Raw genomic sequence first — 72,089 nt, forward strand, 5'->3', positions numbered from 1 at the left:
TAATATGCTACGTTCATAGTTTGGGTCTAGTCCATCACATGATTCTCCTAATGATGTGATCCAGGTATCAAGTGACAACACTTGCACATAGTCAGAAAACCTTGACTATCCTTGATCAACTGGCTAGCCAACTAGAGGCTTGCTAGGGACATTGTTTTGTCTATGTATCCACACATGCATGTATCTATGTTTTCATTCAATACAATTATAGCATGGATAATAAACGATTATCTTGTAATAGGAAATATAATAATAAGGGATTATTCCATCTGTGCCCCAAATTCCCTAGTTGTGCTCAGTTTTCCCCACGCTTCAAACTTTTGCTCACTTTCCCCCTCTCCCTTAGCTGAAACTCTCACAAATGTTGATAACAGGCGTTTGCCGTCTTGGCGGTTAACTGACTTGTGGGACCATGTTGAACTCTGTTGACTGTGGTGTGGCTTCGCTGGTTGGGCCGTGTTTGTGTTCATAGGACGGGCCCATTAGTTTGTTGGTAATAAATTAAAAAAGCCTACTATCGATGGATGCAGCCTGCTATGCATGCCCGTCTTTGGCATCGATGTAGCCTGCTATGCATGCCCGTCTTTGGCATCGATGTAGCCTGCTATGCATGCAAACACTGCCACGCACGCATCTAGTGACCTAGACCTAAACGCATGCATGCACGCCGACACGCACGCATCGATCCGTGCCGCACGGTTGCCAGTGGATTCAGTCGCTCCGCAACGTCGTTTCACGCGTCACAGGCATACGTGCCGGTGGCAGAAGGGGCAGGCTGCACGCACGCTCGCACGCTCGCGTCCATATGTCGAGGCATCAGTTCACGCCGCACGGCTGCCGCTCGATTCAGTTGTGCTGGTGGCAGAAGGGGCATGCAGAAGGGGTAGCCGCCAACGCAGAGCACGTAGAAGGGGGAGGCAGGCAGCCGCCAACGCAGAGCACGCAGAGCCGCCAACGCAGAGCACGCTCGCTTTGATTCACGTTCACACATTGATGATCGCATCGGTTCACACAACAGCACTGAGTCACGATCTACGCCATTTGCGCGTGTACCCACTTTGTCTCCCCCGGCTATTTAAACTGCCCTTCATTGCCTCTTCTTCTACAGATCCATCTGCGCCTCCCACTTCTCTTCTTCCCCCAAAAGCCAGAGCGGTTCCACTCAGCGAAGCGTTCAAGATGCAGTTCTACGGACCAACGTTCCAAGGGCCTCCCACCGTGCCGGAACGGCGGTACCCCGCCAACGTCGTCGTCGAGGAATCGCTCCGCGTGTGGGCGTTCTCACGCTGGAGGGGTAGCATCGAGCTTGCACGAGGGTTCCTCCGTGCGGGCTTCCACCACCTCCCGGCGGGCTCGCCGCCCATGTTCAACCTCGTGGAGCAGCGTCCCCACGCCAACACTCCACCGGTAGGGCTCGTCGTCCACTTCACCAACAGGTTCGATGCCTACCACCTGCTCGGCAAGGTGTATTGGTGTGGGTGCGAGTTCATCGCATTCACCACCTATAACATCTTCACCGACTTCGAGAGCATCTTCCCCGCTTGCGACCGCATGCACAGCCTCCCGTACCACCTCGGCGACAACGGCCTTGAGGACGAGGAGTACTGAAGCCGGCGGCGAAGAAGACGGTGAAGCCGACGGTTAAGGTGAAGACGACGGTGAAGACATAGTGGTGTTGCCCTAGCTACCATATCTAGTAGTATGTAGTATTAGTTTGGTGTGTGTGTTGCCCGACCTAGCTACTAATTATTATTATCTATGTAAGAAATTGGTGTCTATGTCCCAAGAACTTATATATGTTGCCCTAGCAACCCTATCTAAGTTATATTAAGTTATGTGTGTTATATTAATGCTTTGTTATGTTTGTATTTTGTTTGTCCCAAGTTTAGACACGGCTAATTGGCGTGGGAAAAATTAACCAAACTAACTAAAAATGATGTGTTTATAGATGCCTTCTAAAAATAAGAACATATTGTACATTTGTACACGACTTTGGTTTGCTGAGCTCTGTATTTTTTAGGTATTCCAAGAACACTTTGGTTTTCAGAAATATTGACGTATCAAATACTTTGAGATGTTTGGCTTTAGTCAAAAGTGTAATTTTATATACTTTAATCCCTACTTTAATATGTAGAAAACTACACTATGTTTGAAGTATGGTTGGACCTCTTTTTCCAATCATGAAGTATAAATTACACTATGTAGAAAACTACACTTTGAGATGTTTGGCTTTAGTCAAAAGGATAAATGAAGGGACCCATAAAGGAAAGCCAAAAAAATTCCTCAATGAGATAGAAGAGATTGGGAAATCAAATTAATGAAAAAAGCAATCAAAAACAAAAAATAACAAAGCAATCATTCCTAAACAAAAAAAGAAACATCACTTGTTTCTGGGCCTCATTTATCCTTTGTGGGCCTATTGCAGCTTGATTCTCTTTGGGCCCGCAAACTAGGTTTTTTTTCTAGCAGAACTGACGAACTCGAGGACAAAAGTTTGGCAAGTGCGAGAGAGAAGAGATGAACTTGATGTATATCCCTCGTGCTGCTCAAATATTGCTTACTGTCATCTGACGATCTAGGGTATGACCCAACACTCGAGGTTATTAGCTAACAAAATAATCCTATCACTGAACTGGTAGTTGTCTTCTGTCGAAACTAAAAGTGTCGAAACTTAACAGTAAACTGCATACATTCAGAGATCGACATTTGCACTAAACAGAGTGGCAACAACAATAGACAAACATCTCTAAAGAGAGATGGCCATCAAGTAAAAAAATCCTAGAGCAAGTATTCCTAAAGCTATCAGATTGGATTGCTTCTTCAACTCAATCAGCTGCTTGAAGTTCTTGTTCATCTTCTTCAATTCCGTCTTCAGTTCGACATCTACCACCGTCGGGTATTCCAGACACGCTGCTGCTGCCGGAGCGGCACTGTCATGGGGCAGATTGAACTCACGGATTGCATCCCCCCTCGAATCCAGCAAGCTCAACCCTTGAAGCCTCTGGATGTAATCATCCATCCACTCGAAATGGTGGCATTTCTTCACGATCTGAAAACGAAATCATGTAACCTAAATCCAAATCTGACAGAGATAAAGGATGCGAGGAAAACTCAGATCCAACCTGCCCCTCCGGCTTGCTCTTGGATTTGACGAACTCGCACCCAAAGTTCCCATTCTTCTCCTCCTTCGAAGTCAACCGCTTCAGTGGCGCAATCCGTGGGCAGTCAGTGCATCGACTCATCGGCACTGGATCATACACCGGCCACGTGGAACGAGGGGCTGACGAGGAGGTCGACATATCACCCAAGAGGAAAAACCAGAGGAATTGGTCGAGAGGAAGAAGAACGAGAAGATGGGGAAAGAAACAGAGGAATTGCTCGATCTGCTCGATGCCTTTGTCTGTCACATGGAGAAGAGGAGAAGGGGAAGCTATATTGACGATTTGCCACATTGTATTTTGCAGTTTGAATATTTGAACCAACTCTTAACACTGACATGTGGTAGTCATGTGCGAAAAATACAATTTCATATGTAAAGTGGGGCAGATCGTAAAAAGCCGAGAAGGTCAGTGCAGTAGCCAATCAGGATGCATCACGCGGATCGCGCATGCCTGCCCACATCTGACCGGGTGGTGTTTGGCGCTAGGGTATGATCCGACGGCGGACGTTCGACGCTAGGGTTTGGAGCATTTCTGCGGGGTCATGAGCGAGTCAACGGGGTTATTAGGGTTTGACCAGATTTCAAATGGCCATAACTAAATTAGAAAAAATCGCAAAAATATAAAACAAACGTAGTTCGTCTGTTTATGAGACCTAGTTACCATAAAAAAATATAAACTCGGTATAGGGGCATTTTTTTGAAAAGTCATTTTTTGAAGTGACCTGTCGAAATCAAGTTCAAATGTTTTTAAAAAATTCAAAAAAAATCAAAATGTTGTAATTCTTGCGCACATAGCCGTCATATGTGACAAGGTTATGAGAAAAAAATATAAACTTGGTGTAGGTCATTTTCATGAAAAAAGCCTTGACAAAAATGAGCTATCACCTATGAACATTTTCAAAGTTTAGGGTTTAGGGAGAGAGGGTTTAGGCTATGAAAAAAAATTCAAAAAAAAATCAGAAAAATCTCCATAGCTTCATTTTGGAGTGAATAAGAAGGATCTGAACTTACTTTTTCATTTTCATATCTAAAACGTGTTATTTGACGGTTTTGAATTAAAAGCATATTTTTTCAAAAAAATGTAGTAATATGAATATTAATCAATAAATAGTGAGACTTCGTTTTTACCCTATATATATGGAACAAGTGTTAATAAAAATATATATGTCTCATTTAGGGAAGGTAAAAAAAACTTGATTTCAAATAGGGCTGTTTACCCTAGCTTTCGAGCTCGTTTCTAGCACATTTCTCATTCGGACTGTTCACCTAAGAATATTGGACTTGAAATGCTCGATCAAATACACCGCACAGAGCAATGAACCTCCAATGTTCAACTTCAACTTTGGCTCGAATCCAAATTTTGGCCGAAATTCAAATTTTGATGGAAATTTGAATTTTGACTCAAATAAGGAACCAAAGTAGAAGCAACATTATTACAACTAATGCCAACATTATTACAACTGATGCCAACATTATTACAGTAGCTCAAAGCTACCAAGTTTTAAGATGCCAACATCTTAATACAAATCTACCAAGTTTTAAGCGATCGACTCGCCCTCAAATTGACAACACAAACATTTTCCAACAACTTAATTCAAATTTTTGACTTGCTCCTTGTGTTGCAGCTGGCTTCACAGTCTTGCTCCTGGTTTCCCTAGTTGAGATGCTCTTTTCTTTCAGACTCTTGTTCCTTTTGATCTTGGGCTTTACTTGGTGTTTTCCCCGTGGAGGTGCTGATGGAGTAGTTGCACTCGCCGAGCACTTGACGACCATTTGACGGTCATCTATGGGTTCAGTAATCTTTAAAGGCACAATTGGAACAATTACCCCCTCCTCTTCCTCTCTTATAGCTTCAAAACCATCAAAGGCCATGGTTTCAAAATCTTCTGCTTCATTTGCTGCTGCATTCTCCACTGCATCTTCAATCTCCATTGCTGCTGCATTCTCCACTTCATCTTCAATCTCCATTGCTGTTGCATTCTCCTCAGCATTGGCTGATGTCCATCTTTCCTCCTCTCCAAATGATGCATCCACTGCATTGGTACAAAGCCTAGCAATATGCCCCAGAACTCCACACTTTTTGCAAGCACGTTTCTTTGGTAGATGACCCTCCTCACCTGCTCTAATCATCTGGTTCCTTGGTCTTCCTGGTGGTCTAGTAATGACAGGAGCGTGGAGTTTGAACCCTGGATCTACTATGTTCCATTGATCTTTCCCCAATAGTGCAGGCAGATTGTCAGCATAAGCAGCCATAAATTTGGCAACAGAGAAATACTCAGAGCAATATTGATCAACTTGACCATCTGCACCCCCGATAACGGTCATCAGATGTAGGGCATGTATGCATGGCTTCCCATGGATCTGCCATTGCCTACAAGTACATTCTCTAGTACTTAGGTTCACAGGATACCTCCATACCCTATTTTTAGTGTCAGTATAGGTAACCTCTGCCTCATATGTACCAGATCGAATACCTTTCATCTGAGCAGGCCTCTTGCCTTCAAGTGCAATGCCTTAATCAGTGATGGGAGCATTTGATGACCAACGTATTGTGTTTCTGCAATTCTTTTGCGAAGAGCCATCTTTATCATGATCATTTGCCTCATCTTGTCAAATGCTTGGCACAACAAGAGCCCTTTCACTGACTTGAACTTTGAATTGAAGCACTCTGCAAGGTTACTGGTCACATAATCTACTTTGCAGATTTTGTTGAATTTGCTTCTTGACCACACCTTACCATGATGTGCATCCATGTACTCCTTCACAAGAGGATTTTGAGCATACAACACTCTCAAATGGTGTTCATGCTTCCTTTTGCTGCATGTGTATGATGCTGGCCATAAGTTCTCATCATAAACTTTACCTTTGAACTTATTTTTGAAATTATGCGCTACGTGTCGCATACATTCCCTATGCTCCACTCCAGGGAATACAATTTCCACTGCACTCTCTAAACCCTTGCAAGCATCTGTGTGTATAGCCAAACCTGGGGGTGTGCCTATAATGTTGCGCAACTGCTACAGAAACCAGACCCAACTTTCCTCAGACTCTGCCTCCACCACACCAAATGCAACTGGGAATAGCCAGTTGTGTCCATCAACTGCAGAAACTGCTACTAGCTGTCATCTCCATCTTCCAGTCAAATGTGTAGCATCTACAGCCAAATAGGGCCTGCAACCATCTAGAAACCCCTGCCAGCAGGCCTTGAAACAAACAAAAGCCCTTTTGAAGCACTCCTTCTGAAATGACTTCCCTTTTATTTTGAATTGAACTGTATGCTTGTCAATCTCTACAACACTCCCTGGACTTTCCATCTCCACTTCAGCTTTGAAAGTGTAAAGCAGCTGAAAACTGTCATTCCATTGACCATTAATTCTGTCAGGAGCCTTTTCCCTAGCATTGAAAATTCTCATGTAAGGAATTTCTATCTTGTACTTCTCAAAAAGCTTCCCATGGAGTGCTGTTGGACCAAGTCCAGGTTCTTCTCTCAGCCAATCCAATATAGCATCTGCCACCCACCTAGTTTTTGCTAGCTTGGTTTTGGCCTTCCCCCCTCCCCCTCCAGGTGGACAGGTGTGCTTGTGTGGATTTTTCTTTATCTGAAACAAAATAAAAGGGTAAAAAATAGTTAAGAAACCTTACTCAACAATCTGAAACTAAATTACTAACTGAACTTGGATTACCTGAATATATTTGCTCTTTCTCATACGAGATGCATGCAACTTCCACCTACACCTAGGATATGGACAAAAAACTGTGAACCTTGCTGGCTCACTCCTTTTAATCTTATAGGTGTTTTCAGATATAATGCACCATGTTGTCACTACATTCCGACAGTCCACCATTGATTGGAAAATGGTACCTACACTAAGCTCAGGTTTTTCCATGTTCCACTCAATTGTTGGCATGTTATCACCATCGTATTCATCCTCGATTAAGCTGTCCATGTTCCCCACCTTCTCTTCATCGTCAGTGTCATCAAACCTAGCTTGGCTGATGGGCTCCTCCATATATTCTTCATCCACTGCTTGCTGACTGGCTACATCGACCAGTTCAGGAAACATCATCTCGTCTTCATCATCATTTGTAGGCACTGCCTCGTCAGGTTCTGCATCCTCTTCTACACCAACTCTAGAAGGTACACGAGAAGCAGCAGCTGAATCGGAACCACAATTGGCAGCAGGCATGTTGTGGCTCCATGAACCACTTGCTTTACTTGGTGTCGACCTACAAGGAGTGCCGGGGTGCTGGCTATTAGCACAGGCAGATGATATCTGAACTCCCTTCCCCTTCACCCGTTCTGCGCGTGGCTGAAGCACATCGATTTGGAGTTTACCGAATCGGCAGCCAGCAATCCCAGCAAAAAGCAACGCATATGATCGTCGAAAGTTAGTGGGAGAAATCTTTGCTCGTCACTACTGAAGTAATTCAGTTCAACACCATCGGCATCACTCCAGGGATATGTGTTTCTGAGCTCAGCTTGCAAATCTTTGAAAGATATTGTCGTGGGTATAAGCCTGACAGTAGATGTGCAGGGTATGAAAGGGATGGGCAGAGCCTTAGCTACGGCGAGGTTGTATGAGTTCAGGCCCCTCTACGGTGGAGGTAATAGCCCTACGTCTCAATGCTCAGGGAGCTTGTTGTCGAGTGGTAATATGGAATACAATGAGTTGCTAACCCCTCTACCAGCGGGGGAGGGTGGCTTATATAGAGTGCGCTGCCCTCCACAACGGTTCCGGTATAGGGGTGGAGTAGTGGCGATTGAATGTGTACGTTACAGGTAATGTACGCCCTAAATGCTAATAAATGCACCTGGAAACGTACGACCGTTTCCCTCCACGGGGGTTACCATGCACCGAGTGGTATCCAGTCGGTTAGCTTGATATGCTCCGAATGCTAGTCTCCGACTGGATGATCAAGGGTACGTTACCGACTGGATGACAGGGACTCCTTAATCCAGTCGGAGCTGACTATGGGCCTAGTCCTTTGCGAGGGGTAGTCCTAGGGTAGGACCTACAGGGCAGGCCTATGACCCTACCCTAGGACTATAACCCCATCATTAGTCCCCAAATGGATTGGGGTTGGAACGATGAAGCGACGTTTGAAGTTTGGGTCCGACTGGAACGGACTTGGCTTGGGCGTTGTTTGCCTCGGTCCATTTTGACTTTTCTGATCGATGATCCGAGTGGAAGTACTCGCGAAACAGACTATTCGAATGGATTTCACTCGACAGAGTCGCTACTTCTGCCACCTCTCCGGCGCGCCAGGAAGATGACCCCATGGACACGGGCAACGTCGTCTCGTCCCAGCCAGGTGCGTTGTAGTGACGCCGAGTGCTTTATACTATCGCGTCTCGAATTCTATCATAGGTCCTGCTTCTTTCTTTTTCTGAGACCTCGTGTCATTCGGCCTGTCAGGGGCGATTTGTGTGGACGAGGGCGACCAGGGGAGAGCCGAACCAGCTGCGGAGCCTGTTCTTGAGGCTGCTCCACCTACTGCTGCTCTCGCCGCCGATGTGCTGCCGACTGAGGCGCTGCCACAGACTGAACCGGTTCTGGTGGATGAGGAGCCGACTGGAGCGGACCTTGGGATGCCTCGGGAACCTCCGACGCTGCCAGGCTCGTCGAATGTCGAGTTCAACATCCAGCGTCTCCCAGAGGAGCAGGTGGGAGCGGCCAAGGGAGCCATGGTGCAGGCGGAGCTGATGGCTGGAGAAGCCAAGAGGGCCTACGACTCCGTCGCATCCTTGTACCAGCGGAGCTTGGAGCTGCGAGATGATATCCGAGTAAGTGGGCTAGTAAGTATTTACTTTTCTCTTGTAACCCACTGGGTGTTCTTGGATGGCATCTGTTGTTTGCAATGGGTTCACTCTGAGTGAACCCAGTGGGTGTAGTCCCCGAGACTTCTGTCGAGTGCTTGCACCAGCAGTTGTCTTTATGCATAGTGTCCTTGCTTTTGTCAGGTCTGTAAACAATATGACCGACTGCGAGCAGTTGTGGCACTCGGAGTGCACTTATTGTAAGAGTCCTCGAGAGTAACTTGTACTTAGGTCGGGTAGTATTGGCCTCGTAGGTGTAGGTGGTAACATGCATCTCAAAAGGGCAGGCCTGCTTGAGTTGCATGCCAGTGGGGTCACTCTTAGTGAACCCACTGGGTGTAGTCCCTGAGACCGCCGTCGACTTCTTGTGTCGGCAGGGGTCTGAAGAACTTAAACTGTCGTTGTTGAATTTGCTGATTGTCTCTTGGTGTTTGCTGGCAGAAAACTTATGAATGGGAACAGCCTATGAGACTCTCAGGGCGGAGAGAAATCAGTTCGCTGGTGAGCTGGAGGCGGCGCATCTTGCAATGGTTGGCATGAAGGATGCTATGGAGAGACGGGAGAAGCCGTTGGAGCAGGCTCGTGAAGCAAACAAGGTGCTGACTGAGGAAGTGGAGAAGATGGGAAAGCAGAGGACTGCTCTGATGGGGCAGATGGACGTGCTGAACAAACGATGCATAGCTCAGGAGAAATACGTCAGCGACTGGGCTCGGCAGATGATGACGCGTCTGGCTGGTAAGTCCTGTTTGTTGCCGAGTGCCTGTACTGTGTGCGTCACACTCGATGCTTATTGTTTGCTTGCCCTTCTGCTGCAGATTTTTGCATTGATGCTGAAGTTGAAGCAGCGGACGTGGAGCGGTCCATTCGCGATAACGTGCCACTCGGCGAGGACGCCAATTGGGATCTGCTCCGGGCGCACATCCGTGTGGGCAAAGTGGGTCCTTTCATCAGTCGACTGAGAGAAGTCGTCGGCCGAATTGACAAGGAGCTTTGGCCAGAAGATGAGTCGCGGCAGGAGATGGAGAACCTGATGGCGCGACTGGAGGAGATTCCGAACCGAGTGCAATCGTGGAAGAAATCTGCTGCTCGTTGTGGTGCAGATGTTGCTCTGTCTCTTGTCCGAGTCCATTTCAAGGAGGTGCGCAAGGAGAAGCTGAAGACATTGAAGGTCGCCAACACGAAGAAACTTCGATTCGAAGACTTCATGGAAACGTTCCTTGAGAGCGCTACCCGCATCGCCGACGGTATTGATATGGACACGTTCGTGGAGCCTTCCAGTCCTGGCGTTAATCCAGATGACGCGTAAAAACACTTTTATCCTCGGTATGCCGAGTGTTTATCTGTAAGCTACTTTGGCCATTGTTGTTGGCCGTCGCTTTCTTTGATCAGTGTGGGTAAGCTTGACCTGCACCGATTGAACTATCTTTGCGAGAACTTTTGAATCGGAATCAAAGCATTTGCTCTTGTGTTGCCATGTTGTTTCGAGTGCGACATTTAGTCTATACTCGGAAGAAGTTAATACTTAGGTGATTCTTGATCACAGCTAAGTCTCCAAGTGCGACGTTTAGTGCACACTCGGAGGAAGTTATTACTTAGGTGATTCTTGATCACAGCTAAGTCCCCGAGTGCGACGTTTAGTGCACACTCGGAGGAAGTTAGTACTTAGGTGATTCTTGATCACAGCTAAGTCCCCGAGTGCGATGTTTAGTGCACACTCGGAGGAAGTTATTACTTAGGTGATTCTTGATCACAGCTAAGTCCTCGAGTGGGACGTTTAGTGCACACTCGGAGGAAGTTAGTACTTAGGTGATTCTTGATCACAGCTAAGCCCCCGAGTGCGACGTTTAGTGCACACTCGGAGGAAGTTATTACTTAGGTGATTCTTGATCACAGCTAAGTCCTCGAGTGCGACGTTTAGTGCACACTCGGAGGAAGTTAGTACTTAGGTGATTCTTGATCACAGCTAAGCCCCCGAGTGCGATGTTTAGTGCACACTCGGAGGAAGTTATTACTTAGGTGATTCTTGATCACAGCTAAGTCCCCGAGTGCGACGTTTAGTGCACACTCGGAGGAAGTTATTACTTAGGTGATTCTTGATCACAGCTAAGTCCCCGAGTGCGACGTTTAGTGCACACTCGGAGGAAGTTATTACTTAGGTGATTCTTGATCACAGCTAATTCCCCGAGTGCGACGTTTAGTGCACACTCGGAGGAAGTTAGTACTTAGGTGATTCTTGATCACAGCTAAGTCCCCGAGTGCGACGTTAAGTGCACACTCGAAGGAAGTGATTACTTAGGTGATTCTTGATCACAGCTAAGTCCCCGAGTGCGACGTTTAGTGCACACTCGGATGAAGTTAGAACTTAGGCGATTCTGGATCGCAACTAAGTTTTTTTTGTGTGACCAGAGGCTGCGACCGTGGAAGAACTCTGAATCTGCAAAAACTGAATCTGCTTTATATTATTTCATCAATACTTGTTCTTTACACTGCTTGAGTTGAAACGCTTGACGATCACGTGTAGAAACGCTTCAGGAGGTCTCCGTTCCATGCGCGCGGCTCGTCTGTCTCCCTCTCGATGTTGCAGGGTCTGTATGCTCCGTTGTTCAGCACCTTGGAGATGATGAAGGGTCCTTCCCAGGCCGGAGCCAACTTGTAAGGTCTTTGCTGATCCACTCGGAGCACCAGGTCGCCTGCTTGGAACGTGCGACTCCTGACGTGGCATGCGTGAAAACGCCGCAGATCTTGTTGATAAATGGTTGAGCGAGTCAGCGCCATCTCGCGGTCCTCCTCCAGGAGGTCTACTCCATCTTGCCTTGCTTGTTCTGCTTCAGCTTCGGAGAAGAGTTCGACTCGTGGCGCATTATGAAGCAAGTCACTCGGAAGGACCGCTTCTGCTCCATAAACGAGGAAGAACGGTGATCGTCCTGTAGATCTGTTCGGGGTTGTGCGGAGACCCCAAAGTACTGAAGGTAACTCGGTGACCCATGCGCCAGCGGCGTGTCCCACTTCTCGCAGGAGTCGGGGCTTCAAACCTTGAAGAATAAGTCCATTCGCCCGCTCTGCTTGTCCATTGGATTGAGGATGTGCTACGGAAGCAAAATCCACTCGGATACCTTGGCTTGCACAAAAACCTTTGAATCTGTCCGAGTCAAAGTTTGTCCCGTTATCCGTGATTATACTGTGAGGTACACCGAATCTGGAGATGATGTCCCTGACAAACTTGACGGCTGTTGAGGCGTCGAGTTTCTTGATGGGCTTGGCTTCGATCCATTTCGTGGACTTGTCGACTGCCACCAACAGATGTGTGTATCCCCCCTGGCCTGTCTTGAATGGTCCGACTGTGCCTAATCCCAAAACCGCAAATGGCCACATGAGCGGGATTGTCTTCAACGCAGATGTCGGTTTGTGGGACTTGTTGGAGTAGAACTGACAGCCCTCACATCGGTCGACCATATACTTAGCCATCTCGTACGCCTGTAGCCAGAAAAAACCAGCCCTGAATGCCTTGGCGACGATTGCTCTCGAAGAGGCGTGATGACCCAGGTTCCCGAGTGAATATCTTCTAGGATCAGTTGTCCCTCCTCCGGAGAGATGCATCGTTGGAGAACGCCTGAAACGCTCTCCTTGTACAATTGACCATCAATGAGAGTGAATGACTTTGACCTGCGGACTATCTGCCTGGCCTGGACTTCGTCTTCTGGTAGTTCCTGTCTCAGGATATATGCAATGATCGGCACAGTCCAATCAGGGATAACAGCAAGAATCTCCATGACCAGATCAACCACAGCAGGCACATCGACTTCAGTCGGATCTATTAAACTCTTTGGTTGTACTGGTTCTTCTGTAAAAGGATCTTCTTTGACTGAAGGGAGGTGAAGGTGTTTGAGGCAGACATCACTCGAGACTGGTCTCCGAGTGGATCCGAGTTTCGCCAACTCATCAGCTGCTTGGTTCTTCAGTCTCGGAACATGATGAAGTTCTAGACCTTCGAACTTCTTCTCAAGCTTTCTCACTGCGTTGCAATATGTTGTCATGGTGGAGTTCCTGACATCCCACTCTTTCATCACTTGATTGACTACCAAATCTGAATCACCGTAGACCATCAGGCGACGGACGCCGAGTGAGATGGCCATGCGCAATCCGTAGAGAAGAGCTTCATACTCTGCCTCATTGTTGGAGGAATCGAACTGTATCTGCAGCACATACTTGAGTTTGTCGCCCTTTGGCGATATGATCACGACGCCGGCGCCGGAGCCGTTCAACATCTTGGACCCATCAAAGAACATTGTCCAATGGGCCGAGTAGATGTGGGTCGGTTGCTGTTGTTCTACCCATTCTGCTATGAAGTCAGCAAGAGCTTGAGACTTAATAGCTTTCTTGGCCTTGAACTTGATATCGCAGTACATCATCTCCATTGCCCACTTCGCCACTCGGCCTGACGCGTCTCGATTGTGGAGAATTTCCGACAACGGAGCATCAGAAACGACAGACACCGACTGGTCTTGGAAATAATGAGCCACCTTCTTCGCAGTCATGTAAATCCCGTAGATAAGTTTTTGATAATGGGGATACCTCTGCTTGGAAGGGGTCAGGACCTCGGAGACGTAGTACACTGGCCGCTGAACTTTGTATGCTTTACCTTCTTCTTCTCGTTCGACTGTAAGAACAGTACTGACGACTTGATTTGTGGCCGCGATATACAGAAGAAGGGGCTCTTTACTGAGCGGAGCAGTAAGAACCGGCTGGGTGGAAAGTAGGACTTTGAGGTCGTCGAATGCGACTTGGGCTTCATATATCCACTCGAAAGTATCTGATTTTTTCATGAGTTGGTACAGAGGAAGTGCTTTCTCACCGAGTCGACTGATGAACTTGCTCAAAGCCGCTAGGCAACCTGTGAGCCGTTGAACATCGTGTATTCTGACCGGCCTCTCCATTCGAACGATGGTCCCGATCTTTTCGGGGTTGACATCGATCCCTCGTTCCGAAACGAAGAAACCGAGTAACTTTCCGCTGGGAACGCCGAATTAACATTTGGCGGGGTTGAGCTTGATATCGTACCTATGAAGGTTGGCGAATGTTTCTGCCAAGTCAGTCAGCAGGTCGGAACCTTTGCGTGACTTGACTACGATATCATCCATATATGCCTCCACATTCCGACCAATCTGGTCAAGAAGGCATTTTTGGATCATGCGCATAAAGGTAGCCCCTGCATTCTTCAAACCAAATGGCATAGTGATGTAGCAGAAGCACCCGAATGGGGTGATAAAAGCTGTCTTTAATTCATCGGGACCATACAGACGGATCTGATGATAGCCCGAGTAGGCATCAAGAAATGACAAACGCTCGCACCCCGCAGTCGAATCGACAATTTGATCTATGCGGGGGAGCGGAAAATGGTCCTTCGGGCAGACCTTATTGAGGTGTTTGAAGTCGATGCACATTCGGAGCGACTTGTCCTTCTTGGGCACCAAGACAACATTGGCGAGCCACTCGGGGTGCCAGCAGCTTGGCCACCTCCTCCCCGATTGCTTTCCTCTTGTGCGCGGCGGACCGTGGAGGTATGTGGTCGGGCTGCCGTGGAAAAGTCGTCTCAAATCAGCCCTAAAACCTCCGTATATATAGGTGGGAGGGAGGGGACCTTGCCTTGGGGCTCAAGGAGCCCCAAGGGGGTCGCCCGAGCCAAGGGGGGAAGGCTCCCCCCCCAAACCAAGTTGGACTTGGTTTGGTGGGTGGGAGTCCTTCCTTCCCTTCCCACCTCCTCTTTTTTTTTCTTTTCTCTTTGATTTTCTTTCCTAGGCGCATAGGGCCCTTTTGGGCTGTCCCACCAGCCCACTAACGGCTGGTGTGCCACCCTCAAGGCGTATGGGCTTCCCCGGGGTGGGTTGCCCCCCCCCCCCCCCGGTGAACTCCCGGAACCCATTCGTCATTCCCGGTACATTCCCGGTAACTCCGAAAACCTTCCGGTAATCAAATGAGGTCATCCTATATATCAATCTTCGTTTCCGGACCATTCCGGAAACCCTCGTGACGTCCGTGATCTCATCCGGGACTCCGAAAAACATTCGGTAACCAACCATATAACTCAAATACGCATAAAACAACGTCGAACCTTAAGTGTGCAGACCCTGCGGGTTCGAGAACTATGTAGACATGACCCGAGAGACTCCTCGGTCAATATCCAATAGAGGGACCTGGATGCCCATATTGGATCCTACATATTCTACGAAGATCTTATCGTTTGAACCTCAGTGCCAAGGATTCATATAATCCCGTATGTCATTCCCTTTGTCCTTCGGTATGTTACTTGCCCGAGATTCGATCGTCAGTATCCGCATACCTATTTCAATCTCGTTTACCGGCAAGTCTCTTTACTCGTTCCGTAATACAAGATCCCGCAACTTACACTAAGTTACATTGCTTGCAAGGCTTGTGTGTGATGTTGTATTACCGAGTGGGCCCCGAGATACCTATCCGTCACACGGAGTGACAAATCCCAGTCTTGATCCATACTAACTCAACTAACACCTTCGGAGATACCTGTAGAGCATCTTTATAGTCACCCAGTTATGTTGCGACGTTTGATACACACAAAGCATTCCTCCGGTGTCAGTGAGTTATATGATCTCATGGTCATAGGAATAAATACTTGACACGCAGAAAACAGTAGCAACAAAATGACACGATCAACATGCTACGTCTATTAGTTTGGGTCTAGTCCATCACGTGATTCTCCTAATGATGTGATCCAGTTATCAAGCAACAACACTTTGTTCATAATCAGAAGACACTGACTATCTTCGATCAACTGGCTAGCCAACTAGAGGCTTGCTAGGGACGGTGTTTTGTCTATGTATCCACACATGTAAATGAGTCTTCATTCAATACAATTATAGCATGGATAATAAACGATTATCTTGATACAGGAATTATAATAATAACTATATTTATTATTGCCTCCAGGGCATAATTCCAACAGTCTCCCACTTGCACTAGAGTCAATAATCTAGCCCTCACATCATCATGTGAATTACATTGTAATAAATCTAACACCCATACAGTTCTGGTGTTGATCATGCTTTGGCCGTGGAAGAGGTTTAGTCAGCGGGTCTGCTACATTCAGATCCGTGTGCACTTTGCATATATTTACGTCCTCTCCCTCGACGTAGTCGCGGATGAGGTTGAAGCGTCGTTTGATGTGTCTGGTCTTCTTGTGAAACTATGGTTCCTTTGCTAAGGCAATGGCACTCGTGTTGTCACAGAACAAGGTTATTGGATTCAGTGCGCTTGGCACCACTCCAAGATCCGTCATGAACTGCTTCATCCAGACACCCTCCTTAGCCGCCTCCGAGGCAGCCATGTACTCCGCTTCACATGTAGAATCTGCTACGACGCTTTACTTGGAACTGCACCAGCTTACCGCACCCCCATTAAGAATAAATACGTATCCGGTTTGCGACTTAGAGTCGTCCGGATCTGTGTCAAAGCTTGCATCGACGTAACCTTTTACGGCGAGCTCTTCATCACCTCCATACACGAGAAACATCTCCTTAGTCCTTTTCAGGTACTTCAGGATATTCTTGACCGCTGTCCAGTGATCCACTCCTGGATTACTCTGGAACCTACCCGCCATACTTATGGCCAGGCTAACATCCGGTCTAGTGCACAACATTGCATACATGATAGAACCTATGGCTGAAGCATAGGGGACGGAGCGCATATGCTCTCTATCTTCATCAGTTGCTGGGCACTGAGTCTTACTCAATCTCGTACCTTGTAAAACTGGCAAGAACCCTTTCTTGGACTGTTCCATTTTGAACCTCTTCAAAACTTTATCAAGGTATGTGCTTTGTGAAAGTCCTATCAGGCGTTTTGATCTATCCCTATAGATCTTAATGCCTAGAATGTAAGCAGCTTCTCCTAGGTCCTTCATAGAGAAACTTTTATTCAAGTAATCCTTTATGCTATCCAAAAACTCTACGTTGTTTCCAATCAGCAATATGTCATCCACATATAATATTAGAAATGCCACAGAGCTCCCACTCACTTTCTTGTAAATACAAGATTCTCCAACCACTTGTACAAACCCAAATGCTTTGATCACCTCATCAAGGCGTTTGTTCCAACTCCGAGATGCTTGCACCAGTCCATAAATGGATCGCTGGAGCTTGCACACCTTGTTAGCATTCTTAGGATCGACAAAACCTTCGGGTTGCATCATATACAACTCTTCCTTAAGGAAACCGTTAAGGAACGCCGTTTTGACATCCATCTGCCAAATCTCATAATCGAAAAATGCAGCTATTGCTAACATGATTCTGACGGACTTAAGCATCGCTACGGGTGAGAATGTCTCATCGTAGTCAACTCCTTGAACTTGTGAAAAACCCTTTGCCACAAGTTGAGCTTTATAAACGGTCACATTGTCGTCAGCGTCCGTCTTCCTCTTAAAGATCCATTTGTTCTGAATAGCCTTGCGGCCCTCAGGTAGTACCTCCAAAGTCCACACTTTGTTCTCATACATGGATCCTATCTCGGACTTCATGGCTTCTAGCCATTTGTTGGAATCCGGGCCCACCATTGCTTCTTCATAATTTGCAGGCTCATTGTTGTCCAACAACATGATTGATAAGACGGGATTACCGTACCACTCTGGAGCAGCACGTGGTCTCGTCGACCTGCGTGGTTCGACAGAAACTTGAACTGGAGTTTCATGATCATCATCATTAACATCCTCCTCAACCGGCGTCGCAACGACAGAGGTTTCCCCTTGCCCTGCGCCACCATCCAGAGGGATGAGAGGTTCGACAACCTCGTCAAGTTCTATCTTCCTCCCACTCAAATCTCTCGAGAGAAACTCCTTCTCGAGAAAAGCTCCGTTTTTAGTAACAAACACTTTGCCCTCGGATTTGAGATAGAAGGTGTACCCAACTGTCTCTTTTGGGTAACCTATGAAGATGCACTTTTCCGCTTTGGGTTCCAGCTTTTCACGCTGAAGCTTTTTGACATAAGCATCACATCCCCAAACTTTAAGAAACGACAACTTTGGCCTTTTGCCATACCACAGTTCGTATGGTGTCGTCTCAACGGATTTTGATGGTGCCCTATTTAAAGTGAATGCAGCTGTTTCTAATGCATGACCCCAAAATGATAACGGCAAATCGGTAAGAGACATCATAGATCGCACCATCTCTAATAAAGTACGATTACAACGTTCGGACACACCATTACGCTGTGGTGTTCCAGGCGGTGTTAACTGTGAAACAATTCCACATTGTCTTAAGTGAGCACCAAACTCGAAACTCAGATATTCACCCCCACGATCAGACCGTAGGAATTTGATCTTCTTGTTACGATGATTTTCAACTTCACTCTGAAATTGCTTGAACTTTTCAAATGTTTCAGACTTGTGCTTCATCAAGTAGACATAACCATATCTACTCAAATCGTCAGTGAAGGTGAGAAAATAACGATATCCGTCGCGTGCCTCCACGCTCATCGGACCACACACATCGGTATGTATGATTTCCAACAAGTCACTTGCACGCTCCATTGTTCCGGAGAATGGAGTCTTAGTCATCTTGCCCATGAGGCATGGTTCGCACGTGTCAAGTGAATCAAAGTCAAGTGACTCCAAAAGTCCATCAGCATGGAGTTTCTTCATGCGCTTTACACCAATATGACCTAAGCGGCAGTGCCACAAAAATATGGTGCTATCATTGTTAACTCTAACTCTTTTGGTCTCAATGTTATGTATATGTGTATCGCTATCAAGATTCTATATGAACAATCCTCTCACATTAGGTGCATGACCATAAAAGATGTTACTCATAGAAATAGAACAACCATTATTCTCTGACTTAAAAGAGTAACCGTCTCTCAATAAACAAGATCCAGATATAATGTTCATGCTCAATGCAGGCACTAAATAACAATGATTTAAGTTCATCACTAATCTCGATGGTAACTGAAGTGAAACTGTGCCGACGGCGATTGCATCAACCTTGGAACCATTTCCTACGCGCATCGTCACTTCATCTTTCTCCAGCCTTCGTCTATTTCGCAGTTCCTGTTTCGAGTGCAAATATGAGCAACAGAACCAGTATCGAATACCTAGGCACTACTACGAGAGCCGGTTAAGTACACATCAATAACATGTATATCAAATATACCTGATTTTTCTTTGGCCGCCTTCTTATCTGCCAGATACTTGGGGCAATTGCGCTTCCAGTGACCCATACCCTTGCAATAGTAACACTCCGTTTCAGGCTTAGGTCCAGCTTTGGGTTTCTTTGTTGGATTGGCAACAGGCTTTCCGCTCTTATTTGAATTACCCTTCTTGCCTTTGCCGTTTCTCTTGAAACTAGTGGTCTTATTCACCATCAACACTTGATGTTCTTTACGGAGTTCAGACTCTGCGACTTTCAGCATCGCAAACAACTCGCCGGGTGACTTGTTCATCCCTTGCATGTTGTAGTTCAACACAAAGCCTTTATAGCTTGGTGGCAGTGATTGAAGGATTCTGTCAGTGATAGCCTCTTGCGGGAGTTCAATCCCCAGCTCAGCTAGACGGTTTGAGTACCCAGACATTTTGAGCACATGTTCGCTGACAGACGAGTTCTCCTCCATCTTGCAAGCATAGAATTTATCGGAGGTCTCATACCTCTCGATCCGGGAGTTCTTCTGAAAGATAAACTTCAACTCCTAGAACATCTCAAATGCTCCATGACGCTCAAAGCGACGTTGAAGTCCCGGTTCTAAGCCATACAAGACTGCACATTGAACTACTGAGTAGTCCTCCTTACGTGCTAACCAAGCGTTCTTAACATCCTGATCAGCCGTAGCGGGTGGTTCATCTCCTAGCGCAGCATTAAGGACATAATCCTTCTTCCCAGCTTGTAAGATTAGCTTAAGATTACGAGCCCAGTCTACAAAGTTGCTTCCATCATCTTTCAACTTAGCTTTCTCTAGGAACGTATTAAAATTTAGGGCGACTGTCGCGTGAGCCATGATCTACAACACAAATATATTCAAAGTGGACTTAGACTATGTTCAAGATAATTAGAGTTTAACTTAATCAAATTATTCGCTAAACTCCCACTCAAAAAGTACATCTCCCTAGTCATTTGAGTGGTTCATGATCCACTTACACTAGCTCAAGTCCGATCATCACGTGAGTTGAGTATAGTTTCAGTGGTAAGCATCCCTATGCTAATCATATGATCTATATGATTCATGATCGACCTTACGGTCTCATGTGTTCCTAGGCCATCTCTGCACATGCTAGGCTCGTCAAGCTTAACCCGAGTGTTCTGCGTGCGCAACTGTTTTGCACCCATTGTATGTGAACGTTGAGTCTATCACACCCGATCATCACGTGGTGTCTCGAAACGACGAACTGTAGCAACGGTGCACAGTCGGGGAGAACACAATTTCGTCTTGAAATTTTAGTGAGAGATAACCCCATAATTCTACCGTCGTTCTAAGCAAAATAAGGTGCATAAAAGGATTAACATCACATGCAATTCATAAGTGACATGATATGGTCATCATCACGTGCTTCTTGATCTCCATCACCAAAGCACCGGCACGACCTTCTTGTCACCGGCGCCACACCATGATCTCCATCAACGTGTTGCCATCGGGGTTGTCATGCTACTCATGCTATTACTACTAAAGCTACATCCTAGCAAAATAGTAAACGCATCTGCAAGCACAAACGTTAGTATAAAGACAACCCTATGGCTCCTGCCGGTTGCCGTACCATCGACGTGCAAGTCGATATTTTCTATTACGACATGATCATCTCATACATCCAATATATCACATCACATCGTTGGCCGTATCACATCACAAGCATACCCTGCAAAAACAAGTTAGACGTCCTCTAATTTTGTTGTTGCATGTTTTACGTGGTGACCAAGGGTATCTAGTAGGATCGCATCTTACTTACGCAAACACCACAACGGAGATATACGAGTTGCTATTTAACCTCATCCAAGGACCTCCTCGGTCAAATCCGATTCAACTAAAGTTGGAGAAACCGACACTTGCCAGTCATCTTTGAGCAACGGGGTTACTCGTAGCGATGAAACCAGTCTCTCGTAAGCGTACGAGTAATGTCGGTCCAAGCCGCTTCAATCCAACAATACCGCGGAATCAAGAAAAGACTAAGGAGGGCAGCAAAACGCACATCACCGCCCACAAAAACTTTTGTGTTCTACTCGAGAAGACATCTACGCATGAACCTAGCTCATGATGCCACTGTTGGGGAACGTCGCATGGGAAACAAAAATTTTCCTACGCGCACGAAGACCTATCATGGTGATGTCCATCTACGATAGGGGATGAGTGATCTACGTACCCTTGTAGATCGTACAGCAGAAGCGTTAGTGAACGCGGTTGATGTAGTGGAACGTCCTCACGTCCCTCAATCCGCCCCGCGAACAATCCCGCGATCAGTCCCACGATCTAGTACCGAACGGACGGCACCTCCGCGTTCAGCACACGTACAGCTCGACGATGATCTCGGCCTTCTTGATCCAGCAAGAGAGACGGAGAGGTAGAAGAGTTCTCCGGTAGCGTGATGGCGCTCCGGAGGTTGGTGATGACCTTGTCTCAGCAGGGCTCCGCCCGAGCTCCGTAGAAACGTGATCTAGAGGAAAAACCGTGGAGGTATGTGGTCGGGCTGCCGTGGAAAAGTCGTCTCAAATCAGCCCTAAAACCTCCGTATATATAGGTGGGAGGGAGGGGACCTTGCCTTGGGGCTCAAGGAGCCCCAAGGGGGTCGGCCAAGCCAAGGGGGGAAGGCTCCCCCCCCCCAAACCGAGTTGGACTTGGTTTGGTGGGTGGGAGTCCTTCGTTCCCTTCCCACCTCCTCTTTTTTTTTTCTCTTTGATTTTCTTTCCTAGGCGCATAGGGCCCTTTTGGGCTGTCCCACCAGACCACTAAGGGCTGGTGTGCCACCCTCAAGGCCTATGGGCTTCCCCGGGGTGGGTTGCCCCCCCGGTGAACTCCCGGAACCCATTCGTCATTCCCGGTACATTCCCGGTAACTCCGAAAACCTTCCGGTAATCAAATGAGGTCATCCTATATATCAATCTTCGTTTCCGGACCATTCCGGAAACCCTCGTGACGTCCGTGATCTCATCCGGGACTCCGAACAACATTCGTAACCAACCATATAACTCAAATACGCATAAAACAACGTCGAACCTTAAGTGTGCAGACCCTGCGGGTTCGAGAACTATGTAGACATGACCCGAGAGAATCCTCGGTCAATATCCAATAGCGGGACCTGGATGCCCATATTGGATCCTACATATTCTACGAAGATCTTATCGTTTGAACCTCAGTGCCAAGGATTCATATAATCCCGTATGTCATTCCCTTTGTCCTTCGGTATGTTACTTGCCCGAGATTCGATCGTCAGTATCCGCATACCTATTTCAATCTCGTTTACCGGCAAGTCTCTTTACTCGTTCCGTAGTACAAGATCCCGCAACTTACACTAAGTTACATTGCTTGCAAGGCTTGTGTGTGATGTTGTATTACCGAGTGGGCCCCGAGATACCTATCCGTCACACGGAGTGACAAATCCCAGTCTTGATCCATACTAACTCAACTTACACCTTCGGAGATACCTGTAGAGCATCTTTATAGTCACCCAGTTACGTTGCGATGTTTGATACACACAAAGCATTCCTCCGGTGTCAGTGAGTTATATGATCTCATGGTCATAGGAATAAATACTTGACACGCAGAAAACAGTAGCAACAAAATGACACGATCAACATGCTACGTCTATTAGTTTGGGTCTAGTCCATCACGTGATTCTCCTAATGACGTGATCCAGTTATCAAGCAACAACACTTTGTTCATAATCAGAAGACACTGACTATCTTTGATCAACTGGCTAGCCAACTAGAGGCTTGCTAGGGACGTTGTTTTGTCTATGTATCCACACATGTAAATGAGTCTTCATTCAATACAATTATAGCATGGATAATAAACGATTATCTTGATACAGGAATTATAATAATAACTATATTTATTATTGCCTCTAGGGCATAATTCCAACAGCGTATTCGCATGAACGGAACTATTATGGATCCTGTTGTGCGACTGGGAGACCGCCGAATTCTGCTGCTGCGCCGTGTGCAACAGGGCTCGGATCTGCTCGATCCCTCTTCCTGCCTCTGAATCAGTCGGCTGGAGGGAATCGGCTATCTTGGCAGCCGCAGCCAAGTTGAGGAGGGGTGTGCAGAACAACTCTACGTTGCTCCGCCGAGTGTGCCGACTGGCAGAACGGCGAGGTGGACGGCGCGCGCCGGACGTTTCGCCGACCTCGCGCTCGCTTCGGCCAGCTTGACGGGGATCTTCATGGGAGTTGGCCATGTGTACTTCTGCTGCGGGGCCGCGACCCGCATACTCGGAAGGGAACTCAGTCGGAACCGATTCCGAGTGCTGGGATAGCGGGGCAACCACAACGGACTCTAGAACCGCCACGTGTGAAGACGCGTTCTGGCGCGCCTGGGCGTGTTGCACCCAATGCTGGAGCCGCGGACGGCGAGACCGCTTGCTGCGGCGCGTGACGGCGGTGCAGGTCGACACCAGAGCCGACTGTTGGAGAAGAAGAATGCCGCGGGCGCCGGCACGCAAGTGCGTAGCCCCACGACGGGGAAGCGCCTCGACGTCGAGAGGAGCATCCCGATGCCACGCCGAATCGTCGATGATGAAGGAGAGAGCGCCGAAGAAGATCTGATGACCCATGCTCGAATCTCCACCGGACGACATGAAGAAAGGAAGCAGTCGCAAACTCGCCGGAAGTCGCTTAGACGCCTGCCCCACGGTGGGCGCCAACTGTCGTGGGTATAAGCGTGACAGTAGATGTGTAGGGTACGAAAGGGATGGGCAGAGCCTTAGCTACGGCGAGGTTGTATGAGTTCAGGCCCCTCTACGGTGGAGGTAATAGCCCTACGTCTCAATGCTCAGGGAGCTTGTTGTCGAGTGGTAATATGGAATACAATGAGTTGCTAACCCCTCTACCAGCGGGGGAGGGTGGCTAAAACGTACGCCCTAAATGCTAATAAATGCACCTGGAAACGTACGACCGTTTCCCTCCAGGGGGGTTACGATGCACCGAGTGGTATCCAGTCGGTTAGCTTGATATGCTCCGAATGCTAGTCTCCGACTGGATGATCGAGGGTACGTTACCGACTGTATGATAGGGACTCCTTAATCTAGTCGGAGCTGACTAAGGGCCTAGTCCTTTGCGAGGGGTAGTCCTTGGGTAGGACCTACAGGGCAGGCCTATGACCCTACCCTAGGACTATAACCCCATCAAATATGCTGGTTTCTACCACTTTGGGATAGAAAAATGATGAAATCAAATGCGCTTTAGTACCACGCAGCACACTAGTTTCCATTCTAATCGCCAGCCGGAAAGCCAGCGCGGGATCAATCCTATTTTGTTGAAGGAAATAAAGGCTTCAGTTAGCCGGGTAAAATCAAGCACAAATTCGAACGATTCAAGCAAACAGAAGTCAAATACGGCCTACAATACGACTTAGAACGTCAAGTCGAGAGGAAACAATGCTTACCCAGGTTTAATCCATGAATTATCTGCCACGGATTCGACCCAATCCTCTCCACGAGCGACTGCATTCCGGGCGTCCTCACTCAACATTGCCATGTAATCCTAGATGGAAAGGTGGGCTATATCTGGCGGAGACGCAACGTCGCCGACGAACGGAATAGGGGCATAGGGTGGAGGAAACAACTGCGATGGACGCGGCACGACGCCGGCAGAGGAGGCGGGGCGGCGCGGTGCAGTGCGGCCTATCTAGATATGTTTCAGATTCAGACAAGCTGCCCAATACGTGTCTCCTTGCGGTCCCACCTGTCAGCAAGCAAGAGTCAGCCGAAGACTCGGCCCCACTCGTCAGCAATTGACGGTCACGGTCAAGACAACAAACGGTCAATTGACGGTCAATGGACGGTCAAGACAACAAACGGCCGCTATGAGCATTTGTGAGAGTTTCACCTAAGGAAGAGGGGAAAAGTGAGCAAAAGTTTGGAGCATGGGGAAAAGTGAGCACAACTAAGGAACCAGGGGCACTAATTTAAATATCCCTAATAATAACTATTTTACCATTGCCTCTAGGGCATATTTCCAACAGTCTCCCACTTGCACTAGAGTCAATAATCTAGTCCTCACATCGCCATGCGATTTATATTGTAATAAATCTAACACCCATACAGTTCTGGTGTTGATCATGTTTTGCCCGTGGAAGAGGTTTAGTCAGCGGGTCTCCTACATTCATATCCGTGTGCATTTTGCAAATATTTACGTCCTCTCCTTCGACGTAGTCACGGATGAGGTTGAAGCGTCGTTTGATATGTCTGGTCTTCTTGTGAAACCTTGGTTCCTTTGCTAAGGCAATGCCACCAGTGTTGTCACAGAACATAGTTATTGGATTTAGTGTGCTCGGCACAACTCCAAGATCCGTCATGAACTACTTCAACCAGACACCCTCCTTAGCTGCCTCTGAGGCAGCCATGTACTCCACTTCACATGTAGAATCTGCTACGACGCTTTGCTTGGAACTGCAATAGCTTAACGCACCCCCATTAAGAATAAATACGTATCCGGTTTGAGACCTAGAGTCATCCGGATCAGTGTCAAAGCTTGCATCGACGTAACCCTTTACGACGAGCTCTTCGTCACCTCCATAAACGAGAAACGTTTCCTTAGTCCTTTTCAGGTACTTCAGAATATTCTTGACCGTCGTCAAGTGATCCACTCCTGGATTACTTTGAAACCTGCCTGCCATACTTATGGCTAAGCTGACGTCTGGTCTAGTGCACATCATTGCATACATGATAGAACCTATGGCTGAAGCATAGGGGACGGAACTCATTTGTTCTCTATCTTCCGCAGTTGCTGGGCACTGAGTCTTACTCAATTTTATACCTTGTAACATTGACAAGAACCCTTTCTTGGACTGCTCCATTTTGAACTTCTTCAAAACTTTATCAAGGTATGTGCTTTGTGAAAGTCCTATCAGGCATCTCGATCTATCCCTATAAATCTTAATGCCTAGAATGTAAGTAGCTTCTCCTAGGTCCTTCATAGAGAAACTTTCATTCAAGTAATCCTTTACGCTCTCCAAAAACTCCACGTTGTTTCCAATCAGCAATATGTCATCCACATATAATATTAGAAATGCCACAGAGCTCCCACTCATTTTCTTGTAAATACAAGATTCTCCAACCATTTGTATAAACCCAAATACTTTGATCACCTCATCAAAGCGCTTATTCCAACTCCGAGATGCTTGCACTAGTCCATAAATGGATCGCTGGAGCTTGCACACATTGTTAGCATTCTTTGGATTGAAAAAACCTTCGGGTTGCATCATATACAACTCTTCCTTAAGAAAACCATTAAGGAACGTCGTTTTGACATCCATCTACCAGATTTCATAATCGAAAAATGCAGCTATTGCTAAGATGATTCGGACGGACTTAAGCATCGCTACCGATGAGAACGTCCGATCGTAGTCAACTCCTTGAACTTGTGAAAACCCCTTTGCCACAAGTCGAGCTTTATAAACGGTCACATTACCGTCCGCGTCCGTCTTCTTCTTAAAGATCCATTTGTTCTGAATAGCCTTGCGGCCTTCAGGTAATACTTCCAAAGTCCACACTCTGTTTTCATACATAGATCCTATCTCGGACTTCATGGCCTCCAGCCATTTGTTGGAATTCGGTCCCACCATTGATTCTTAATAATTCCCATGTTCATTGTTCTCTAACAACATGATTGATAAGACATGATTACCGTACCACTCAGGAGTAATACGTGATCTTGTCGACCTGCGAGGTCCGATAGGAACTTGATACAAAGTTTCATGATCATCATCATTAACTTCCTCCTCAACCGGTGTCGCTTCGACAGGGGTTTCCACTTGCCCTACGCCACCATCCAAAGGGACTAGAGGTTCGAAAACCTCATCAAGTTCTATTTTCCTCCCACTCAATTCTTTCAAGAGAAACTCCTTCCCAAGAAAATCTCTGTTTTTAGCAACAAACACTTTGCCCTCGGATTTGAGATAGAAGGTGTACCCAACTGTCTCCTTTGGGTAACCTATGAAGACGCACTTTTCGGCTTTGGGTTCCAGCTTTTCAGGCTGAAGCTTTTTGACATAAGCATCACATCCCCGAACTTTAAGAAACGAGCACTTCGGTCTTTTGCCATACCACAGTTCGTATGGTGTCGTCTCAACGGATTTTGATGGTGCCCTATTTAAAGTGAATGCAGCTGTCTCTAATAAATAACCCCAAAACGATAACGGCAAATCAGTAAGAGACATCATAGATCGCACCATTTCTAACAAAGTACGATTACGACGTTCGGACACACCATTACGCTGTGGTGTTCCAGGCGGTGTCAACTGTGAAATAATTCCACATTGTCTTAAGTGAGCACCAAACTCGGAACTCGGATATTCACCCCACGATCAGAACGTAGGAACTTGATCTTCTTGTTACGATGATTTTCAACTTCACTCTGAAATTGCTTGAACTTCTCAAACTTCTCACACTTGTGCTTCATCAAGTAGATATATCCATACCTACTCAAATCTTCAGTGAAGGTGAGAAAATAACGATATCCGTCGCGCGCCTCCACACTCATCGGACCGCATACATCGGTATGTATGATTTCCAACAAGTCACTTGCACGCTCCATTGTTCCGGAGAACGGAGTCTTAGTCATCTTGCCCATGAGGCATGGTTCGCACGTGTCAAGTGATTCAAAATCAAGTGACTCCAAAAGCCGATCAGAATGGAGTTTCTTCATGCGCTTTACACCAATATGACCTAAGCGGCAGTGCCAAAAAAACATGGCGCTATCATTGTTAACTCTACATCTTTTGGTCTCAATGTTATGTATATGTGTATCATCGCTATCAAGATTCAATATGAACAATCCTCTCACATTGGGTGCATGACCATAAAAGATATTACTCATAGAAATATAACAACCATTATTATCTAACTTAAACGAGTAACCGTCTCGCAATAAACAAGATCCAGATATAATGTTCATGCTTAACGCAGGCACTAAATAAAAATTATTTAAGTTCATAACTAATCCTGATGGTAACTGAAGTGAAACTGTGCCGACGGCGATTGCATCAACCTTGGAACCATTTCCCACGCGCATCGTCACTTCATCCTTTCCCAGCCTTCGTTTATTCCGCAGTTCCTGCTTCGAGTTGCAAATATGAGCAACATAACCGGTATCAAATACCGAGGCACTACTACGAGAGTTGGTTAAGTACACATCAATAACATGTATATCAAATATACCTGATTTTTCCTTGGCCGCCTTCTTATCAGCCAAATACTTGGGGCAGTTAAGCTTCGAGTTACCTAGTCCCTTGCAGTAATAACACTCTGTTTCAGGCTTAGGTCCATCCTTGGGTTTCTTCGTCGGATTGGCAACAGGCTTGCCGCTCTTCTTGGAGTTACCCTTCTTGCCTTTGCAGTTTCTCTTGAAACTAGTGGTCTTATTGACCATCAACACTTGATGCTCTTTCCGGAGTTCTGACTCTGTTACTTTCAGCATCGCGAATAACTCGCCGGGTGACTTGTTCATCCCTTGCATGTTATAGTTCAACACAAACCTCTTATAGCTAGGTGGCAGTTATTGAAAAATTCTGTCAGTGATAGCTTCTTGCGGGAGTTCAATACCCAGCTCAGCTAGACGGTTTGAGTACCCCACACATTTTGAGCACATGTTCACTGACAGACGAATTCTCCTCCATCTTGCAAGCATAGAATTTATCGGAGGTCTCATACCTCTCGATCCGGGCGTTCATCTGAAAGATAAACTTCAACTCCTGGAACATCTCATATGCTCCATGACGCTCAAAGCGACGTTAAAGTCCCAGCTCTAAGCCATACAAGACTGCACATTGAACTACTGAGCAGTCCTCCTTACGTGTTAACCAGGCGTTCTTAACATCTTGGTCAGCCGTAGCGGGTGGTTCATCTCCTAGCGCAGCATTAAGGACATAATCCTTCTTCCCAGCTTGCAGGAGCAACTTAAGATTACGAGCCCAGTCTACAAAGTTGCTTCCATCATCTTTCAACTTAGCTTTCTCTAGGAACGTATTAAAATTCAGGGTGACTGTTGCGTGAGCCATTGATCTACAACACAAATATTGCAAAGTGGACTTACTATGTTTAAGATAATTAGTGTTTAACTAATCAAATTACTGATTAAACTCCCACTCAAAAAGTACATCTCTCTAGTCATTTGAGTGGTACATGATCCAAATTCACTAAGTCAAGTCCGATCATCACGTGAGTTGAGAATAGTTTCAGTGGTAAGCATCTCTATGCTAATCATATCAACTATACGATTCATGCTCGACCTTTCGGTCTCATGTGTTCCGAGGCCATGTCTGCACATGCTAGGCTCGTCAAGTTTAACCCGAGTGTTCCGCGTGTGCAGCTGTTTTGCACCCGTTGCATGTGAACGTTGAGTCTATCACACCCGATCATCATGTGGTGTCTCGAAACGACGAACTGTCGCAACGGTGCACAGTCGGGGAGAACACAATTTCATCTTGAAATTTTAGTGAGAGATCACCTTATAATGCCACCGTCGTTCTAAGCAAAATAAGGTGCATAAAAGGATTAACATCACATGCAATTCATAAGTGACATGATATGGTCGTTATCTTGTGCTTCTTGATCTCCATCACCTAAGCACCATGATGATCTTCTTGTCACCAGCGCCACACCATGATCTCCATCATCACGATCTCCATCATCATGATCTCCATCAACGTGTCAACATCGAGGTTGTCATGCTATCTATGCTATTACTACTAAAGCTACAACCTAGCAATATAGTAAACGCATCTACAAACACAAACAATAGTTTAAAGACAACCCTATGGCTCCTGCCGGTTGCCGTAGCATCGACGTGCAAGTCGATATTAACTATTACAACATGATCATCTCATACATCCAATATATCACATCATGTCATTGGCCATATCATATCACAAGCATACCCTGCAAAAACAAGTTAGACGTCCTCTAATTTGTTGTTGCATGTTTTACGTGGCTGCTATGGGTATATAGTATGATCGCATCTTACTTACGCAAAGACCACAACGGAGATGTGAAAATTGCTATTTAACCTCTCTCCAAGGACCGCCTCGGTCAAAACCAATTCAACTAAAGTTGAAGAAACCGACACCCGCCAGTCATCTTTATGCAACGAGGTTGCATGTCAGTCGATGAAACCAGTCTCTCGTAAGCGTACGAGTTATGTCGGTCCGGGCCGCTTCAATCCAACAATACCACCTAATCGAGAAAATATTAAGGAGGTCAGCAAATCGAACATCACCGTCCACAAAACCTTTTGTGTTCTACTCGAGATAGCATCTACGCATGAACCTAGCTCATGATGCCACTTTTGGGGAACGTTGCATTGGAAACAAAATTTTTCCTACGCAGACGAAGACCTATCATGGTGATGTCCATGTACGAGGGGAGAGTGGATCTACGTACCCCTGTAGATCGCTAAGCGGGAAGCGTTAAGAAACGCGGTTGATGTAGTGGTACAACTTCGTGATTCAAATCACCGTCGTCCCACGGTCCGTCCCACGATCCGTTCTGATCTAGCACCGAACGGACGGCACCTCCGCGTTCAGCACACGTACAGCTCGATGATGATCTCGGCCTTCTTGATCCAGCAAGCAAGACGGAGAAGTAGATGAGTTCTCCGTCAGCGTGACGGCGCTCTGGTGGTGGTGATGATCTACTCGTGCAGGGCTCCGCCCGAGCTCCGCAGAAATCCGATCTAGAGGAAAACTATGTGGAATAGGCTTGAGTTGCACGTGGCAAACTTGTGTCTCAAAAAGCCCTAAACCACCAATATATAGGAGGAGGGGAGGGGCTATCCTTGGGGCACAAGGGCCCCAAGGGTGAGCCGGCCGCAAGGGTGGAGGAGGACTCCTCCACCAATTCGGTTTCGGAAGGAGGAGTCCTCCTCTTCCTTCCCACCTCCCTCTTTCCTTTTTTTTCTTCTTTCCTTTGGTATTTTTGCTTGTGGCGCCATAGCCCTCTTGGGATGACTCCACCAGCCCACTAAGGACTTGGTGCGCCACCCTAAGGCCATGGGCTCACTCCCGGGTGGGTGAGCCCCTCCTGGTAATCACCCGGAACCCATTTGTCACTCCCGGTATATCGCCGGTAATGCTCGAAACTTTCGGGTGACCAAATGAAACCATACTATATATCAATCTTCGTTTCTGGACGTCCGTGATCTCATCCGGGACTCCAAACAACATTCAGTAACCACACATATAACTCAACTATACTAAAACATCATCGGACCTTAAGTGTGCAGACCCCGCGGGTTCGAGAACTATGCAGACATGACCCGAGACACCCCTCGGTCAATATCCAATAGCGGGACCTGGATGCTCATATTGGATCCTACATATTCTCCGAAGATCTTATCGGTTGAACCTCAGTGCCAAGGATTCATATAATCCCATATGTCATTCCCTTTGTCCTTCGGTATGTTACTTGCCAGAGATTCGATCGTCGGTATCCGCATACCTATTTCAATCTCTTTACCGGCAAGTCTCTTTACCCGTTCCGTAATACAAGATTCCGTGACTTACACTTAGTCACATTGCTTGCAAGGCTTGTGTGTAATGTTGTATTACCGAGTGGGCCCCGAGATACCTCTCCGTCACACGGAGTGACAAATCCCAGTCTTGATCCATACTAACTCAACGGACACCTTCGGAGATACGTGTAGAGCACCTTTATAGTCACCCAGTTACGTTGCGACGTTTGATACACACAAGGTATTCCTCCGGTGCCATTGAGTTATATGATCTCATGGTCATAGGAATAAATACTTAACATGCAGAAAACAATTGAAACAAAATGACACGATCAATATGCTACGTTCATAGTTTGAGTCTAGTCCATCACATGATTCTCCTAATGATGTGATCCAGTTATCAAGTGACAACACTTGCACATAGTCAAAAGCCTTGACTATCCTTGATCAACTGGCTAGCCAACTAGAGGCTTGCTAGAGACATTGTTTTGTCTATGTATCCACACATGTATCTATGTTTTCATTCAATACAATTATAGCATGGATAATATACGATTATATTGTAACAGGAAATATAATAATAACTATTTTATAATTGCCTCTAGAGCATATTTCCAACAGGTAGCACGCTGGCACTCCTCGCTTTCGAGACGTTGGAGCAGAAACGTGGCACCGACGCGGTCACGTACCATGGACAACCGTGTGGGCCGTAGACTCTTCTATACCTAATAATAAAGAGGATATCGCTTCTTACGGTACATCATGTAAATTGCGTCTAAATTAGACCACCTATACTACGCTCTGCGTGCTGGAAGAAGACACATCACCCCTGTTTGGGCCGGCCCATGTCCGGGTGGTCTAATTTTTAAATTTATTTTTTATGTTTTGTTTTTTTTAGTTTTTTTACTTTAAAGAAATTGGGACTTAAAACTTTTCATGACTTACAAAATAGTTTATACATTTATAAAATGCTCGCTGATTCAAAAATGATCATGGATTTCAGAAAATGTTCATTAGGTCTAAAAAGTTTGTGAATTTCAAAAATTGTTCCACCAATTTTCAGAACAATGTTCGTCCATTCTAGGAATGTTCTCCTATTCAAAAAAAATGATCACAATTTTAAAACAGTGTTTGCAAATAGTAGAAACTGTTCATGAATTCAAAAAATGTTCTTGGTTTTAGAAAATGTTCAAAAATTTATAAAGGTGTTTATCAATTTGAAAAATGTTCACTATTTTAAATATTTTCATGAGTTTAAATAATGTTTATGATTTCACGAAATTAAGAGTAATAGTGTATTGCGGTGATGCGGTAAAATGTGATCATGAGCATTGAAAAGTGTGATTTGTTTGCCCATTGCAACACACAGGCTCTTTTGCTAGTTAACGATAACACAAAGACCACCCGAGGCAAAATCTAAACACTTTTCAATCGATTAATACTATTTTCTCTGTCTAGTTCTCCCCAACTACAATTATTTAGGTATAAAGGAAGTATTACTTTTATTTTTTGTTTTAGGTATACTTCAAATAACTATAGTCTCAAAACAATCATCTTATTCATAGGAGCGTAAGTATACAGATATAAGTATGTACCTCGGCTGGATATGGTGTGCACCGCATGCTCATTATGTGACTTTCTAGTTACTATTGCATTATGTGTGACTTACTGTTATGTTTTTTGCTCTTTGGAAGAGGTTGACATACTATATGTATGCACAATATATTGTACATACATGTAAGAACAAAAACAAAGGGAATACTATTTACAGATGAAGTGCAACTTAAGTGTACTTGGTTTACACGAATATTATATAAAGTTGAGCTGCATAAAAGGTAAAGATGACATGAGAGGGAGCAGTTTTTGTTTCAGGAACAGCAGAAAATGTAACAGCAAGTTTTGTGCATCCATCAGCCATGCATCTCAGATCAACAACACCACGCACCCATGAAAATGTCAAAATCCGAATGAGCTAACAGAATAGTTACAAGAAAAGCATCGTCGGAGTTTGGAGCCATAAACTCAACCAGAACGGGCAATTTTGCATATTCTTATGCAGTGTAACGTTCTACCAAAAGAATTATGGCACCACATAGGAAAATGACACATCTAGGTGATATCTTCCTTTTGGTCCAATCAGCAGAACATAGTTCAAAACCAACACTAGGATTCTAGAAGAAATAATGTTTGCCTGCCTGCTATGACATTCCAATGGGTGATTCCATGTAATTTCAACTGTAGTGGGACCCGAAACAATCGGATGCCTCGCATCGACCTTAGTTCTGGTGATTGACACGCATCTGATCAGGCCTTATGCCGCATTCTTCTAGCAAAAACTGATTAACCCCAGGTAGCAGTGCATTTCCCTCCGAGCATATGATTTCAACAATCTCAAGCTGTTCGCACGTAAATGATCTATCCTCCAGCTCGCCGATGATTGCAGATACAACCCCGGTGTGATATCGTGGCTGGCAAATAAAAGAGAACAGTTTAATCCTTACTGTACATGCACCAACATTCATTGAAGGATAAATGCCATGGAGAAGACCATATACCTCGTTTAGTTTAAGAGTTAGCTTCTTCAGATTAGGTGAGTTCTGAAGGAAGACTATCAGCGCATATAAGTCCGCATGCACGCACCAACTATCAAGAGTCAGGTTTGTAAGATTGCTGAATGTTGGACACCATCCGTGATTATTTTCCATCTCCAACTGCAAATGATTCAAATGATTATTAAGAGACAACATAAAACCCATGCCATATTCTTCAATTTCTTTTTTCTGCTTCAACTAAACTTGGCAAAAATATAAGGAGGGAGTTAGCAAAATGTGATTACGTTTCTGATTAGTTGCCGTTGAAAATCTTAGAACTATAGCTTTGGAGGATATTAGATATGAAAAAAATCACAGCACAAACAGAGATCATGTTAACAAAAATAACCATATTAGACAATGATAGTAAATTTTGTTCCTCGATCGAGTCATGGAGCACATGTGATCAAAACACCATGGTTGTTTCACATGATAATCTGTTGGATTGGTCCAATCTGTTTGTAGGAGTAAGCAATAATGGTTTCAGCAATTGTTGAAGCCCTTTACATCAGTATGCTGAAGCTACATTATAACTCAGCTATTGTACTAAGAATGAACATGAACTGGTCGATTTTTATATTATGAAATCTAAGATACACAAGTCAACAATTTGATGAATCAACAAATGAGCATATGAAATGGAATGAGTGGAGACCAGACAGCATTGGTCATCCTACCAAGAGGTTTGATTTGCACTTATGCTATGTAATGAATCATCTGGTATAACTATGAAGGGCTAAGGCAGAAAAAAAAACATGCTTAGGTTGCAGATTTTGGTATGGATAAATATCTCAAGATCAATGTAATCTACGAAAAACCAAGAAGCATACCTGTGTATCCCCGTAATAGAAGTCCAAACTTCTAACACCAGAGAGGCCCCCGAGAAACTGCCTGATACCATCAGCATCACAATTTGTGTTTCCTTCTAAAAACAATACTGATGCAGTCTCTAGAGATGACATGTTCTTTAGTATAGGTAGGCTGGCCCCAAAAGGACACTCTTCGACAGACAGAGAAATGAGGCTTGGAGCAGAAATAGAAACAGGGTCATCGTGGGAGACCATAATATCAGCGAGGATCAAAACCTTCAGTGTGTTGGAGAAAATGTCAAGGTCCTTAATGCCGCAGTTCAATAGGAAGAGATATTCCAATGCTGGGCAGCCTTTTCCGAGGCGCTCAAAGAAACCTTGGATCAGTAGAGCATTGGTAATGTGCAGTCTTTTCAAGTAGGTTGAATTGAATACCGAGGGAAGAAGCTGCAGATATTCGCTGTAGTTACCTATCTTGACAGTCTGGGCCTTGTACTGTAAAGCATGGGCGATCCATAGGTTGGCATGATCAGAGTTAGCACTGATGTCCACGGTGTCGCCCACCGTTAAGCTGTACTCGAGCCGGAACTCCTTCAGGTCTACGGGTTTACGGAGAATCAGCAAATGGTTCACAAACATCTTGAACATCTCCTCACGCTCCAAGTCGTTTTCAGCAGCCCTGTCTTCAAATTCCACGAAAGACACGTCGATGCAGAACACCGACCGCCAGAGGTATCGCCAGCGCCGTGACAGCACGCATGTCTGCACAGCCTCGCGTGAGCACAGGTGGGATAGGACATGGACGAGGACCCCGTCCGGGAGGGCGCTGATCTTGTCTTCAATGCTCCCGTCGTCCGATGCCTCCGCCATGGGGTCAGAGGTCAGAGGCGTTTCGTCGAACAGGTGGTGCGCAGGAGGCTGCAGCAACGAAAATTGAACAACCACAAGCCATGAATCCTCAGCTCGGGACATGATTTGGGACAGCATGAAGAAGAAGAGGAACGCCGAAACAAATAGCAGGAAAGAATCAACGTGGGGAGGTGAAAGGAATCGAGATCATACCTCCGGTGGTGAGCGAGTGCGCTCAACTCTGTTCCCTCCAGCCGGGTGGAGGCAAATGCCACAGCCACAGCCACAGCCTTGATGAACAGTAAGCGTCTAGTCTTTATTTCCAAACAGAGTACTGTAGTAATTGCCGACTAAAGTGACCAGAATACGTAGACCATGTTTTACGCCGACGCAAATGGTCTGGCGCAATTCCCTGGCGCAGTATCATTCCCTGGTTGGTTCAGACTTTCAATGTTTTATGCTTTTAAAATTTCAGTGATATGCTAGAGAGACATTGAATGTTAAATGCTTGCAAATTTCAATGTTATGTTGTTCATTTTTTTTCCTTGTCTAATAGGAGTAGTTTTTTTTGCATTTTGCAACCGTTTCAGTTTATCTTTTCATATTAAGTTCAGCTATAAAATATTTTTTGTGTGAAAATATTTAGTTGGAGTGTCCAGTGCATCCTTGCAGGCTGAAAGCTATTAAATTTGGATGTTTTTGACTTGCATGAATCCTGAGCGTTAGATCTAGAATGAGTGGTGGATGTTGGGGGCTAAGACGCAACATAACTTCACTTCACAAAGTCATTGAAGCTGCGTCCGTTGTGTAGGACGGCGAGGAGGCGGAGGCGGAGGCGGCATACCGGGCCACATTCGGGAAGGCACTCGAGCGTGTCCTCGATAAGTCCCAACGTGAGGAGGACATACACTATCCAGGCATGACGAAGGCGCTACACCATCTAATGTCGAGAAGAAGTACGTGTGGACTGCCGTCCTGTGGGTGAGCACGTCGGTCGTCACACTGGGTGCGACCCCAAAGCAAGAGATGGTGTACCTCGAGCATGGGAGGCAGCGCCAGCTGGCGGAGGAGCGGGTCAATTGTGAGCACGAAAATGCAAGCCGAGCGAGAGGATGGGGAGTGTTGTGCCCGTTGTGCAGCCGAAAGAGGAGGCGGCGCATGCGATGTTGATATATGGGGTGAGCTTTAGTCCCATCTAACAATTTCAGAAAAATCTCTAAGGACTCATATGGGTGTCATCACAAGGCGATGATGAAAAGTTTACTATCACCTCGCTAGTGGAGAAGGAGTTGCACCTTCTTGCAAGGGATTCTCTTCCACATGCTATTGAAGCTTGAGAAGAGAAGTGTCCCTCGTTCATTCCTTCTCCACCGCCCGCCTGGCCACGCCACCTATATAAGCAAGATGCTCGTCTACATAGTGATCTTTGGAGGAACACATCTACTACAAATCAGCCGAATGATTTCTTAAAAAAAATCACCTGCATGTTCAATTGTCCGATCAGCATGCTGGGGTCTGAAAGGATCGATATGGTTGATTAGAGGAGGGGGGGGGGGGGGTAAATAGGCAACTACAAATTTTTAGCTTTTCTTAACAAATTAGGTTTGGCAACAAATAGGTTGTCTACATATGCAACATGGTGAACAACCTATATGATGCTAGCAACAACATTAATACAAACAAGCAAGAAGATCAAACAATTAATAATAACACAAAGTAAAGGTAAGAAGTAGCCACAAGTGGAACCGATGGAGACGATGATGTGTTACTAAAGTTCCTTTCCTTCGAGGGGAAGTACGTCTCCATTAGAGCGGTGTGAAGGCACAATGCTCCCCAAGATGTGACAAAGTCCACTGTATTCTCCTCGCGTCCTCACATAATGCGAGTTGTCGTGATTACACTAGTGGTGCCCTTGAAGACTGTGACTGTCATGGGTATAAGCCTGACAGTAGATGTGTAGGGTACGAATGAGATGGGCAGAGTCCTAGCTACGGCGAGGTTGTATGAGTTCAGGCCCCTCTACGGTGGAGGTAACAGCCCTACGTCTTAGTGCTCTCGGAGCTTGTTACCGAGTGTAATATGGAGTACAATGATTTGCTAACCCTTTTACCAGTGGGGGAGGGCGGCTTATATAGAGTGCGCGGTCCTCCACAACGGTTCTGATTCAAGGGTGGAGTAGTGGCGATTGAATGCGTACGTTACAGGTAACGTATGCTCTAAATGCTAATAAATGCACCCGGAAACGTACGGCAGTTTCCCTCCAGAGAGGTTACGACATACCGAGTGTATCCAGTCGGTTAGCTTGATGCCCTCCGAATGCTAGTCTCCGACTGGATGGTTCATGGCCTGTTGCCGACTGGATGATCGGGTGAAAAGGATCGAGATGGACCTAGAGGGGGGGGTGAATAGGTACAAATCCAAATTTTAACAATTACTTAGCAATTTTAGGCTAAAGTGCGGAATATAAGTGTAAGCCTAATAATTGCTATGACAAAGAGTAAGCTATGAGGGGTGAAGCAAGGCAAGCGATAAGCAATAAGCAAATACAAGTATGTAATAAGGATTAACACAAGTAGAGAGTTAGGGTTAGGAATAACCGAAACTCCGAGAGAGACAAGGATGTATCCCGATGTTCACTTCCTTGGAGGGAAGCTACGTCACCGTTAGAGGGGCGGATGTTACCATGAAGGCACACCTACGCCACGAAGGCTCACCCTATTCTCCCTTTGAGATAACTCCACGAAGGCGTTTCTCAACCACTAGTGGTAAGCTTTGAGGTGGCTTCCGAACCTTCACAAACTTTCCGGGGGATATCACAATGATTTGATTCCTCTCCGAAGACTCCTACCGCCTAGGAGTCTCCAACCTCCAAGAGTAACAAGATCACGGGGATTGCTCAAAACTTGCTCAAATCACAAATCACTTTGGTGGGAAGGAGGAGAGGGAGACGATCTTTCTTTTGATTGGAACAACACACTAAATGACTCACAAATGCTCTTGGGATCTAGGATTTGGTGTAGACAAGAGTGAGTGAGAGGAAAGGTGTTCTTGGATGCGTCTTAGCTGTGTTGAACACTCTATCTCGAGGTGGGAGAAGAGTATATATAGTGTGAGGTGAAATCCAGCCGTTGGTGGTGCAATAAGTCACACAGGGTCCGGACGTCCCGCACTTGTCGGAAGTCCGGGCGTCCGTGAGGGACCGGACGTCCGGAGGAAGTCGGACATCCGAGACCTGTAGGCCTGACTAGAGCCCAACTGAATTCATCAGTGTCCGGACGTCCGGCGGGGGTCGGACGTCCGAAGCCTGTAGGTGATCCTGAACTCATTCGAAATATATCAGCAGCCGGACGTCCGGAGGTGGCCCGGAAGTCCGTATTATACAACACAATTTCTTCTGGTGGTGGCTTCCGGATTTCCGACGGGGGTCGGACGTCCGGAGGTCGGATGTCCGGAGGAGGCCGGATGTCCGAGATATAGTGCACATAAACTACTGGTGTTGGCCTCCGAATTTCCGGAGCCTGGCCGGATGTCCGGCCCTCGGACGTCCGGAGGGAGCCGGATTTCCGAGTTATAGTGTGGACAAACTACTGGTGTTGGCCTCCGGATTTCCGGAGCCTGGCCGGATGTCCGGCCCTCGGACGTCCGGAGGGAGCCGAATTTCCGAGTTATAGTGTGGACAACCTACTGGTGTCTGGCTACGGATTTCCGGAGCTTGGCCGGATGTCCGACCCTCGGACGTCCGGAGGGAGCCGGATGTCCGAGGAGATTGGCCATATGTTGACTTGTAGAGAGTGGATACTGTGTGATGTTTGATATGATTGTAGAGATGTGGTATGAGCAAGTTTCTCACAAAGCCTGTGATCCCCTCTTAATAGTGCGGGATCCCTATACTCAATATCAGTAAACTTCAAAAGACTATTCTACAACATCTCTTCTTAATCCCGAGTCTTCTCGAAATATAACTCACCAATCCTTTCAGGTAGCCTTTGGCACAGAAATCTTAATCTACTAAAGTACTTGCCGTCCTGAGATACACTCAACAAATAGGATTAGTTTCCTATGTATGTGTTGTCATTAACACCAAAAGACAATTAGGGGCATAGCATGCACTTTCAATCTCTCCCTTTTTGGTAGTTGATGACAACATATACATAGGTCTCAAAAATATTAACCATACATTATAGTCTAGGAGATATTTTAGTACGAAGCTCCCCCTTAGGATATGCATGATAAGAAAATCGAAGCTCCAAATGGATCAACATGGAAGAATAATAGATCATCATAGAAATAAGAGAGCAAGACATAATAGTCTATAATGATATCATAGCAAATCACAACCATTCATAAGTAGCCATACATGAATTGTATCCATTACATTAAATCTCCAAAGACTAAACATGACGAGAATAAAAATTTAACTACGATACATTACTCCCCCTTTGTCACCAAGGACCAAAAAGGGAGCCAGCAATAACACCAACCAAGCTCAGAGCTCATCATCATCATCAGCATCATCAGCCAAACCACTGCCCCCAGCCTCGTCAAAGAACTCAGACCACTCAGGACCAGAAGGGAAGCCAAAATTAATGGAAGGAGCAGCAGGAGGGGCCTCATCATCACTCACAGTAAGATCGCCCGAGGCTCTCAGACGAGCCTTGAGTGCATTCTGAGAAGAAACTAAGCGGGAAACCACATCATGGGTTTGACCACACTGAAAGGAGGCAGCCTTCATCAAGGCAGAGTGAGCTTTGCCAAGGAATTTGGCAATGCGACCGAGAGACGCGGAGCTAGAGGAAGGGGTGGCGGCCCGTGCAGCAGTGCGGCGAGTGGTGGTAGAGGAAGAAGGGGCACCCCTGGGAGCAAAATCATTTGCCATGTGAGCGGGAATGGTCCACTTGCGGTAGATGTGAGTGGTAGCCACAGAGAACTCAGCAACGTGGTTAATAAGTGCCTGAATGAAAGGAGCATGAGGAAAGGCTCGCTTGTACTGAAAGCTAGCAAGTCGAATCTCATGCCATAGGAAATGAGGCACATTGATTTTGGTCTTGGGGTTCTCGAACAAGTGGTACATGATATCGATGCAATAGCCACTGCAAGAACCCTTATCACCCATCTTGGGATAGATGGTGCGGATGACACACTGAAAGATAATGAAAAAGGGTGAGCGCCAGATGGATACCTGGTTAAGGTCCTTCTGGTGCTCATCCTCATCAAGTTCACTTAGTGGTTTGAGAAGGTGTCCACACACTTCAATGTTTTTGGGTGCATGATTAGGATCATCTTTATGTATTTTATGACCGGAATGGGGAAAACCCAGAGCGGCAACAAAAGTATCATAAGTGGCTTTGAGGCGAACATCAGAGGTCATCCAGGTGACAGTGTTGTCGGTGCCAAAATGACACGTGGCATAGAACTGGTGAATAGCAGCAGCATTGTAATCGCAATGAAAAGCAAACGGGGCGGCAAGCCCCGAAGACTCAATAAGCTCATAGGCACCCGGATATTTCGCCGGATGCTTGCGAATATGCTCAATATCAATGTAAAGATGGTTGGATAAGACCTTAGGAACTATGACTGTGGAAAAGATGTCTGCCTGGACGTTTGTGCGAAAACGTGAATCCGTAGAATCACTGCCGACTCCGTATGGATTTACGTCGCGGCGGAAGGTAAAATAAGAAGCTACCCCAAGAGTGGTAAAGTTGGTAATAGAACGACCTAACGTGGCAGGGGGCTCTAAGGAGATGCGGCGAGCTTCACCTTCAGGCTCGGCAGGAGGCTGTTGTGGCATGTAGGATGCCCTGCGAGACCCGAGCTTGGACCTTCGAGCGACGGGTGGAGGAAGTCCCTCGCCGACAATCTCCTCCTGGAAATCGGGGTCAGCATCGTCAGACGGTGATGGAGACGGTGATTGTCGGGGCGGAGGACGCCGGGCAGCCCGTTTGTAGGGACGGAGTGGCTCATCCGATTCCGACCCCGTGTTCATAGGGGTGCGGGAGGATGAGGTGGCCACGGTCTTCCGAGCGGTGTGCTTGGTCTTTCCCATGGAGCCCTACGTGGATGATGAATCCCAAATGAGGAATGAACAAGGAAGAACAAGGGATAAACCAAATCCACGCGAGAAAGGACGGAGGAGCAACCTGAGAGGGATCCCGTGAAGGATACGGAAGGAGGAGAAGGGGATCCGCGAAGGATATCGGTCGATCTGGAGGAGGGTGGCGTTGGGGAGAAGCTCCTCGAGCTGCTCCCAGGGCTGGCGGCGGCGGCTAGGGGAAGTGGGGCGCTGGGGATTAGGGTAAAAAGACCCAGCCCCGCGCCCTGCTTTATATAGGATCCCCGAGGTGTCGGACGTCCGAGAGGCCTCGGACGTCCGGAGGTCGGTCGTCCGAGAGGCGTCGGACGTCCGGACGGTTTTCTGGCGCCGGACATCCGAGAGGCATCGGATGTCCGGAAGGATTTCTGACGCCGGACGTCCGGAGTGAGCCGGACGTCCGAGAGAGGCAGTTCTGGTAATTTTGTTGTGATGATGATGTCTTCCATGGTATATATATGTATAACAAACTATGAGCACTGGTATTCTAGAAGCATTACATGCATGAGATGATCTGTGCGTACGTTATAAGCCCTTTAAAAAAAAAGAATTACGACGCACTCCCCCTAAATATATGCGCACATCAAGACACAACCATAATGTGAGTGTATGTATGTGTGCAAGATTTTCAAGATATGTTGTCAAGCTCCAAGATACCAAGTTCACGCCTAAGTTGACAGAACCTAGCTACGCTAAGTGGCTTGGTGAAAATGTCGGCTAACTGCATGTTGGTACCCACATGGGTAATATCAATGTCACCCTTTTGCACATGGTCTCTCAAGAAATGATACCTAATATCAATATGTTTTGTGCGAGGGTGATCAATGGGGTTTACGAAGATCTTTATGGCACTTTCATTATCACAGAGAAGAGGAACGTGTCGATACATGATACCATAATCCTTCAGTGTTTGTCTCATCCATAGCAATTGTGTAGCACAACTTGCGGCTGCAATATATTTGGCCTCGGCCGTGGAGAGAGAAACACAGTTCTGCTTCTTCGAGGACCAACTTACCAGCGAGCGTCCAAGAAACTGACATGCACCGGAAGTGGATTTCCGTCCCACTTTATCACCGGCCCAATCCGCATCAGAATACCCAATAAGATCAAACTTTGCATCCTTAGGGTACCATAAGCCTAACTTTGGGGTGTGAACAAGATATCTAAGAATATGCTTAACCGCCGTGTGATGGATTTCCATAGGGGAAGCTTGAAATCTAGCACATATTCCTACACTTAACATGATGTCCGGTCTAGATGCGCAAAGGTAAAGCAGCGAACCAATCATGGAGCGATAAGTAGATGGGTCAAAAGGAATACCGTTTGAGTCTTCATTTAGAACTACATCGGTGGCCATGGGTGTCTTCATTGGTTTAGCATTTGTCATATCAAATTTCTCAAGAATTTCCTTGAGGTACTTAGTTTGAGACAAGAAAATCCCTTCTTGAAATTGTTGTATTTGAAAACCAAGAAAGAACTTCAAGTCCGTGTTGAGTGACATCTCAAAGGTCTTGGTCATGGTGGCCGCAAATTTCTTGCACAAATGGATGTTAGGAGAACCAAAAATGATGTCATCTACATAGATTTGGCATAAGATCAAATCACCATTTTCCCTCTTAGTAAAAAGAGTGGGATCGATCACCCCCACCACAAAACCATCATTGAGTAGGAACTTCTTAAGATGATCGTACCAAGCACGGGGTGCTTGTTTAAGACCATAAAGTGCCTTGTGAAGTTTATATACATGGTCTTTGTGATGAGGGTCAACAAACCCAGCTGGTTGTGATACATATACTTCTTCTTGTAGAGGGCCGTTAAGAAAAGAACTTTTCACATCCATTTGATGCAAGGTAAAACGATTGAAAGCAGCATAGGCCAATAAAATGCGAATGGACTCAAGACGAGCTACAGGGGAAAAAGTTTCACCAAAGTCCAAACCTTCAACTTGGGAGTACCCCTGTGCTACTAACCTTGCCTTGTTGCGTAGAACAGTCCCGTTCTCATCTTCCTTGTTCTTGAAGATCCATTTAGTTCCAATAACATTATGTTCTTCAGTTGGTCGTTCTACCAATGACCATACTTCATTGCGTGTGAAGCTGTTTAGCTCTTCTTGCATAGCAAGTAACCAGTCGTTGTCACATAGTGCATCCTGAACCCTGTGTGGCACGGTACTAGAGACAAACGAAAAATGAGCACAAAAGTTTGTTAATTGTTTACGAGTCACTCTACCTTCCAATACGCCTGTGAGGATTTGATCAATATCAACACGACCGGCCACACGTGGCATGATGGAGGTCAAGGTTTCACGAGGTTCAACTTCGTTTCCATCATCAATGTCCTCAACATATGGATCATTTATGTGCGGAGGAAGATACTCCTCTTCGCGTTGCACCTGTTGAGGTTCATCATCAAGCATACCCATACTTTGGTCTACCTCTTGAGGATCAACTTGTTCTTGAGTGTCATCTCCTACTTGATCCTCAACGACTGGCATGATGGGTGTGCTAGTATCTTGTGGAGGTATGGGTAGTGAACCGTCTTGAGGATGCGAGATGTTCTCATCATCTTCATCATCATCATGGGGTCTTTGTTCCATAGGCAAAAGTGCACCTACACCCATGTTTAAGATATCTTGTGGGGAGTCTTCTTCACCTGCATCATTTAGATCAACTTGCTCCCCATGGGAGCGGTTAAATTCATCAAACGTCACGTCACAGGTTTCTATAACACATCCAGTGGATTTGTTGTAGACTCTGTAGGCGTGAGAGTTTGATCCATAGCCAACAAAAATCCCCTCAGTTGTTTTGGATTGAAATTTTCCTAACCGTTCCCGTTTGTTGAGGATGAAGCATTTGCATCCAAACACACAAAAGTACTTAACATTTGGCTTGTTCCCAGTTAGGAGTTCATACGGAGTTTTCTCCAATATTGATCGGAGGAAGAGCCGGTTTGATGCATGACATGCTGTGTTGACGGCCTCAGCCCAAAAACTATGTGGTGACTTGTATTCATCTAACATGGACCTTGCCATTTCCACAAGTGTCCGGTTCTTCCTTTCTTCCACACCATTTTGTTGGGGAGTGTAGGGTGCGGAGTACTGATGTTCAATCCCCTCATCACTGAGAAATTCTTCTAGGGTGTAGTTCTTGAACTCAGAGCCATTATCACTTCTTACTGCCTTAATGTCCTTGTCAAACTTTCGCTGGGCTTGTTTGGCAAAATCAATGAAGGTGACCTTTGTCTCATCCTTGGACTTGAGAAAGAACACCCATGTATATCTTGAGTAATCATCAACAATGACTAGGCCATACTTTTTCCCTCCAAGACTTTCCCATGAAGGAGGCCCGAATAGATCCACATGAAGGAGCTCTAACGGCCTCGAAGTGGATACAACGTTCTTGGGTGGATGTCTTGATTGATGTTGCTTCCCAGCTATGCATGCACTACACACACGATCTTTCTTAAAAGATACATTTGTTAGTCCAAGGATGTGATTGCCGTTTAAGAGATTTTGAAGATTTTTCATGCCAACATGGGCGAGCCGGCGATGCCACAACCATCCCATGTCGGCCTTGGCCATTAGACAAGTTGTATGGAAAGTGCTCTCTTTCGAGAAATCAACCGTGTAAAGGTTGCCATCCAACTCTCCAACAAAAGCCACTTCAAGAGTGTCTCTCTTAAAGACTTTCACATCCGTTAGTCGAAATAGTGTGTCATAACCGACGGAAGCCAATTGGCGAACTGAAAGTAAATGATATTGAAGAGATTGAACAAGCATGACATTTGCAATAGACATGTCGTTAGTGATTGCCACCTTGCCCAATCCAATTACCTGCCCTTTCGACCCTCCACCAAATAATGCTCATGTATGATCGAATGGCTTGCATGAAGTCATAGAGCAAGTTACTATCTCCGGTCATATGATTGGTGCATCCACTGTCGATCACCCATTTTGCTCCACCGGAGAAAATAGCCTGTAAAGAATTAAGACTTGGTTTGAGGTACCCATTTTGTCATGGGGCCTTTCACATTAGTTACAAGAGTCTTAGGGACCCAAATAGCATAGAATAGAAATGCATTACGGGGACCAACGAATTTAGCATAGACCTCTCCTTCCTTTGATTTGCGTAGTACATAGGATGGCGGCATGAATTCGGTTGTCTTGTTGTGAGCAGATGGACCCCTAGTGGCCGATCCACTCACAACCTTACCTTTCTCCGTGTGTCCCTCTGGTACAAATATTTCCTTAAGAGGAGTGGTACACTTCAGAGGAGATGCACTTTTCTTGGCAGTACTTGGGTTGAACCCTAGCCCTTCCTCTTCGACACCTCCATTGTGTCGACTTAAGATCTCATTGAGAGTCTTTTGTCCTTGTGCACATGTCATGAGACCTCTGTCTAGCTGTGCCCTTAATGAACAGTTTTCCTCACGGATAGATGTCAGTTCACTACTAGGGTTAGTAGTGCAGGTATCAATATTGATAATAGGTGAGGAGTAGGCCTTAGCTAGGGTGTCAAGATAAGTGACCTTAAGTGCCTCAAAGCTCTTTGTAAGAACAGTGAGTTTCTCTTCTTTGTCTTTGAGAGACAAGGATAGATGCTCACAGTCCTTAGAAAGAGAAGCATGAGAGTTCACAAGTCGGCCTTTATCATTTAGTAATTCTCTGCACACATTTTCAGCCTTTTTCAAGGAGGCAAGATCATTAGCATGTTTATCAAGGTTTTCACCTACTTTTGAACATAATGCATCATTTTGTGCTTCCTCATAAAGGACTTTCCGCTCAAGGAGTTCATTTCTCTCCTTCTCCTCAGTGACGAGGGTTTCGAGTTCCTTGATGGTATTGGTGTGCTTACTCACCATTTCCATAAGTATGCGAAACATAGTGAGCTTCTTTCCTTTGAGAGAGCCCATAAATTTGTTCATTTTAGCAAACATGGGATGATCTAAATCGTTATCCTCATAATGATCTTCCGCATCAAGATACTCATCACAAGGGGTAGATGCTAGACTGAAGGAGTTTAGCCGTGGGGTTACCTTAACCTTATCATGGGAGCTTTGGTCTTCCCCATCTTCCATGGCAGTCTTTGCCATCAGACACTTGTGAGCGTTGCCCTTGTAGTCCTTCATATAGTTGTAGTGAACAACATCACCACTTTTGTTGACTAGCCTCAAAGTACTCTGTGTATCTTGAGCTTCTCCGGCAACTCCACCAACATCTTCTGGATCTGATTCTTCTTGAGCAACCATTGCTCTTCCATCTATCCTTTTGGACTTGGAGTTCATAGGGTTTGGTAACTTCTTCTTTACGAAGGTCTTTTGAAACCTTGGTTTGTCTTCTCTCTTCTCATAAGGGCAATCGTTGGAGAAGTGGTTGGTTTCCTCACAGTTATAGCATTTCCTTACCTTCTTCTTTGGAAATCTTCCGTTGAACTTCCCTGCACTGAACTTCTTCACAAAGAGGGCAATGTCTTCAAAAGATGGGCTTTCATCAGAGTCAACATCATCACCATCTTGACAGTCATCATCACCTTCTTCTTCTTCACTTTCTTCTTCGTCATACTCATGCTTGGCTTTCAAAGCATGGTTGATCTTTGATGTTGAGGTGCCATGCATGGCTAGGTGCTTTGTTGCATTTTCCTTTGACTCTTCAAATAGTTGGAAAGTGGATATGATGTCATCCGGAGTCATTTCTTTGAAGGCATGATGCTGTCTCATGTCCCATACCATTTGATGGTGATATGGAGCAAGAGCGTGAAGTAACTTGTCCACAAGAAATCTCTTGGTCAAATTGAAACCATCTTGCGTCTTGTCACAGTCACATGACTCAATGTCTGCGGCGAGAGTCATGAGCCGTTCTAGTAGTTGCTTGGGAGATTCACCCTTTTCCATACAGAAATTCTGTAATTGCCCCTTGGCAATTTCATATTGAGAAAGCCGAAGAGTGGAGGTACCGGTCTTGGTCCTTATGATGCTGTCCCACAATTCCTTGGCACTTGTGATGTGAATGTAAGGTCTTCGTTGCTTGTCATTCATCCCCTTTCTTATGCACATGATCGCAGTGTCATTGAGATGCTTGTCATAAGTTTCTCTGGGCGTGAGGCATCTTGGATCAACAGGATTGTACCCATGCTCGAGGATGTCCAGCATCTCATCATTGGCGTACCTAAGATGATCCTGCATACCAACTCTCCACAAAGCAAAATCGGAATTGTCATCAAGCAAGGGAGGTTTTCCTCCAGGATTGTACTTAGGTTTCTCAATTTGAGACTTAGCATAAAGCCATGGAACACTGGTTTGGTTCCTCTCCGGAGGAGGCTGGCCAAATGAAGTACCGTGCACGTGGGACCCTGAGGCCCTCGGGGACGTGGTTGTCCTGGTGGTTAGTGCAGCTAGTCTCATTTGAATTATGGACTCAAGAGAAGCATCATGCTCCTCTTTTTTGCTTGGCAAGGGCCCGTTCCAGGTCCTCGGAGGTGAAAGACTTGACTTCCGTGGAAGTCCCGTCCCTCTGCACTAGAGCTGCTGCAGCTGAATCTACGTCCATCTCGCTCTAGGGCGGTTAAGCCACACAAATAGAGCACGAGGCTCTGATACCAATTGAAAAGGATTGAGAGGGAGACCATAATATCAGCGAGGATCAAAACCTTCAGTGTGTTGGAGAAAATGTCAAGGTCCTTAATGCCGCAGTTCAATAGGAAGAGATATTCCAATGCTGGGCAGCCTTTTCCGAGGCGCTCAAAGAAACCTTGGATCAGTAGAGCATTGGTAATGTGCAGTCTTTTCAAGTAGGTTGAATTGAATACCGAGGGAAGAAGCTGCAGATATTCGCTGTAGTTACCTATCTTGACAGTCTGGGCCTTGTACTGTAAAGCATGGGCGATCCATAGGTTGGCATGATCAGAGTTAGCACTGATGTCCACGGTGTCGCCCACCGTTAAGCTGTACTCGAGCCGGAACTCCTTCAGGTCTACGGGTTTACGGAGAATCAGCAAATGGTTCACAAACATCTTGAACATCTCCTCACGCTCCAAGTCGTTTTCAGCAGCCCTGTCTTCAAATTCCACGAAAGACACGTCGATGCAGAACACCGACCGCCAGAGGTATCGCCAGCGCCGTGACAGCACGCATGTCTGCACAGCCTCGCGTGAGCACAGGTGGGATAGGACATGGACGAGGACCCCGTCCGGGAGGGCGCTGATCTTGTCTTCAATGCTCCCGTCGTCCGATGCCTCCGCCATGGGGTCAGAGGTCAGAGGCGTTTCGTCGAACAGGTGGTGCGTAGGAGGCTGCAGCAACGAAAATTGAGCAACCACAAGCCATGAATCCTCAGCTCGGGACATGATTTGGGACAGCATGAAGAAGAAGAGGAACGCCGAAACAAATAGCAGGAAAGAATCAACGTGGGGAGGTGAAAGGAATCGAGATCATACCTCCGGTGGTGAGCGAGTGCGCTCAACTCTGTTCCCTCCAGCCGGGTGGAGGCAAATGCCACAGCCACAGCCACAGACTCAGCCTTGATGAACAGTAAGCGTCTAGTCTTTATTTCCAAACAGAGTACTATAGTAATTGCCGACTAAAGTGACCAGAATACGTAGACCATGTTTTACGCCGACGCAAATGGTCTGGCGCAATTCCCTGGCGCAGTATCATTCCCTGGTTGGTTCAGACTTTCAATGTTTTATGCTTTTAAAATTTCAGTGATATGCTAGAGAGACATTGAATGTTAAATGCTTGCAAATTTCAATGTTATGTTGTTCATTTTTTTCCTTGTCTAATAGGAGTAGTTTTTTTTGCATTTTGCAACCGTTTCAGTTTATCTTTTCATATTAAGTTCAGCTATAAAATATTTTTTGTGTGAAAATATTTAGGTTGGAGTGTCCAGTGCATCCTTGCAGGCTGAAAGCTATTAAATTTGGATGTTTTTGACTTGCATGAATCCTGAGCGTTAGATCTAGAATGAGTGGTGGATGTTGGGGGTTAAGACGCAACATAACTTCACTTCACAAAGTCATTGAAGCTGCGTCCGTTGTGTAGGACGGCGAGGAGGCGGAGGCGGAGGCGGCATACCGGGCCACATTCGGGAAGGCACTCGAGCGTGTCCTCGATAAGTCCCAACGTGAGGAGGACATACACTATCCAGGCATGACGAAGGCACTACACCATCTAATGTCGAGAAGAAGTACGTGTGGACTACCGTCCTGTGGGTGAGCACGTCGGTCGTCACGCTGGGTGCGACCCCAAAGCAAGAGATGGTGTACCTCGAGCATGGGAGGCAGCGCCAGCTGGCGGAGGAGCGGGTCAATTGTGAGCACGAAAATGCAAGCCGAGCGAGAGGATGGGGAGTGTTGTGCCCGTTGTGCAGCCGAAAGAGGAGGCGACGCATGCGATGTTGATATATGGGGTGAGCTTTAGTCCCATCTAACAATTTCAGAAAAATCTCTAAGGACTCATATGGGTGTCATCACAAGGCGATGATGAAAAGTTTACTATCACCTCGCTAGTGGAGAAGGAGTTGCACCTTCTTGCAAGGGATTCTCTTCCACATGCTATTGAAGCTTGAGAAGAGAAGTGTCCCTCGTTCATTCCTTCTCCACCGCCCGCCTGGCCACGCCACCTATATAAGCAAGATGCTCGTCTACATAGTGATCTTTGGAGGAACACATCTACTACAAATCAGCCGAATGATTTTTTAAAGAAATCACCTGCATGTTCAATTGTCCGATCAGCATGCTGGGGTCTGAAAGGATCGATATGGTTGATTAGAGGAGGGGGGGGGGGTAAATAGGCAACTACAAATTTTTAGCTTTTCTTAACAAATTAGGTTTGGCAACAAATAGGTTGTCTACATATGCAACATGGTGAACAACCTATATGATGCTAGCAACAACATTAATACAAACAAGCAAGAAGATCAAACAATTAATAATAACACAAAGTAAAGGTAAGAAGTAGCCACAAGTGGAACCGATGGAGACGATGATGTGTTACTAAAGTTCCTTTCCTTCGAGGGGAAGTACGTCTCCATTAGAGCGGTGTGAAGGCACAATGCTCCCCAAGATGTGACAAAGTCCACTGTATTCTCCTCGCGCCCTCACATAATGCGAGTTGTCGTGATTACACTAGTGGTGCCCTTGAAGACTGTGACTGTCGTGGTATAAGCCTGACAGTAGATGTGTAGGGTACGAATGAGATGGGCAGAGTCCTAGCTACGGCGAGGTTGTATGAGTTCAGGCCCCTCTACGGTGGAGGTAACAGCCCTACGTCTTAGTGCTCTCGGAGCTTGTTACCGAGTGTAATATGGAGTACAATGATTTGCTAACCCTTTTACCAGTGGGGGAGGGCGGCTTATATAGAGTGCGCGGCCCTCCACAACGGTTCTGATTCAAGGGTGGAGTAGTGGCGATTGAATGCGTACGTTACAGGTAACGTATGCTCTAAATGCTAATAAATGCACCCGGAAACGTACGGCAGTTTCCCTCCAGAGAGGTTACGACATACCGAGTGTATCCAGTCGGTTAGCTTGATGCCCTCCGAATGCTAGTCTCTGACTGGATGGTTCATGGCCTGTTGCCGACTGGATGATCGGGTGAAAAGGATCGAGATGGACCTAGAGGGGGGGTGAATAGGTACAAATCCAAATTTTAACAATTACTTAGCAATTTTAGGCTAAAGTGCGGAATATAAGTGTAAGCCTAATAATTGCTATGACAAAGAGTAAGCTATGAGGGGTGAAGCAAGGCAAGCGATAAGCAATAAGCAAATACAAGTATGTAATAAGGATTAACACAAGTAGAGAGTTAGGGTTAGGAATAACCGAAACTCCGAGAGAGACAAGGATGTATGCCGATGTTCACTTCCTTGGAGGAAAGCTACGTCACCGTTAGAGGGGCGGATGTTACCACGAAGGCACACCTATGCCACGAAGGCTCACCCTATTCTCCCTTTGAGATAACTCCACGAAGGTGTTTCTCAACCACTAGTGGTAAGCCTTGAGGTGGGTTCTGAACCTTCACAAACTTTCCGGGGGATATCACAATAATTTGATTCCTCTCCGAAGACTCCTACCGCCTAGGAGTCTCCAACCTCCAAGAGTAACAAGATCACGGGGATTGCTCAAAACTTGCTCAAATCACAAATCACTTTGGTGGGAAGGAGGAGAGGGAGACGATCTTTCTTTTGATTGGAACAATACACTAAATGACTCACAAATGCTCTTGGGATCTAGGATTTGGTGTAGACAAGAGTGAGTGAGAGGAAAGGTGTTCTTGGATGTGTCTTAGCTGTGTTGAACACTCTATCTCGAGGTGGGAGAAGAGTATATATAGTGTGAGGTGAAATGCAGACGTTGGTGGTGCAATAAGTCACACAGGGTCCGGACGTCCGGCACTTGTCGGAAGTCCGGGCGTCCGTGAGGGACCGGACGTCCGAGACCTGTAGGCGTGACTAGAGCCCAACTGAATTCATTAGTGTCCGGACGTCCGGCGGGGGTCGGGCGTCCGAAGCCTGTAGGTGATCCTGAACTCATTCGAAATATATCAGCAGCCGGACGTCCGGAGGTGGCCCGGAAGTCCGTATTATACAACACAATTTCTTTTGGTGGTGGCTTCCGGATTTCCGACGGGGGTTGGACGTCCGAAGGTCGGACGTCCGGAGGAGGCCGGATGTCTGAGATATAGTGCATATAAACTACTGGTGTTGGCCTCCGGATTTCCGGAGCCTGGCCGGATGTCCGGCCCTCGGACGTCCGGAGGGAGCCGGATTTCCGAGTTATAGTGTGGACAAACTACTGGTGTTGGCCTCCGGATTTCCGGAGCCTGGCTGGATGTCCGGCCCTCGGACGTCCGGAGGGAGCCGGATTTCCGAGTTATAGTGTGGACAACCTACTGGTGTCTGGCTGCGGATTTCCGGAGCTTGGTCGGATGTCCGACCCTCGGACGTCCGGAGGGAGCCGGATGTCCGAGGAGATTGGCCATATGTTGACTTGTAGAGAGTGGATACTGTGTGATGTTTGATATGATTGTAGAGATGTGGTATGAGCAAGTTTCTCGCAAAGCCTGTGATCCCCTCTTAATAGTGCGGGATCCCTATACTCAATATCAATAAACTTCAAAAGACTATTCTACAGCATCTCTTCTTAATCCCGAGTCTTCTCGAAATATAACTCACCAATCCTTTCAGGTAGCCTTTGGCACAAAAATCTTAATCTACTAAAGTACTTGCCGTCCTGAGATACACTCAACAAATAGGATTAGTTTCCTATGTATGTGTTGTCATTAACACCAAAAGACAATTTGGGGCATAGCATGCACTTTCATCGGGACTCCTTAATTCAGTCGGAACAGACCTAGGGCCCTGTCCTTTGCGTGGGGTAGTCCTTGGATAGGGATGTGTAGGGCAGGCCTATGACCCTACCGTAGGACTATGATCCCATCATTAGTCCCCGAATGGATTGGGGTTGAAACGCCGAAGCGGTGCTTGAGGTTCAGATCCGACTGGACTAGGTTCGGCTTGGGCGTTGCTTGCCTCTATCCATTTTATCTTTCCTGACCAGCGATCCGAGCGGAAGTGTTTGCAAAACAGACTGTCGGGAACCGAGTGCTTCCGCGGCATCTTTTGACGCGACCGGTCAACTGACAGCGGCGGATTTTCCGGGATCTCAAATTTCGGGTTCCGCGCGCTCAGCGGGGATGGAGCCAGTGCGCTCGAGTAGCGCCTGACGCCTCGATTCTCGAGCCTTCAACTCCTCCACTGATATCGCCGCGGCCGGTCGGGTGGATAAGATTTCGGGCCCATTCGCCAGTGACCCAGTCGGCGTTCTATTTAACCCTGGGCGACGAGACTCCTCGGTTACGCTCGCCGAATCTTTCGCTCTCGCCTGCTCCGTGTTCCTCGCCACCCCCTGTGCTCCTACACTCCTTCCTCCTCCTCCTTCTCGAGGACTCTCCGTCGCCTCCATGACCAAGGGTCAGACCAGCAATATGGAGGCGAGGAAGAAGAAGAACAAGGCGGCGGCTGCACAACGGCGGCAGTGGCCGCTGCCGGCGGGGTGGATCCAAGGAGACTTCCTCCCCTCCACGATGACGGAGGGGGACCTACTGGAGCTGGTGGAGCACGGAATGCTCGTACATAAGTCCTGGAGGCTGCCGGCGGACGACGAGGTCGAGCCGGCGCCTCGGGAGGGTGAGCGCGTCCTGCTCCTCAGCCATGTTCACAGAGGTTTTTCTTTGCCCCCGCACCCCTTCTTTAAAGGCATCATGAATCACTTCGGAGCTCAACTCCATCACTTTCCTCCGAATGCCATCGCCCATCTTTCCGCCTTTATCGTTTTGTGCGAGTGCTTTATCGGTTGCCCCCCCATTGGGGTTTGTTCAAACACATCTTCTCCGCCCGCTACCAAACCATCAAACGTCTTAGTCAGTCGGACGATAAGACGCACCTCCTCCAGCTCTGTGGGGGTTCAGGATTCCAGAAGAAGAGTCGGAGTAGCTATCCTGCTCTCCAGTTTAGTGAGTCGGTGAGGAACTGGCAGTCGACGTGGTTCTACTGCCAGGACATCGCCTGCCCGAACACATCGACTGGGCTGCCTCCGTTTAGTCTAGACCGGCCCGCTCCGCCCAAGCAGCTCGCGCTCTCGAAGGCCGAGAAGAACGACATCCGGCCTTTGGTTGAGGCACTCGTGGATGTTGTCAGGAGGGGGGTCACCGGCATAGACCTGCTGGAAGTCTTCCTTGGTCGGCGGATCCAGCCGCTGCAGGCTCGCGACCACGCTATGTGGCACTACACAGGGCCCGAGGATTCCACTCGGACCAACGTGGTGGGCGTACCCGAGGAGAGGGTGACCTCGTGGGTGCTCCAAATCACGGGTCCCTGCGAGAACCCCAAAGGAGCTCGCCGAGTGAAGCCTTACAGCGCGGACCACCCTCCACCGAATCAGGTGAGTGGCATTAGCCGAGTGCGTTGAATTGTCTTGGTTCTGGTCGTTTACTTATATCTCCGTGTGATGATTAATGTTTCCGACTGAACTTCATGCAGGCGTGGACCAACTGGTTCTCCCCCGTCTCGAACGGGAATCCGGAGGAGGAAGAGGAGGAAGGCAGTCAGGAAGGCAGCGTGGAGAGCGCCGAATACGTCTCCGACAGCGGGGAGTCGGAGGAGGAGGACAGCGAGGAAGAGGAAGCGGATGAAGAGCAAGGCTCGCCACCTCCACGACCAGAGCATCGGACCAAGCGCCGACACGAGCTTGGTCGTCGAGTGCTTCTGCTCCTCCTGCGTCGTCGAGTGCTCCGCCTGCTGCTCCGGTGGTTCCGAGTACTCGAGGCACCAAGAGGGCTAGGGACGCCGCTGCTGAGCCCGCCGGCCAGTCTTCCATGGCGCCCAAGCCGAGTGGACCCAAGCCTCGGAAGGCTCTACCACGAATGAGAGTTTCCATCCCTGTCACCTCCACGTAAGTGAATTTAACTTTCGGCTCTTTCTGTTATCCGAGTGAACCACTGTTTACGAGTTGAATGGATTTCACTCGACAGGGTCGCTACCTCTGCAACCTCTCCGGCTCGCCAAGGGGACGATCCCATGGAAACGAACAACGTCGTTTCGTTCCAGCCAGGTGCGTTGTAGGAGAGTCGGGTGTCTTGTCTCTACAGACTGTGCCATTCTTTTCTTTTTCTGAGGCGTCATGTTATTCGGATTGTCAGGGGAGATTTGCCTGGACGAGGGCGACTAGGGGAGAGCCAACCCCGCCGTGGAGCCTGTCCTGGAGCCTGTCCTTGAGGCTGCTCCTCCTGCTGCCACGCCTGCTGCCGACACCCCGCCGACCGAAGCGCCGCCACCGACTGAACTGGTGCTGGTGGGGGAGGAACCGACTGGGGCGGACCTTGGGATGCCCCAGGAACCTCCGACGATTCCCGGTTCGTGGAATGTTGAATTCAACATCCGGCGTCTTCTAGAGGAGCAGGTGGGAGCGGCCAAGGGGGCCATGGTTCAGGCGGAGATGATGGCTGGAGAAGCCAAGAGGGCTTATGACTCCATTGCGGCTTTGTACCAGCGGATCTTGGAGCTGCGCGATGATATCCGAGTAAGTAGTCTAGTAAGTACTTACTTTTCTTCTGTAACCCACTGGGTGTTGTTTGTTGTTTGCAATGGGTTCACTCCGAGTGAACCCAGTGGGTGTAGTCCCCGAGACTTCTGTCGAGTGCTTGCACCGACAGTTGTCTTTATACATTTTGCCTTTAGTTTGGTTGTGTCCGTAGATAGGATTTCCGAGTGCGAGTACTTGTTGCAGTTGTAGTGCACTTGCGGTAAGAGTCCCCGAGAGTAAGTTGCACTCAGGTCGGGTAGTATTGGCCTCTGAGGCGTATGTGAAAACATGCATCTCAATAGGGCAGGCCTGTTTGAGGTGCATGCCAGTGGGGTCACTCTTAGTGAACCCACTGGGTGTAGTCCCCGAGACCACTGTTGACTGCTTGCGTCGGTAGGGGTCTGAAGAACTTAGACTGTGAACTAATAAACTTGCTGATTGTCCTTTGTTTCTTGGTGGCAGAAAACTTGTGAAATGGGAACGACCTATGAAGCCCTGAGAGCGGAGAGGAACCAGTACGCTGGAGAACTTGAAGCTGCTATGCTCGCCATGGCCGGTATGAAGGATGCTCTGGAAGTACGAGAGAAGTCCTTGGAGGAGGCTCTGGAGGCAAACAAGGTGTTGACCGCGGAGGTGGAAAGAATGAAGAAGCAGAGGTCTGCTCTGCACAATCAGATGGCCATCTTGAACAGACGATGTATAGCTCAAGAGAAGTATGTGAAGGACTGGGCTGAGCAGATGATGACTCGTCTGGCTGGTAAGTCTTATGCTTTGCCGAGTGTTTGTACCGTGCGCTTTACACTTGGTATTGATTGTATGCTTGTCCATTTGTTGCAGACTTTTGTATGGACGCTGAAGCTGAAGCGGCGGCTGTGGAGCGGTTCATTAAAGAGAACGTGCCACTCGGCGAGGAGGCCAACCGGGATCTGCTCCGGGCGCATATCCGCGTAGGCAAAGTTAGTCCTTTCATCGGTCGACTGAGAGAAGTCGTCGGCCGAATTGACAAGGAACTTTGGCCGGAAGACGAGTCGCGGCAGGAGATGGAATCCTTGATGGCGCGACTGGAGGAGATTCCGAGCCGAGTGCAATCGTGGAAGAAATCGGCAGCGCATTGCGGTGCTGATGTTGCGCTGTCCTTGGTCCGAGTCCATTGCAAGGAGGTGCGGGAAGATAAGCTGAAGACATTGAAGGTTGCCAACACGAAGAAGCTTCGATTCGAAGACTTCATGGAGACGTTCCTTGAGACTGCTACCCGCATCGCCGATGGAATCGACTTGGACACTTTCGTGGAGCCCTCCAGTCCTAGTGCCGGCCCAACTGACGAGTGAAAAAACTTTATCCTCGGTATGCCGAGTGTTTACCTGTAAGGTACTCTTGCCACTTCTGTTGGCCGTCATACTTTTAAATCGGTGCGGGTAAGCTTGATCTGCACCGAGTCAGTGTTTCTAGACTTTTGGAATCGGAATGAAAACATTTAGTCTTTTGTTTGAATGCTGTTTGGAGTGCAAAGCTTAGTGCGTACTCGGAAAAAGATTAATACTTAGGTGATTCTTGATCACAGCTAAGTCCCCGAGTTTGACGCGTAGTGCACACTCGGAGAATGTTAATACTTAGGCAACCCAGGGTCGCAGCTAAGTTCTCGAGTGCGACGTGTAGTGCACACTCGAAGGAAGTGATTACTTAGGTGATTCGTGATCACAGCTAAGTCTCCGAGTGCGACGTATAGTGCACACTTGGAGGAGATTAGTACTTAGGTGATTCTTGATCACAGCTAAGTCCCCGAGTGTGACGTGTAGTGCACACTCGTAGGAAGTTAGTACTTAGGTGATTCTTGATCACAGCTAAGTCCCCGAGTGCGACGTGTAGTGCACACTCGTAGGAAGATATTACTTAGGTGATTCTTGATCACAGCTAAGTCCCCGAGTGCGACGTGTAGTGCACACTCGTAGGAAGATATTACTTAGGTGATTCTTGATCACAGCTAAGTCCCTGAGTGCGACGTGTAGTGCACACTCGTAGGAAGATATTACTTAGGTGATTCTTGATCACAGCTAAGTCCCCGAATGCGACGTGTAGTGCACACTCGTAGGAAGATATTACTTAGGTGATTCTTGATCATAGCTAAGTCCCCGAGTGCGACGTGTAGTGCACACTCGTAGGAAGTTAGTACTTAGGTGATTCTTGATCACAGCTAAGTCCCCGAGTGCGACGTGTAGTGCACACTCGTAGGAAGTTAGTACTTAGGTGATTCTTGATCACAGCTAAGTCCCCGAGTGCGACGTGTAGTGCACACTCGTAGGAAGATATTACTTAGGTGATTCTTGATCACAGCTAAGTCCCCGAGTGTGACGTGTAGTGCACACTCGTAGGAAGATATTACTTAGGTGATTCTTGATCACAGCTAAGTCCCCGAGTGCGACGTGTAGTGCACACTCGTAGGAAGTTAGTACTTAGGCGATTCGAGATCGCAGCTAAGTCCCCGAGTGCGACGTGTAGTGCACACTCGTAGGAAGTTAGTACTTAGGTGATTCTTGATCATAGCTAAGTCCCCGAGTGCGATGTGTAGTGCACACTCGTAGGAAGATATTACTTAGGTGATTCTTGATCACAGCTAAGTCCCCGAGTGCGACGTGTAGTGCACACTCATAGGAAGTTAGTACTTAGGTGATTCTTGATCACAGCTAAGTCCCCGAGTGCGACGTGTAGTGCACACTCGGAAGAAGTTAGTACTTAGGCGATTCGGGTTCACAGCTAAGTCCCCGAGTGCGACGTGTAGTGCACACTCGGAGGAAGTTAGTACTTAGGCGATTCGGGATCGCAGCTAAGTTTTTTTTTGTGTGTGACCGGAGTCTTCGACCGTGTGAGGACTCTGTATCTGCAAAAAACTGAACCTGCTGTATATATTATTTCGTCACAACTTGTTCTTTACACTGCTTCAGTCGACGATCACGTATAAAAGCGCTTGAGGAGATCTCCGTTCCATGCGCGCGGCTCGTCTGTCTCCCTCTGAATGTTGTAGAGTCTGTATGCTCCGTTGTTCAGCACCTTGGAGATGATGAAAGGGCCTTCCCAGGCCGGAGCCAACTTGTGGGGTCTTTGTTGGTCCACTCGGAGCACTAAGTCGCCTGCTTGGAATGTGCGGCTCCTGACGTGACGCGCATGAAAGCGTCGCAGATCTTGCTGGTAAATTGTTGAGCGAGTAAGTGCCATCTCGCGTTCCTCCTCTAGAAGATCGACCCCATCTTGCCTTGCTTGTTCTGCTTCGGCTTCGGAGAAGAGTTCGACTCGTGGGGCATTGTGAAGCAGGTCACTCGGAAGGACCGCTTCTGCTCCATAAACGAGGAAGAACGGTGATCGCCCCGTTGACCTTTTTGGAGTGGTGCGGAGGCCCCAAAGCACTGAAGGTAACTCGGTGACCCATGCACCGGCAGCGTGTCCTACCTCTTGCAGGAGTCGGGGCTTCAATCCTTGAAGAATAAGCCCATTCGCCCGCTCAGCTTGCCCGTTGGATTGAGGATGTGCTACGGAAGCAAAATCCACTCGGATGCCCTGACTCGCACAGAAGCCCTTGAATCTGTCCGAGTCGAAGTTCGTCCCGTTGTCGGTGATTATGCTGTGAGGTACCCCGAATCTGGAAATGATGTCCCTGACAAACTTGACAGCTGTTGAGGCATCGAGTTTCTTGATGGGCTTGGCTTCTATCCGTTTCGTAAACTTGTCGACTGCCACCAACAGATGTGTGTAGCCTCCTTGGCCTGTCTTGAATGGTCCGACTGTATCTAATCCCCAAACTGCAAATGGCCACACAAGCGGGATCGTCTTTAATGCAGATGCTGGCTTGTGGGACTTGTTGGAGTAGAACTGACAACCTTCACATCGGTCGACCATGTCTTTAGCCATCTCGTTTGCCTGCAGCCAAAAGAAACCGGCTCTGAATGCCTTGGCGACAATTGCTCTTGAAGAAGCGTGATGGCCGCAGGTTCCCGAGTGAATATCCTCTAGGATCAACTGCCCTTCCTCTGGGGAAATGCAACGCTGAAGAACGCCTGAAACACTCTCCTTGTACAATTGACCATCAATGATAGTGAATGCCTTCGACCTGCGAACTATTTGTCTGGCTTGGACCTCATCTTCTGGAAGTTCTTGCCTCAGGATATATGCGATGATCGGCACAGTCCAGTCGGGAATGACGGCCAGAATCTCTGTGATCAGATCAACCACAACAGGTACATCGACTTCAGTTGGATCTGTTGCGCTCTTGGGTTGTACCGGTTCTTCTGTGAAGGGATCTTCTTTGACTGAGGGAAGATGAAGGTGTTCGAGGGAGACATCACTCGGGACTGGTCTCCGAGTGGATCCGAGTTTTGCCAACTCGTCAGCTGCTTGGTTCTTCAGTCTCGGAACATGATGGAGCTCTAAACCTTCAAACTTCTTCTCCAGCTTCCTCACTGCATTGCAGTATGTTGTCATGGTGGGGTTCCTTACGTCCCACTCTTTCATCACTTGATTGACCACCAAATCCGAATCGCCGTAGACCATCAGGCCACGGACGCCGAGTGAGATGGCCATGCGCAATCCGTAGAGGAGGGCTTCATACTCCGCCTCATTGTTGGAGGAATCAAAGTGTATCTGAAGCACGTACTTGAGCTTGTCACCCTTTGGTGATATGATCACAACGCCAGCGCCGGATCCATTCAACATCTTAGACCCATCGAAGAACATTGTCCAATGAGCCGAGTAGATGTGGGTCGGTTGCTGTTGTTCTACCCACTCTGCTATAAAGTCAGCCAGGGCTTGAGACTTAATAGCTTTCTTGGCATCGAACTTGATCTCACAGTACAGCATCTCCATTGCCCACTTCGCCACTCGGCCTGACGCGTCTTGATTGTGGAGAATTTCCGACAACGGAGCATCAGAAACGACAGATACCGAGTGGTCTTGGAAATAATGGGCCACCTTCTTCGCAGTCATATAGATCCCATAAATAAGTTTCTGATAATGCGGATACCTCTGCTTGGAAGGGGTCAGGACTTCGGAGACATAGTACACTGGCCGCTGGACTTTGTATGCTTTGCCTTCTTCTTCTCGCTCGACTGTAAGAACAGTACTGACGGCTTGATTTGTAGCCGCGATATACAGAAGAAGGGGCTCTTTACTGAGCAGAGCAGTAAGAACCGGCTGGGTGGAAAGTAGGACTTTGAGGTCGTCGAACGCGACTTGGGCTTCGTCTGTCCACTCGAAGGTATCTGACTTCTTCATGAGTCGGTACAGAGGAAGTGCTTTTTCGATGAGTCGACTGATGAACCTGCTCAAAGCCGCTAGGCAACCTGTGAGCCGTTGAACATCATGTATTCTAACCGGCCTCTCCATTCGGACGATGGTCCTGATCTTTTCGGGGTTAACATAGATCCCTCGTTCGGAAACGAAGAAACCGAGTAACTTTCCGCTGGGAACACCGAATGAACACTTGGCTGGGTTGAGCTTGATATCGTACCTACGAAGGTTGGCGAATGTTTCTGCCAAGTTAGTCAGCAGGTCGGAACCTTTGCACAACTTGACTACGATATCATCCATGTATGCCTCCACATTGCGACCGATCTAGTCGAGGAGACATTTTTGGATCATGCGCATAAAGGTAGCTCCTGCATTCTTCAGACCGAAAGGCATAGTGATGTAGCAGAAGCACCCAAACGGGGTGATGAAGGCTGTGTTTAACTCATCGGGGCCATACAGACGGATCTGATGATAGCCCGAATAGGCATCAAGAAATGACAACCGCTCGCAACCCACAGTCGAATCGACAATCTGATCTATGCGGGGGAGCGGAAAATGGTCTTTCGGGAAGACCTTATTGAGATGCTTGAAGTCAATGCACATTCGGAGTGACTTGTCCTTCTTGGGCACCATGACGACATTGGCGAGCCACTCGGAGTGGTGAACCTCGCGAATGAAGTTGGCGGCCAACAGCTTGGCCACCTCTTCTCCGATTGCTTTCCTCTTGTGCGCGGCGGACCGGCGCAGGCGCTCTCAGACAGGCCGAGCGGCGGGATCCACATGCAGTCGGTGCTCAGCCAACTCCCTGGGTACACCCGGCATGTCAGACGGTTTCCATGCGAAGATGTCCCAGTTCTCACGGAGGAATTGGGTGAGCTCGGCTTCCTATTTAGGATCGAGGGTGGTGGAGATGTTCATCGGGGCAGCAGAGTCGTCCGTCGGGTGGATGTTGACCTTCTTCGTCTCCCCCGCCGACTGGAACGCGGACTCAGAAGCTGGTTTCTTCGAGCGCATCAGGTCTGCAGGGTCGACTGTCTTCTTGTATTCATCGAGCTCGAATATCGCCATCTGCTGGTCGGCGATTCTTGATCCCTCCTGCAGACATTCCTCGGCTCGCTGGCGGTTGCCCGTGATGGTGATAACGCCTTTTGGGCCCGACATCTTCAACTTCAAGTACACATAGCATGGACGTGCCATGAAGCTCACGTACGCCGGGCGGCCCAAAATTGCGTGGTAAGCGCTCTGAAAATCCACCACCTCAAATGTAAGCTTTTCCTTTCGAAAGTTTTTGTCGGAGCCGAAGATGACGTCCAACGCGATCTGGAAGAGTGACTTGGCCTTCCATCCAGGGACGACTCCGTGGAATTGCATACTGCTCTCGCTGAGTCTGGACATCGGAATGCCCATTCCCTTGAGAGTGTCAGCGTACATGATGTTTAGTCCGCTACCGCCGTCCATGAGGACTTTGCGCAGTCGGACTCCTTCCACCACCAGGTCGACGACCAGAGCCTGTCTTCCTGGGGTGGGGACATGTGCTGGATGATCCGACTGGTCAAAGGTGATCGTAGTCTGAGACCATTTAAGAAACTTGGGGGCAGTCGGAACGGCCATGTTGACTTCCCTGTTCACCAGTTTCAGACGACTCTTGCTTTCGACGTCAGCAAAAATCATGAGGGTTGCATGGACTTGGGGGAACGGATCCTCCTTATCTTCCTCATCTTGTTCAGGATTCTTTTCACTCGGTTGCCCTTCGCTGAACCCCTGGATCAGGAGACGTCACTGCCGAGTGGTGTGCTTCGCGTATATGGGGTTACCTTCCTCGTCCATCTTCGTGTGAACCGGACAAGGCTGGTCCAGGATGGGATTGTTGAAAGGCTTCTTCTTGGGGGTAAACTGCGCTTTCCCTTTGCCCTTGAACTTGGCGCTGGTTACAGCTGCAGCTTCTGCTTGCGGTGTGGGAGGAACTTTTTGTTTCTGCTTCCGAGTGTTACCTCCGTCGACATCGCCGACTGTCTTGTGTTTGCCGCTCCGGATGCGGTCCTCTTCTTCGCCATTTGCGTAGCGAGCCGCTATCTCCATCATCTTACTCATGGAGATGTCGCCCGTTCGACCAAACTTCAAGTACAGCTCTCTGTACCGCACGCCTGCCTTGAAGGCGCAGACTGCTTAATGCTCGGTGACGTTCTCCACCGTGTGGTAGAGAGTTGTCCATCGCTGGATGAAGTCGTGCAAGGGCTCATTCGGCTTCTGAACGCAGTGCTGAAGCTCCACAAGGCCTGCAGGGCGTTTGGACGTCCCTTTGAAGGTCCTGATGAACACTCGGGCCAGATCTGCCCAACTGTAAATGCTTGAGGGGGCCAACTGGTTCAGCCAAGCTCGAGCCGAGCCGTCGAGCATCAGAGGGAGGTGCTTCATGGCGACATGGTCGTCCCCTCCTCCGATCTGGACTGCCACTCGGTAGTCGTCTAGCCATGTTTCAGGCTTGGATTCTCCCGTAAATTTACCGATTCCCGCTGCCAATCGGAAGTTGGGCGGGATGTCAGCCGAGCAGATGGCTCGACTAAAACACTCGGGGCCGGACACGATGGTCCTACTGCCACTTGGACGGTCCATATCGTGCCCATCGCGGTGGGCTTGACCCCTGTCGACTCTTCGCTGGGCGATTCGCCCTCTTGCGTCGGGTCTTGGGTCGTAAGTGTCGCTGACTCAACGCCGATCATCATGATGTCGGGACCCGTAAGGCCCACCCCGCGGAGGGGTGCGTGAGCGGCGGCGATCTTCACGAATCACGGAACGGCTGCCTCCCCTGTGGTGTTGATGGGAACCAGGGCTGTGAACCGATCGATGCGTGTTTGCATGGACGGAACTATTGTAGATCCGATTGTGTGACTGGAAGACTGCCGAATTCTGCTGCTGTGCCGTGCGCAACAGAGCTCGGATCTGCTCGATTCCCCTCCCTGCCTCTGAATTAGTCGGCTGGAGGGAGTCGGTGATCTGGGAAGCCGCGGCCACGTTGAGGAGAGGTGTGCGGAACAACTCTATGTTGCTCCGTCGAGTGTGCCGACTGGCAGAATGACGAGGAGGACGGCGTGCACCGGATGGTTCACCAACTTCGCGCTCGCCCCGGTCGGCTTGACGGGGATCTTCATGGGTGTTGGCCATGTGTACTTCTGCTGCAGGCCCGCGACCAGCGTACTCGGAAGGGAGCTCAGTCGGAACCGAGCCCGAGCACTGGGAACGTGGGGCTAACACAACTGACTCCAAAACCGCCACTTGAGAGGACGCGACCTGACGCGCTCGGGCATGCTGCACCCAACGTTGGAGACGCGGACTGCAGGATCGCTTGCTGCGGCGCACGACGGAGGTGCAAACCGACAATGGAGTCGATTGTTGAAGAAGAAGAACACGCGAGCGCTCGCACGGAAGTGTGTGGCCCCGCGACGGGGAAGCGCCTCGACGTCGAGAGGAGCCTCCCGAAGCCATGCCGAATCATCGACGATGAAGGAGAGAGCGCCGAAGAGGATATGGTGACCCATGCTCGAATCTCCACCAGTCGGCATGACGAAAAGAGGTAGTCGCAAACTCGCCGGAAGTCGCTTAGACGCCTGCCCCACGGTGGGCGCCAACTGTCGTGGGTATAAGCCTGACAGTAGATGTGTAGGGTACGAATGAGATGGGCAGAGTCCTAGCTACGGCGAGGTTGTATGAGTTCAGGCCCCTCTACGGTGGAGGTAACAACCCTACGTCTCAGTGCTCTCGGAGCTTGTTACCGAGTGTAATATGGAGTACAATGATTTGCTAACCCTTTTACCAGTGGGGGAGGGCGGCTTATATAGAGTGCGCGGCCCTCCACAACGATTCTGATTCAAGGGTGGAGTAGTGGCGATTGAATGCGTACGTTACAGGTAACGTATGCTCTAAATGCTAATAAATGCACCCGGAAACGTACGACAGTTTCCCTCCAGAGAGGTTACGATGTACCGAGTGTATCCAGTCGGTTAGCTTGATGCCCTCCGAATGCTAGTCTCCGACTGGATGGTTCTTGGCCTGTTGCCGACTGGATGACCGGGACTCCTTAATTCAGTCGGAACAGACCTAGGGCCCTGTCCTTTGCGTGGGGTAGTCCTCGGATACGGACGTGTAGGGCAGGCCTATGACCGTACCCTAGGACTATGACCCCATCAGTGACCGAACCTTTAAAACAAGGTTGGGGCAATATCCACAACTTAACTTGAGGCTTCCAACACCACCATGAACCTTCACCACAATGAATTGTGGCTCCGAGGTGACCTCAACCGTCTAGAAAGCTCAAACACCCAAGAGTAACAAGATCCGCAAGGGATTAGTGGGGGAAATCAAATTTGTATTGATGGAAGTGTAGATCGGGGCCCTCTCAAGCAAACCATAGAAGATCAACAACTTTTGTTGGCAAGGGAGAGAGATCGAGCGAAAATGGACCTTAGGGACGGAAGAGGTGGTCTTCTTAGGAAGAAGATCCCCTTTATATAGCAAGGGGATAAATAAAACCGTTATCCCCTCTCAGCTCTCACACAAGCGGATCTACCTCTCATGGAAGCGGTACTACCGCTTGGACAGCTCAGCCAGCCGCACAGGGCAATGGCACGAGGCCACGAGGCGGTAGTGCCACCGAAGCGGTACTGCCGCTCGCCAAAGTGGTACTACCGCTTGGGCTGCAGCGCAACAATTCTACAAACAAAGAGGTGGTAGGAGCGGAGGTAGTTCCCCTAAGCAGTACTACCGCTCGCAAGAGCGGTACTACCTCTTATAGCCGGTAGTACCTCTCCCTACTGTCACTTGTAGTTTGTTGAGGGTTTCGGGCCCAAAAAGAAGGACGGTAGTGGCACGGTAGTAACAGGCAGTACTACCGCGTCGTACTACCGACCAAAAACCGCTTAGTGAGACATGAAAAGTCAAGACACCGAAGACAGCGATACAACGCTCGGTACTGGGAAACGTCACTACCGCTTACTAGTGTAGGTGGTACTACCGTTGCCTTGCGCGATACTTCCGCTTAGTTCCTTCTGAACCAGAACAAAGGCAACATTTGGAACAACTCCAATGATGCGGGGAAGGAACAAGGGTGGAAATGAAAGTGTACGTGTTGATTCCACCCAAACCTTTTCGATGTGGACCCCCTCTTAATAGTACGGTTCTCCCATGACTCAATTCCACCGAAAAAGAAACGCGGGGAAGAAACCGTCTTCGCTCTAATCCACTAAGGGGCTAGAATCGTCTTTTGCCATATGATGATTATCTTAAAGGCTTAATGCACACGATTAGTCAACAAATACATTGTCATCAATCACCAAAACCACTAGGGTAGAATATGCCCTTACAATCTCCCCCTTTTTGGTGGGTTGATGACAACGCGAGATTTGCATAAAGAATATCATAAGATCAAAAGAATACCCCAACACATATAAAATATAGATGCCCCCCCTAGATGTGTGCACTATTTTAGATATGCTTTTGGAATGCAAAGCACACACACTAGGATCAATGCTCCGCCTATATTTTATAGACATGCATTACTTGCATTAATAGAATAAGAGATAAGTATAAATGCAAGGTATGACATGTGAGCATAAACATAGGGCACATGATAATCATAACTCACATACTAAGACATATAAAGATAATTAAAGGGTAGCATATGTCTCACACCATATGATGCGGTCTTTAAGTCTCACATACATAAACCAAACCAAAGCAAATGATAAATGAGTTCATGAGTTAAGAAAGCACGGAACCAGCGAAAGCCCACTCGTGACTCGGCAAATACCTAAACCCACTCCCCCCTTGGCATCGATACACCAAAAGGGCATAGAGTACTAATACGAACTGAGGTGGTAGCATCTCATGAAACATCTTCAGTATTCTCCGGACTCGGGGCTGTAAGCTGCTGTGCCAAGCGGAGCTGTGGTGCCAGGATAATCCGCATCTGAATCTCATTGATAGTTGAGTGTAATCTAGGTCTACTCATCATTAAGTTTGTCCTGAGAGCTACTCGGAATATCCACGCCAAGGTGCCTACCCATTGTCGGCGTCAAAACCGATGGATCTCGAGTAGGGGGTCCCCAGCTGTGGACCTTGGATCGATGGATTACATGGGATGAAGGAGACAATGTTTACCCAGGTTTGGGCCCTCTTGAGGAGGTAAATCCCTACGTCCTGATTGATTATATTGATGTGGATGAGGATTACAGAGTTGATCTACCTCGAGATCGTATGAGCTAAAACCCTAGATGAGTCAACTTGCCTATACAGATGAAACCCTTTGGTTTATATAGACACCAGGAGTTCCTAGGGTTACATACAACCTACCTCCAGCCGGGGATAGATGCGCCGATCTAGCCTACTTAACTTGGATGACATGCCAGTCTTCAAAGCTTTCCTTCCTGAACACGAGGTCGTCACGCAATCCAGGCTTCAACAACACGACCCATTAGGTCGACCTGTAAGAGATGGGCCGACCGTCTGAGGACCCCTTAGTCCCAGACTCCCTCAGTAGCCCCCGAACTGGTCTCCAATGCTGATGTATATGGTCTTCAACAGCTTCTCGCATCCAGAGTAATCGGCTTGCAAGGCGATTTCCATTCATGTTCGGCTGGTTTTGACTTGGTCGTTTGGCGATGTCGTGCCTTTATAAAAGTCATTGCTTAATCTAAAGGCTTAAAAGCCCGGGTGTGAACAGTTCCTCATTTGACAGCCTTTCTAAGGAAAGGTCGTGATAGCCAGTTATGACAAAACTTGATTCACGGTTTTAGGCCACTTTCCTATGGGCATGTCTTATCAACGAGGAGATCATGCCCCGCGTTTAAGGGGATACTAATAATGGTCTGGGTTATCCCACACGTGTTCAACGACGCGGTTGTTTCGATAAGTGGCCGGGCCTGCGGTGCAGTAAACGGGAACCCTTGGCCTTACACCCCCCATAAAATGGAGAAAAGATCCTCAAAGCCACCATAGGCATTCCAGACTCGACCCCCCTTTCATTCAAGCTCCAAGCGCCCAGATCCATTTCATTTTCCGTCCTCTCCAAGCCATTCTTACCCAAGCCCAGCCATGGCCGACTCGGGATCCCAAGGCAAGTGGGAGGTCTTAAGAGTCTCCGACAAGGATATCTGGGAGTTGAAGCACGACGGCTATCTCTCGCCCGACATTGCCTACCATGCCCGGGAGGAAGGCCAGGTGGTGCCCACACCAAAGCCAGCCGAGAAGGTGGTGTTTGTCCCCCACTTCATCCTAGGACTAGGCTTCCCGCTCCACCCCTTCGTTAGGGGCCTGATGTTCTTCTATGGGTTAGATTTTCACGATCTTCCCACGAACTCATATATGCACATCTCAGCTTTCATCACCATTTGCGAGGCCTTCCTGCGGGTTGAACCGCACTTCATTCTGTGGCTCAAGACTTTCAACGTCAAGCCAAAGATGATCAATGGCCAACACGCCGGCTGCAGAGGAGCCGTGATCAACAAACTCCCCCGGGTTGAATGACCGGAGGGTACTTTTATTGATACCATCACACCTGGCAGAAAGAGTGGTTCTACATCACCGAACCTCGGGAAACAAATTGGGCGGCGCGTGCCGAGTTTAGATCTGGACCCCCCGAGAGGCTAACCTCGTGGGTTAGAAAAGGTCTTTATTGGGGATCAGCCTCGGAGGTGAAGTCGCTGCAGAAGCGCATCAAGCAGATGGTGGAGGCGAATATCGAGCTCCCCAATGTGGTTTAGGTCATGCTCCGCCTTTGCGTCCTTCCCTACCAGGTTCGGGACACTCCAATGTGGTCCTACCACCTCGACGACCCCAGCACTGTGCGCCAGATTTACCACACCACCCACGAGAAATTGTGGAGGGTGTTGTTCAAACCTCAACAAGAATGGCTGATCGAGGAAGAAGATGTCGTCTTAGATGCCGATAACCCTCCCTTGAAGGTATGACTGAGCTTTTATTCTTATTCAAAGATTTAGTTTTTAGCAAGGATCTTATCATTTCCCCCACTGTCCGTGCGGGGCTGGCTGAACAAGGCCATGAAAAATAAACGGCCCAACCCCCTGCCTGAGGACCCCAGATCGCCATTGTTGGTCGTGATGCTGGTTGTGGCGCCATACGCGGCGCCAGAGAAAAAAATTTTGAAGATGAAGAGGGAGATCCATGAGGCCTCCACTCGAGGGTCATCCAGATACCGAGTCCATAGACACCCGTGCTTCCTTGATACGTCTCCATCGTATCTACTTTTCCAAACTCTTTTGCCCTTGTTTTGGACTCTAATTTGCATGATTTGAATGGAACTAACCTGGACTAACGCTGCTTTTAGCAGAATTGCCTTGGTGTTATTTTTGTGCAGAAATCAAAGTTCTCCAAACGTCCTGAAAATCTATGGGGAGCAGTTTTGAAAAATATAAAAAATATCCGCGCCAAGTTCCACCTGAGGGGGTGGGCCAGTGGGCCACAAGCCCTGGCTCCGCCACCACCCCCATGGTGGCGGTGGGCAGGCTTGTGGGGCCCACACGGCTCTGCCGCCCCCAACCTCAGGTCTATAAGTCCCCTTTCATCCCAGAAAAAAAATAAAAAGAGAAGTTTTCGTCGTGTTTATGATACGGAGGCGCCGCCACCACATGTTCTTCATCTGGAGGGCAGACCTGGAGTCCGTCTTGGGCTCCGGAGAGGGGAAATCGTCGCCATCATCATCATCAACCTTCTTCCCTCTCCAATTCCATGAAGCTCTTCGTCGTTCATGAGTAATCTATTCGTAGGCTCGCTGGGCGGTGATGAGTAGGATGAGATCTATCATGTAATCGAGTTAGTTTTGATGGGCATTGATCCCTAGTATCCACTATGTTCTGAGATTGATGTTGCTACTACTTTGCCATGCTTAATGCTTGTCACTAGGGCCCGAGTGCCATGATTTCAGATATGAAATTATTATGTTGTCACCAATATATGTGTGTTTTAGATCCGATCTTGCAAGTTGTAGTTACCTACTATGTGTTATGATCCGGCAACCCCGGAGTGACAGTAACCGGAACCACTCCCGGTGATGACCATAGTTTGAGGAGTTCATGTGTTCACCAAGTGCTAATGCGTTGGTTCGGTTCTTTATTAAAAGGAGAACCTTAATATCCCGTAGTTTCCTTTTGGACCCCGCCGCCACGGGAGGGATGGACAATAGATGTCATGGAAGTTCTTTTCCCTAAGCACGTATGACGACACACGGAATGCATGCCTACATCACATTGACGAATGGGAGCTAGCCACATATCTCTCTGTGTTATAGCTGTTGCATGATGAATATCATCCAAACAAATCACCGACCCATTGCCTACGAGTTTGTCCTACTATTGTTATTGATGTTACTTGTTTTGCTCTGCTGCTGCTACTACTGTTGCTACTGCTATTACTTGTCTTGCTCAGCTGCTGCTGCTGCTACTGTTGCTACTGATGTTACTTGTCTTGCTCTGCTGCTACTGTTGCTACTACTGTCGCTTGCTACTGTTGCTACTTGCTACTGTTGTCACTACTGCTGTTCCTTGCCACTGCCGTTACTCGCTACTTTGTTGTTACTACTTTGCTTGCAGATACTAATCTTTCAGGTGTGGTTGAATCTAACAATTCAACTGCTAATACTTGAGAGTATTCTCTCACCTCTCGTCGTGCGAATCAACAAATTTGGGTCGAATACTCTACCCTCGAAAACTGATGCGATCCGATGCGCTTGTGGGCCGTCAACAACATTCTTCTAGTTTCGATTGCCGGAGAGTGCTAACAACATTCTTTTGGTGCCGTTGCAAAGGGGAAGAATAGTTGGCATCAGGCATTTTTCTCGCGCCGTTGCCGGGGAGGTATTGCTATATTCTCTGAGTCACTTGGGATTTATATCTGCTGATCACTATGAAGAATCTGAAGGATCCGAATACCAAAGTCTTGCCCTCAACTACGAGGGGAGGTAAGGAATTGCCATCTAGCTCTGCACTTGATTCACCTTCAGTTATGAGTAAGTTTGCGACATCACCTCCTGCTAGAAATCTTGATATGTCGCCGGTGCTTGATGATGCTTATGATGCTACTGCTAGAGATGCTATGCTTGATACTATGTCTGATGATACTATGCCTGATACTGCTTTGCCTGATACTGCTAGAGATGCTATTCTTGATACTATGCCTGATGCTATGCCTAATACTGCTAGAGATGCTATGCTGGATACTGCTAGGTATGCTACGCTTGATACTGCTTTGCCTGATGATGCTAGAGATGCTATTTTTCCTGATGATGCTATGCTTGATACTGCTAGAGATACTACTTTTTCTGATGTTCCACTAGGGGTATTCCTTGATGCTCATATTGCTAGAGTTACTGCCAATGCTCGTGATGCTTCTGAAACTGCCGATACTATTGAGATAGAACCTGCTTTTGCTCCTGCTAGATCTAGCTCTCCTAGATATGAATTGCCTGATATACCTAAGGGTTACGTTATGGAGGGAGAGATAGCTGAGGATTTTCTTGCGTGTAAGGATGCCTATGACGTTGAGAAATTACTTCTCAAGTGGAAGGAAAAAATCTCGGGAAGCTAAGATGAATTATGACCCGAAGTTTGCCACTTCACCTATCTTTATTACCGATAAGGATTATGAATTCTCTGTCGATCCTGAGATAATTTCTCTAGTCGAATCTGATCCTTTTCATGGTTATGAGTCTGAGACGGTCATAGCCCATCTTGCCAAACTACATGAAATAGCCAACC

At 47.6% G+C, this 72,089-nt stretch overlaps 1 protein-coding gene across 2 annotated transcripts; it reads right to left on the bottom strand.

The window, feature by feature from the left end:
- Positions 1 to 33,507: 33,507 nt before the first annotated feature.
- LOC123412291 (F-box/LRR-repeat protein At3g59200-like) lies at positions 33,508 to 49,251 on the bottom strand. Of its 2 annotated transcripts, none has more exons than XM_045105249.1 (4): positions 48,599 to 49,251; positions 35,063 to 35,293; positions 34,197 to 34,352; positions 33,508 to 34,109 (listed from the first exon to the last, which is right to left on the bottom strand). In XM_045105249.1, exons 1-4 carry the CDS (start codon positions 49,214 to 49,216, stop codon positions 33,918 to 33,920), a joined length of 1,197 nt encoding a protein of 398 aa, XP_044961184.1. In that variant the 5' UTR covers positions 49,217 to 49,251; the 3' UTR covers positions 33,508 to 33,917. The 2 variants fall into 2 exon arrangements, with proteins under 2 accessions (XP_044961184.1, XP_044961183.1); XM_045105248.1 differs by lacking the exon at positions 48,599 to 49,251 and adding an exon at positions 36,104 to 36,202 and having other exon boundaries at positions 35,063 to 35,959.
- Positions 49,252 to 72,089: the final 22,838 nt, after the last annotated feature.

This window comes from Hordeum vulgare, chromosome 7H, assembly GCF_904849725.1.
Source record: "Hordeum vulgare subsp. vulgare chromosome 7H, MorexV3_pseudomolecules_assembly, whole genome shotgun sequence".
Classification (NCBI taxonomy): Eukaryota; Viridiplantae; Streptophyta; class Magnoliopsida; order Poales; family Poaceae; genus Hordeum; species Hordeum vulgare.

Coding starts and splice junctions, on each gene's coding strand:
- LOC123412291 (XM_045105249.1), bottom strand. CDS start 49,216: ATGGCGGAGGCATCGGACGACGGGAGCATTGAAGACAAGATCAGCGCC. Junction 35,294..48,598: donor TGATCCTCGCTGATATTATG/GTCTCCCTCTCA, acceptor GCTGATATTATG/GTCTCCCACGATGACCCTGT. Junction 34,353..35,062: donor TCTATTACGGGGATACACAG/GTATGCTTCTTG, acceptor AATCATTTGCAG/TTGGAGATGGAAAATAATCA.